At 49.5% G+C, this 70,220-nt stretch overlaps 5 protein-coding genes across 6 annotated transcripts; 2 read left to right on the top strand and 3 right to left on the bottom strand.

Moving 5' to 3' along the window:
- Window positions 1–3,737: 3,737 nt before the first annotated feature.
- Window positions 3,738–8,430, bottom strand: rad51ap1 (RAD51 associated protein 1). Of its 2 annotated transcripts, none has more exons than XM_056578717.1 (9): window positions 7,139–8,430; window positions 7,014–7,051; window positions 6,716–6,851; window positions 6,199–6,383; window positions 5,594–5,677; window positions 5,193–5,321; window positions 4,908–5,102; window positions 4,638–4,805; window positions 3,738–3,943 (listed from the first exon to the last, which is right to left on the bottom strand). In XM_056578717.1, the coding sequence occupies exons 1-9, from the start codon at window positions 7,153–7,155 to the stop codon at window positions 3,813–3,815; spliced, it is 1,083 nt and encodes a 360-aa protein (XP_056434692.1). In that variant the 5' UTR covers window positions 7,156–8,430; the 3' UTR covers window positions 3,738–3,812. The 2 variants fall into 2 exon arrangements, with proteins under 2 accessions (XP_056434692.1, XP_056434691.1); XM_056578716.1 differs by having other exon boundaries at window positions 5,594–5,680; window positions 7,139–8,429.
- Window positions 8,431–18,379: 9,949 nt separating this feature from the next.
- On the top strand, window positions 18,380–20,730 carry LOC130372573 (fibroblast growth factor 6-like). Its single transcript, XM_056578647.1, has 3 exons — window positions 18,380–19,212; window positions 19,797–19,900; window positions 20,535–20,730. Exons 1-3 carry the CDS (start codon window positions 18,852–18,854, stop codon window positions 20,709–20,711), a joined length of 642 nt encoding a protein of 213 aa, XP_056434622.1. The 5' UTR covers window positions 18,380–18,851; the 3' UTR covers window positions 20,712–20,730.
- Window positions 20,731–25,791: 5,061 nt separating this feature from the next.
- fgf23 (fibroblast growth factor 23) lies at window positions 25,792–27,010 on the top strand. The gene is made up of 3 exons (XM_056577930.1): window positions 25,792–26,026; window positions 26,127–26,230; window positions 26,537–27,010. Exons 1-3 carry the CDS (start codon window positions 25,792–25,794, stop codon window positions 27,008–27,010), a joined length of 813 nt encoding a protein of 270 aa, XP_056433905.1.
- An 824-nt stretch (window positions 27,011–27,834) lies between these two features.
- On the bottom strand, window positions 27,835–32,053 carry tigarb (TP53 induced glycolysis regulatory phosphatase b). The gene is made up of 6 exons (XM_056578582.1): window positions 31,919–32,053; window positions 31,590–31,627; window positions 31,256–31,377; window positions 30,657–30,734; window positions 30,142–30,252; window positions 27,835–29,562 (listed from the first exon to the last, which is right to left on the bottom strand). The coding sequence occupies exons 1-6, from the start codon at window positions 31,948–31,950 to the stop codon at window positions 29,149–29,151; spliced, it is 795 nt and encodes a 264-aa protein (XP_056434557.1). The 5' UTR covers window positions 31,951–32,053; the 3' UTR covers window positions 27,835–29,148.
- Window positions 32,054–33,469: 1,416 nt separating this feature from the next.
- Window positions 33,470–46,862, bottom strand: ccnd2b (cyclin D2, b). The gene is made up of 5 exons (XM_056578446.1): window positions 46,461–46,862; window positions 45,030–45,245; window positions 41,676–41,835; window positions 39,808–39,956; window positions 33,470–37,061 (listed from the first exon to the last, which is right to left on the bottom strand). The coding sequence occupies exons 1-5, from the start codon at window positions 46,656–46,658 to the stop codon at window positions 36,720–36,722; spliced, it is 1,065 nt and encodes a 354-aa protein (XP_056434421.1). The 5' UTR covers window positions 46,659–46,862; the 3' UTR covers window positions 33,470–36,719.
- Window positions 46,863–70,220: the final 23,358 nt, after the last annotated feature.

Raw genomic sequence — 70,220 nt, forward strand, 5'->3', positions numbered from 1 at the left:
AGTTTGTAATTGGAATGAGAATTGGAATGGTTGCCATGCTTCTTCCTCATCCCCGCCGTCATGGGATTTGCGCTGTACTGATGCTGCCCTCTGCTCCCAACCTTCCATCCCAATGACCTCTGGGAGAGAGACGCTGTCCTTGAAGGACTGTACCTGGCACCATGCTGCTGCCTGAATTGTGTCCCTCAGGACAACATCCTCTTCCTTGAAGAAAAAAGAAAAATTATTCGTGTCTGTACTTGACACCCTACTCTCCCAAAACCACAACATGGTATGCAAACAAAGGCTTCTACTACTGATGAGTTTTCAGTGATAAAAAACACTATTCGACTAGTTATCAGACTATTTCATCTGGCTATACATACAACCTCCAGCATTACACACATATTACATACCAGGTTCCCAGGTTCCAGTTCCTGGTCTTCAGTTTTGTCTTGAAATAAAACAGATTGTTGTCAGTAATGTTGAGTAGGCTAATACAATGGAATAATAAAAGTAGGCCCTAGTAGTGCAATAGATCAGCCATGGAGTAGGCTATAACTTGCATATTGATGGAGATATGTGTACAACTTAATTTGGAAGTAGAAGCCTAATAGAATCAATCATATCTCACAAATACTCTGAATATGTGTAGGCCTACATGGATTAACCTGGATTAACAGTCTATACATTAGACTGACAGTTTTCTACAAAAAAACATTGCAGCGTTTCGGTTTTCTATTTTTCGGCTGCTTTGTATAAGATGGCGTGTGCATATACACGATGTAATTAGACTAAAATAATATTGATATTCGATTTCTGTGGACTCTTATGAACATTTCAAGACCCAACATGAAGTATCAACTCATTGCTAAGGATATCCACAACGACGATAAAGTAAGTATGCACCAAGGGTGGGGGAGGGTGAGGGGGGCTATTTTGACCTAAGACACTAGGATATATTTGATCTATATTCACTAAACATATTTATTCCACCGAATGGTTGACATTGGTTGACATTCCTGAGATTCTAAGCTTTCCAACGGTGTATGACATGACTATATCACTCAACCTTATGATGCTGAAAATTGACCTAGCATGTTGGGGGGAACATGCTAGGTGTAACTAAAACTTTCCCGGGAATTGACGATTAAGTAGTTAACAAGACATAATACACAATTGCATGAATATTACTAAATATATTAAGCATTTTGACAGTCTCACTTACTTGCATGTTTTAGCCATCACTCGCTCGGGCGGGCACACTCTAATTTCTGGTAATTTCTGGTAAATTTCAGCTAACGGGATCAGAAATGCTGTTGATGCTGACCAGTCCTCCTCAATGTGAACTGAGTGCCCGCCCCCTCCATGTGGACTGAGTGCCCGCCCCCTCCATGTGGGCGGAGGGCCGGCCCCCTCCATGTGGGCGGAGGGCCGGCCCCCTCCATGTGGGCGGAGGGCCGGCCCCCTCCATGTGGGCGGAGGGCCGGCCCCCTCCATGTGGACTGAGTGCCCGCCCCCTCCATGTGGGCTCCGTCTGCGGGCTGCAGTCAGGGGCTTCTCTGAGCGTCAGGCCGTCAGCCGTCACGTGGTGAATGAGAAGCGACCCAATCACTTGAAACGGTCAGGGAAGTTCTTCCTCAAACGAACAGTACATATGCACGTACACCATGCCGTTCAGGGCCACTGTATGATTACAATAAACTCACAAAAAAAACTGTTTCCGAAATGTTTTTATCCAAGTCACTACTGACTCGGTTTTACAACTTGTGAAAGTTCATAGAATTAACCTAAACGTTGCCCTCCCCCCCAGCCAAACACAAGACCCCTCAGCTGATTCTGCATCACATATATCCAGATCCAATATCCATCCATCAATCTATATTGATATATCTATATCTGTATAGATGTACAGATATATAGATATAAAGATAAATGGAAATATGGAAAAAATAAACCTGAAGGCACACGATCAGGTTTAATTAGAGGGCCCCAGGCACATACCTGAGCATTCACCAAATAAAAAAAAGTTTCACAGCTAATGTAGCCGTTAGCACACTCAGGATCTCGTAATTACGAGATAATATCTCGTAATTACGAGAGAAAATATCTCGTAATTACGAGATACGGATCTCGTAATTATGAGATAAGGATCTCGTAATTAAGAGATAAGATATCATATTTACGACATAAGGAACTCGTTTACGAGAAAAGGATCACCCCTCTCATTCATAAATAACGTTGCTGGCTAGCTGCAGGCCGGCAAAGATGACGCTATCCGACGCTATCGTATTTAATCTCCTGCTCGGGTTAAGGCAATGGGAAATATTGATGCCCTCCTCACTTAAAAGTGAGGAGGGCATTAATATAAGTATGTCAACATTGCGCAGACATCTGAAGTCATTGGCCGGCAAAGATGACGCTATCGACGCGATCGTACTTAATTTCCTGCTCGAGTTGAGGCATTAATAATACTAATAATACATTTAATTTAGAGGCGCCTTTCAAGACACCCAAGGTCACCTTACAGAGCATATAGTCATCATAAATCGTTTTAAAAAAACAAGACATTGTGGAAAAAATAAATAAATAAACATAAGAAATAAGAAATAAATAAAACAAAAACAAGATAAAACAAAACAAACAAACAATCAAAACAGTGATCAGTTAGACGTTGTGTGCGAGTGTAAACAGGTGAGTTTTGAGTTGTGACTTGAAGGTTGTAATCAGGGGCGGCCTTCCCTACAGGCGGGTTAGGCGGCCGCCTAGAGCGCCATCTAGAGGGGGAGCGCCATCTAGAGGGGGAGCGCAAAATATAAAATGCGCCCGAAAAAAAAAAAAAAAAAAAATTAATCATTGGCCACGTTATACCACTGTTAAGGGGCGTTGTCCGGCCCCGACGCGCAGCGGAGGGCCGGCGACCCCCTTCACAGTGGTATAATGAGCACATGCCACTGAAGTGGTCCGACTGGGCTTTTCTCCTGAGCAGTCCCAATGACTTCGTCTGCGCAATGTTGACATACTTATATTAATGCCCTCACTTTTAAGGAATCAATCAATATTTCCCAATGCCTCAACCCGAGCAGGAAATAAAATACGATAGCGTCGGATAGCGTCATCTTTGCCGGCCAATGACTTCAGATGTCTGCGCAATGTTGACATACTTATATTAATGCCCTCCTCACTTTTAAGGAACATCAATATTACCCAATGCCTCAACCCGAGCAGGAGATTAAATACGATAGCGTCAGATAGCGTAATCTTTGCCGGCCTGCAGCTAGACAGCAACGTTATTGATGAATGAGAGGCGTGATCCTTTTCTCGTAAACGATATCCTTATGTCATAAATATGATATTTGATGTCGTAATTACGAGAACTTTTGTCGTAATTACGAGATTCTGAGTGTGCTAACGGCTACATTAGCTGTGAAACTTTTTTTTATTTGGTGAATGCTCAGCGCCACCGTACATACCTATTTAATCTTAATGTGTGACTCATTCTCATATAATTCTTCATCTAGTCATACATCAAATTACTGGATACGAATTTCTGACCCCAATAAAATGAACAAACAATTGTATAGCCTACTTTGATGGAAATATTTAATAATAAAAAGAAATGAGCAGAACGAGAGGTCAATTCTAATAAAATGTAACATTTTACAAAAGTCATTAACAGACAAGGAAGAGAAGGACTGAGGTGTGTGTGTGTGTGTGTGTGTGTGTGTGTGTGTGTGTGTGTGTGTGTGTGTGTGTGTGTGTGTGTGTGTGTGTGTGTGTGTGTGTGTGTGTGTGTGTGTGTGTGTGTGTGTGTGTGTGTGTGTGTGTCAGTGTCAGTGACTGGCCACACTGGGGTGCAGGGGTTTGACCCGGACCCTGCGGGACAGCCCCAGTCTCAGCACCCCCCCAGCGGGGGACCTCAGCGCAGAGCCCTGGGAGGGGGAGGGGCTGCTGCCCAGCTGACCTGGAGGAGGAGCCACAGTATTGACCAATCAGTGAACTGCTCCCAAACCTGGTTAATAATTAGTTAATCATCGGTGCAGATTGCTATGAAAAAATACAATCATGCCAGAGATCGATAATGTGCCAACTAGCATTATTACAATTGTCAAAATGTACAGAAATATCTTTTCCCCTTCTGACCAAACTTTGCAGAAGTAGAAAAGAGAATGAATGACATAAATATCAAGGATCATGGGAATTTCCTCAAAGTGTACTGATCCTTTCAGTTTCATTGCTATGACTAGGTCTTTACGATCATGCCTCCCAAGGTCCTAACAGATATATGTATAGAGGCCAGCATTGACCTCTAAGACCCATTGCTTGGCTAGGTCAGTATCGCTGCCTCATTGGACGACTGGCCTGTAAACTCAGTTTATATAACTTAACTTTATAGAACTAGAACTTTTACATTCTTAACCGATTTCAATAAGTGGGTTTCATAATTCTATTATTATATTATATTGTGTATATAATTGTATATATGTGTATTGAATACATACATATCTAATTCATACCCCACATAGATCATAAACCCTTGAATAAAAATGACTCATTGAAATGTGAAGTAAGTTCTACTGTTTAGTGTTAGTTTACAGCCTCGGCCTCTCCCACCATCGAGGATCAAAGGTAAATGCTCTGTTCTGAGGTCAACTTACCTGGAGGATTCCACTTGGAGACTTTGCTGCCCCCTGCTGGGCTGGCAGCAGGCACACAGGGAGGAGATGCGGCAGAGGGGGGCGGCGGCCTTCTGGATCCTGACCCCTGATTGACCGAGGGAGGGGTTCTGAGGGGCGTGGAGGCGGCGGCCCTGACTGGTGTGGAAGCTGTCAGGACATTTTAAAACAGTTAGAATTAACCCCTACCTGCTCTTTACTGAACGATAAACACAATTCAGTGAGTGAATAAATCCATAGATAGTAGGGTACCTGTCGCTGGTGGTTTGGCTTTAGCTGCTTTGGAGGTCAGCTTGTCCCTCTTAGAGGAGGTCTGGGGAGGAGGACGAGGAGGAGAAGTCTTCGTCTTCTTGGTCTCCTTCTTGCTTTTCTTGATGACCTTCCTCACGGTGAACTCCTCATCCTCACTCTCCGCCACTCCGCTCGAGTTGTCGTCACTTTCCGATTCTGAAAACCCATTCGGGAAAAAGTAGAATCAAAGATAATTGGGTGTCGTGTATGACAACACCGAAAAACAGAGCGCTGACGGGGGACCACCTGGTGTGAGTCTGGGCTTGTAGTCCTCGTCTGGGTCCTGGTCTGGGTTCTGACCCCGTGGGGGCTCACCGGTCCTGGGGGAGGACTTGACCTTGGAAGACCCTCGCTCTGCCTGGATGTTGTCCAAACCTTCAGTTATAACACACAGCATGGAGACGGTTATAACACACAACATGGAGACGGTTATAACACACAACATATGGTTATAACACACATCAACATGGAGATGGTTATTACACACAACATGGAGACGGTTATAACACAACAACATGGAGACGGTTATAACACAAAAACCACATGGAGACGGTTCTAACACAACATGGAGACAGCTCTCAGTAATAGCCCAGGGTGCAGCCTGCTGGATGAGGCTGTAGAATGCGGACTACATAAAGTCTAATTACCCATCAGGTTCCCGTTTACGCTGCAGTTAGAGAACAGCAGAGGGGAAGGATCTTCTCTCTCCTCCCCACGTCGTCCATCCTCAGCTTCTGAAGGAAAATACATTTATAAAAAAGGCAAAAGGTTAACTACTTCAGGTCGATAACAATGTGTCTAACTACCATTGGTCCGTCCCAATATTGCTCAATTGATGTGATGTAGATATTATTTCATCAACTGTGGTCCTTAACGTATGCATTAGTGATAGATAGAGGGATGGCTATATCTGAGGGAAGGCTTAATCTAAGGAAATCTTAATCTGAGGAACGGCTAAATCTGAGGGAAGGTTTAATCTGAGGGGAGCCTTATTCTAAGGGAAGGCTGGCTCTGAGGGAAGGTTTAATCTGAGGGAAGGCCTAATCTGAGGGAAGGTTTAGTTTAGTCTAGAGGGATTTCCGGCACTCAGCAATGATCTTTAGTATCTTGGACCAAGGGTCGCCCCCCAGGACCTGAGGCCGGGTCCTTTCTCCCATCATCACAACACGCTACTGTCTTTATGTGTTGTGTATTCATTAAGTGAAACCAGGTTCCTTCCAACCCATTACACGCTGGTAAACCACCGACACACCTGTGGTGGGGGACAAGTCCGCGGTGGGGGACAGACCCATGGTGGGGTACTGCTCTGTGTGGAGGGTGGGGGTCAGACTCGTGGTGGGGGACAGGTCCACGTGGCAGTCTTTGGTACCGTGGAGCAGAGACAGGGTGAGCGCTGCCTCCAGGTCTCGCTCATACAGCTTCTGATCCGGCGGCTTCCTGTAGGAGACACAGCAGAGACGAGAGGATATCACACTGAACACAGGGGCAGGTTGGGTTACAGCCGACTAACAACAACATCATCCTCTCAGCTAATCACTAACCAGTAGTTATTATTGTAGAACAGTATGTACCTATGGCTGAAGTAGACAACATCTATTTTTGTGTTTCAGTATGGCAAATATATGTTGACGTTTCCAAATAAATTTCACAACAATTATCCACATCACCATCATGATAAACTTCTTCACGGTGACCAAAGCTATCCTTGTAGTTGATCAGTGTTGACATGGGGGCCTAATAACAATACGGGTGTATTAACATCTTCCTACCTGTCACTGTGGTTGGCTGAGGGTTGTGGATGTAAATCCTGACTGGAGGACTTGCTCAAGGGTTTCTTGAGCACCGGTTTAATTTCCTCTCTTGGTTTCTTGCTGGCAGGCGGCTTTGAACTTGCAAAGTCCTCATCTGAGAAAACAGACACATGAGGTGTGTCGAACACACACACACACACACACACACACACACACACACACACACACACACACACACACACACACACACACACACACACACACACACACACACACACACACACACACACACACACACACACACACGTTCATTTACCGTCATCCAGGTCGCAGTAGTTGATAACCTTCGACTTCCTGTCCAGCGAGAAAGAGCATAACATCGGTGAATAATCCTTTATATATCATACATATGACATTCCAGATATATCGTTATTGGTTTACCTTGCAGGCCGATCCATAGTTGGTAACACGCTCGAGTTACACTATCTAACGTGGTTTCTTTAGCGACACGTTTAGCTTCTTAGACAGCACATATCCCGTTAATGTCTTAACATTAGGTAATATAAGGCCAGCTATAGGGTAACATATTTAGTTTTAATAGATAAAATCACGTTAAGTGAGGCAAACTGGTAAGTTTAATGAAGTTTTCTAACTGTAACGTCGTCCTCGGTTTTCAAGCCGCCCGCCCGAACTTCGCGTCTTGTTGACAATCTGAAGACCGCAGCGGCCGATTCGTTACAATATATTAACAAAGAAATTATAGATTTTACATAATTTTTAACTCATAAATGAAACACATTCTAATATAAATAACAAAACAATTCAAATATAATTATTTGACTTAATATATGCGTTTATTATACGAACAGGGCTTATACGTAATCGTACCGAATCTGCTGATTTGGACCCGGGGGCTAACCAGTCAGAATTTTTATTTTTACGTTACTATTATCCTATTAGATTACATACATGTTATATGATATTACTATTAAATATACATGGTCATAAAACTCTTGAATTGTAGAGACTAGCCCAAATTTAGCCATAAGTACAATAAGCGAGGAATGTGCTTCCCCCTGGTGGGTCCTGACCCCCGGGACCCACCAGGGGGCAGCACCAGTCCTCTCAGGGGACCCACAGGTCCGCTTCGGACCTGGCAGGGCGGATGAAGGCCGGCCCGTAATGACTATGATGGTCCGGCTCGGTCCGCCCACACGCCCACTCGCCGGCCGGAAGCAATCATAGGTCCGTCGATCTCCTCAGTGCACTTCAGGAAGAACATCTTTTAAAAGCGACTCCAGACTCATCATCTCCCCGAGTGGGAGGCTGCGGGCTGCGGGCTGTCGCACACTGGACCCGGACCGACGGGGGGATGAGACGGTCCTCAAGGGCAGTGGGGCCAGACACCCGGGCCAAAGGCCACCTGCGGTCGGGCATTCCTCCACTCCTACAGCACCGCCTACAGGCCGGACCAAAATATCACACGCACACACACACACGCACAAAAACACGCACACAGGCGAGACGCGTCACATCGCGTTGGCATGCTTTACTTTCGCTAATTCCGAGTGTTTACATCGTCTTCTTCTGGACTATAAGAGGACTGCGGTGTGAGGAAAGCTGCAGGCGTACGGTCCAGTCTAGCCTCAGCTCGACTAATAGTGCGGTCAAAATGTACTCTGCACTGATGTTGTTGACCTGCCACCAAAATAGTGTGGAATTGTATAGATGTCGCAGGAACCGCCAACGCTGTACCGCCACTTCCATCATGTGTTTTTTATAAACAAAGTCACATGACCCGATAAGTATTTACTGTGCTTCCCGAGAGAGCCCTGCTGTAACTCTAACTGTTGGGTAATGAGAGCCCAGAATAGCACACCTCCATGTCCGCCTGGGTTATGATGTAGGTCTACCTCAGGGAAATGAATAAACACATTCATTCATTCAATTCAGTCACGTATGGCTTTTGCTGTTCCCCAACCCTAGGTATTGATCAAAATCAGCAGGTGTACACCACATAAGTTAGTAAGGCCGTCCATAGCTGGAACACAAGACGAATTTGGAACAATTTGTGGCACTCATGTCCCCTTATACTACTAACTAGAGAAATGACTGCGTGACAGACATTTAATGCACAATCAAACCTCCCCCACCGGCCGGTGTTGTGAGACAGCGCCGGGTGAATACTTCCTGCTCTCAGATCAGATCCCGGCCGGTAAATAGACCGGTCGTAAATGCCAGCTCTCCATCCTCTGCTGCCAAGACCACTATTTTGGTATCAGGTGTTGGTCGTCCAGGGAGATTGACGAGCCCAGCACTGACAGTTGTGAGGTCATCAGCGGGCTTGGTTTGAACCGGTTCTGCTGGAAGTGGTCAGGGGAGCAGTTTCCCCTCAACCACTAATGAGAGCAGCCCTCGTTATGTATGTGTTTGTGTGTGTGTGTCTCTCTCTCTCTCTCTCTCTCTCTCTCCCTCTCTCTCTCTCTCTCTCTCTCTCTCTCCCTCTCTCTCTCTCCCTCTATCTCTCATTGCTGTTGGCCTTATAAGGATGTTCCGTGGGCGGAGCCTATGATTATGTGTTTATTTACATGATTGTACTTTCTTAGGGATGAAAATAAACGTGTGAGCATGCTTCTGATGAGGCCTAATGGTTGTTGATCTCAGCGATACCATTCCAATCTAAAATAAGGATCTGGTACACTTTGGATGAGAGCAGACTGTAGTAACATGTTACAACAGTGACTGAAGATGCTTTCTGTGTCGGTGATGAGTCGCTGGTTAAAATGCATTCTGTACTCATTGTCCGAGTTGGACTGAAACTGGTTTGTTTTGGATCTGTCCACAGCAGCTCCTCTCTACATAATCGTATCGTTCCTCCATACAATAGACTCAGAACCACTTCCAATCCGCACTCTTCCACGTGTAAATAAAAACTAAACTGAAACCTCCCCCGTCTCAAAAGCCATCCATCACCATGAGTTAAGTTGGTCACGTTCCTCGGATATCCGGCATTGCAGATATGTCAGTGTGGTGTTGTTATTCCAACATGAGAAAAGAGGCGGACCGCCGGGCCCCTGGACAGCGGCCACAGCGGCCACACCGGCCTCAGACCAGCGGGCAGAGGAGTGGGCGGACGGCTCCTCTCAATCAGCCACACCACAGCGGCCACTGCTCCTCCCGGCCTCCTCCCGGCCCGCCTCCTGCACACATGGCAGACACCACATGCTAGCTGTCCCCCCCCCCCCGAGCCTGGTGGGGGCGCCCTGCTGGAGGCAGGGTGGGCTGCCCCTGGTTCAACCCAACCAGCAACCAAATGAGAGTATGGTCTGCTGTTATTATCCGTCTCAAATCCCCTTTAGTTGAATCAATACTATTTAGAACTGTCTTCTTCCACGCTGTGTACCATCGGACCAAAGCTGATATGATGTATAATCTAGGCTTGTATCCCAGGAGTCTTAAGATAAGGATGTTGGCATTCAGGAGTAGGTCAATAGAGTCGAGGCTTTATGGATCTGTGGGTGATGGACATTGAGGATCAAACTGAACGGTAGAATACCTTCCATAACATCGTCCTGCACTCATCACTCCCCTCATCATTCTATTGGCTCCTGAGACAATAGATTGAATTTAACTGCAGCGGCATACATTCACTGCACCCATGCAGAATTCTAAAGTCTCAAGCCACCCCTCCACTCTCACTGTGTCATTAGAGCAGCACAGAGACCGCGCACGTCGAGGTTCACGGGCAAAGCACGGGGTTACCCACCCACACTATCAGGGTCCCCCCCGGGGGTTCAGAGGTGAGTGTGCAGTGTGATTATACGTGTAGAGCAGCACAGAGACCATGCATGTCGAGTTCACGGGCAAAAGCACAGGGTTACCCGGCTACGCTATCAGGACCCCCCCGGGGTTCAGAGGTCAGCGTGCAGTGTGATTATACGTGTTGACAAACTGCAGGGGGTATAAACAGCATCAAAGGGCTGGCGTCGGCGCCCAGGGCACGCGGTCGTAAACTCTGACACCAATTAAAATAGTGGCAGGCGAGTGGCGTTGTTTTCTGCGGGCCACGGGGGGGGGGGAGGGTGGAGGCCGGTCATTCTCATTAGAGGCCGTGTGAGGGGACTCTAAAGGGCACCAGATAGCGTCTACTGTTACTCTTCCCTGTTCAGCAGGCTCTCTTTGTTCATCTAGATCCGAACGTGTTCTATTGTACGAGACGTGGCCTTCGCGGCTCAGCTCATCCCAGGTAAGGATGTTTGTAGCCTGCTGCTTGTGTTTCTGAACCTGTTTCCTGCACCCTGTGAGTGGAAACAGTGGAACTGCTTAGTCCATTGGAGGATAAATTAAGTGATTCAAGTGAGATTCTTTAGATGTGCGATTGAGATGCTATACCTGCAATGCAGACGATGACAAGGGTTTTATTTCTTGAAATAAGTTCAAATAAGTCGAGTTAAGTCATCTGTTACCATAAGGCTATAATTGGGTTAATGCGATCAAAAAAAAAATATCCCTGTTGATTGCCACGCAGAGACGTTGTAGCATGACAAGTTACTTCCTGGGCGGTTTTTTAAAGAGTGCAAGTCAACCGCATGGGCTTAGTGATGTGCTGCAATGCAGTGAATGAATATTCTCTAGAGCACCGATGGCTGTTGTTACAGCTTTTCTCCAGCAGAGGGCAATGTTTGCATGCAGGAATTTAAAGAAACACGGAGTTTCGTTTGGAATTTTATGGACCTAAGCAGAGCTTATTGTTGTAGTTTATTTAACCTTTTCCCGAATATATACATTCATCTAGGGTTATTATATAGAATAAGATTAGATGGTTGCAGTCAAATCAAACAACGAAAAATTAATTCAAGGGTTACAACTGCAAAAGAACAGAGCAAATTAAAAAACGACCCCAATATTTGGGGTCGATATCTTTCTATTTTACTTCAGGGTATAAAGAATTGTTGTTGACAAAAACAACAAACCTTGGTTAACAGAGAGGCCTCTCCAAACTCTTGCAATGAGTAACAGGTCCTGCTGGTAGAATATCATTTGATATTGAAGAGCAGGACAGAAGGGACAGGCGGCCCGCCAGAGCCGGGGCCTTTGATCGCTGCTCTTGTACCCACACACACATTCAGCCCTGCAAAGGCCAACGCAACTGACAAAATATCAACCCCTAGGCTGCTGGCAGGGAAGAGGGTCCACCCTACGATGACTCACCCTGGCCGTCTTGTGCCAGCGTCCATCCCACCCACCCCCCCCCCCCCCCCCCTAGAGGACCACCACCCCCACCACCTTCACCACCCCCACCACCTTCACCACCACCACCATCCCCACCGACCTCCACCACCACCCCCACCTTCACCACCATCCCCCACCACCCCCACCACCACCAACCCCACCACCACCAACCCCACCACCACCCCAACATCACCACCCACCGCCCCCCCCCCCCCCCCACCACAGCCTCCTCTCGTCTCTCAACCACCAAAATAATACCTCCGCCCTCCTGCTCATCGATACTCCTGAAGTGCGGGCCACCATCGGCACCTACAAAGACACACGCACCGACCGACCCACACGCACAGAGCAGCACGCACACGCCCCCTCTCCCGCGGCGGCCGGGACGAGGCGGCGGTCCCCGTCCCGCGGCCGAGTGGCGGCGGCGGCCGCGGTTTGCGTCCCGTCGCGGTGAGAACGTGCGAAGCGCTGAGCGAATGTGTGAGAGGATTCCTGGCATTCCCTGGAGCGGGCCCTTCAGCCCGGGGCCGGTGTTAGGTTCCTGGGAGTGAGGGAAGAGGAGCTGGGATGGGGGGGGGGGCTGGAGATGGGGGTAAGGGGTGCGCACTCAGCAGCTGACACCTCCTCTGATCTCTATACCCTGTGCACCCCCTCTCACGACCCCGTCCTTCCGTAAAGCGAATCCCCCGAATTTCAAATATGGCTGCCTTGTAAACCGCATGCTCTCTCAGGATAGTGCCCCCCCCCCCATGCCCTCCCCCTTCCAGGGAAGATGGGGTTGGGGGTTGTTGATGGTTGTGGTGGTGATGTTTGGGGTGTTGATGGTGGTGCTGGTCTTGGTGGAGGTGGCCGGGGTGAGGGCGGGGTCGAGGTTGGTGATGGTAGGGGGGGTCTTGCTGGTGGTGATGGTCGTGGTGGTGGAGGGGGAGGTGTGCGGAGACAAGGTAGTAGGGGTGGTGTAGTCGGGTGTGGGTGCTGATAGTGGTGGTGGTAATGCTGGGGGACTATGCACCGAGGGTCTCTGAGCTGCCTCGTCACATCTTGTTGGTGCGAGACTCCCTAGGGTGTTGGGTGGGGCTGGGGGTGAGGATGTGATGGTTAAGATCAAAGTGATTGGGGGCTGTCATCACTGCCCCCCCCCCCCTCCCCTCCATCCTCTCTCTTTGCTACGGTTGCTTTTCCTATTCCACAGTGCCAGCAATTATGTCGATAAGACCTGCAGCAGGCCGCTTGAGTCAGATGACTCAGCCTGAGTCAAGTGACTCAGCTGGAGTCAGGTGACTCAGAGTCAGGTGAGTCAGGTAACTCAGCATGAGTCAAGCTGAGTCTGACTTAATTTGAGTCAGGGGACTCAGCTCAAGTCAGGTGACTGAGTTAGGTGACGGAGGCCCTGGTCTCTCCTGCTCATGGGTGTTGCCCGGTGTTGGGTGGGGCTTCTTGGGCATGACACGACACTTTAACAGACCAGGTGCAGTCAGCGCCCCCCCCCCCACGGACACTGCAGTGTTCTTACACCACCATCACCACCTGCACCTGCACCGTCCCCACTCCACTACCTCCACTATATACAGTCAACACCGCCACACCTCCACCCACACCATCTCCCACCTCACAACCTTCACTACCACCATCACCACCATCGTTACTAAAATATCACCTGCACCACCACACACACACACACACACACACACACACACACACACACACACACACACACACACACACACACACACACACACACACACACACACACACACACAGACACACACACACACACAGACAGACACAGACACACACACACACACACACACACACACACACACACACACACACACACACACACACACACACACACACACACACAGACACTCCCGCTGAGACTGCTGCATCATGATAAGCCATATAGGACTCTCTCTAGAGGACGCTCTGACTCCCAGGAGTAACCCTGAGTCATGCTGGGCCTGTTCCTAGATCTCAACACACACCGATTTGTATTTGTATGACTCAGCACTTTTGCCTCATCCGATGAGAAGTTTTTGTGTGTGTGTGTGTGTGTGTGTGTTGGTGTGTTTGTGTGTCTGTCTGTGTGCGTCAACGTAGAAGCCATAGAGGAGATCCCAGCCTTGTTTCAGAGTTCAGAACTCTGAGCTCCTCCCTTCAGGGCATGAGTCATCATTTGTCTCTCAGCAGCAGCAGCAGCAGCAGCACCACAGCAGTTGGCCTTCAACTCCCAGAACCCCCTCTGTGTTTCAGAGTACAACAGGATCCTGAATATTCACACCGCTCTGTTTTTGGTGGAGGGGGCGGAGGGGGGTGAGAGCAGTGTTGCCAGATTGGGCCCGATTTTCCAATCTGGCAACCCTGGCTACAGCGCTCTGCACCCAGGGTCTCAATATTGGGCGGGAAATCGGGCCCAATCTGGCAACACTGGGTGAGAGGCTGAACTCTGCAGCTGACTCAGCGGAGAAACTCGGTCTCCTCCCCAGCCATGGAGAGCGCTTTGCCTTCAGCATCTCGTCCCTACTCTGCGGATTAAAATCCAATCGCTGTAACCCCTTGGGTCGATGTCTCAGCGAGACCCTCGTATGTTAGCGGTTCATGAATATATTCCCCCACAGTGGGACTCACACACGGTGCGGCGGTGTCAGAGAGGGGAGCTTCATGGAGGCTGGGGGTCGATAGATGATGAGACAGGCAATATGCATCAGGAGCAGTGAGGTCTGAGGAGAAGGTGGGCGGAGGAGGAGGAGCAGAGGGAGGAGGAGCAGAGGGTGGAGGAGGAGGAGCGGAGGGAGGAGGAGGAGGAGCAGAGGGAGGAGGAGGAGGAGCGGAGGGAGGAGGAGGAGGAGCAGAGGGAGGAGGAGCAGAGGGAGGAGGAGGAGGAGCAGAGGGAGGAGGAGCAGAGGGTGGAGGAGGAGGTCAGCAGAGGGAGGCGTCATCATGGGGTTCCTGTGTTCTTCTACCCAACAGCCCAGACAGAAGGAGGCCGGACCTACTAGTGTCTTGGGCTTCAAGAAGGAAGAGCGAATGCATGAATGAATGAATGAATGAATGAATGAGTGAGTGAATAAATTAATAATTCCTTTTAAATGTACCAGATGGTCTGGCTTTCTGCTAGTCTGCTAGTTTCTGCCATAAATGTAGTAATTTATCTCTTATCCAAATGAAATCCAGGTTAGGCTGTGAAGAATAAAAGCATCCAAACTGCTGTACACTCCCAGTCCTGGAGGGACTAAAGTGTTAGCAATTGAAATGTTGCACAACCTTTCTGATAAGAAAAAACAACTAGACAGACCGAAGGGAGCAGCTATAGGAAGAAACAACTTTTAGTTGACAAGTGAAACTAATCATAGTTAATGCATTGTGACTTTGATTGTCTCTAATGCTCCCACTCAATTATAAGGCTTAGGGCCCAGGCATGACTAATCTATCTGTGATTTACCAGCGATGGTGGACCCAATGCAGTCTGACTGATTATTATTATTGTCCATTCCAGAGAAATCCCCTGTGAATGCAGAGGCTTGCCAGCTGCTGTTTCAATAGTGACCTCTAAAGCTGTCTTCATAAAAGGCTAATTAAAGAGCTTAATCCTGCTGGATCTCCTTACCCCCTGACTCTGGGATGTACACAAATTCGTATGATACCCTGTTCTTTGGTGTGTTGTGATTGATTGATCTGTGTGTCAGGGTCATGTGTGTGTGTGTGTGTTTGTGTGTGCAGGTTCTATTTCGGTCCTATAGGGGGGCTGATCCGTCCCCCTATACATCCTGTCTGTGTGTCTGTCAGTCAGCCCGTTTACATTCTGCTGTATTCTCTCAAGGCCCAAATTGCGACATTGTCCGTTGGCTGTTATGTGGAGGGCCGTCTCAGACCCCCGTCCGTCCGTCCGTCCCCTCTTACCCCATTCCGGCCACCCTCCAAACCTAGGACTCTTGTCTTCTAGTCACGGGGTCCTGACCTTCTGGGGCTGTGACCCCATTAACTCAGGGAAACTCAACTTAGGAAATTAGTAGGAAACAAACACACTCACACTCACTCAAACACACACACACACACACACACACACACAGACACACAGACACACACACACACACACACACACACACACACACACACACACACACACACACACACACACACACACACATAAACACACACTCACAGACACACACACACGCCCACACACACACACACACACACACACACACACACACACACACACACACACACACACACACACACACACACACACACACACACACACACACACACACACACACACACACACACACACACACACACACACACACACACACACTCAAACACACACATTATTAACAAAATATTTTGATGTACTGGGTTACATTTTTGGCAATATTTCAAACACGACAGACTCCAAATTACATTGATTCAGGTCCATAAAAATTAGACCTATTTTACCAATTTTCCATTATATATTGCAGCAAGAACTTCTATAAAGTGGAACACTGGCGCTGATAAGAAAGGGTACTATGAGCATAACCAACGAAAATGTAATCCAACCTTAAATATATTGTCTCTAGTTGTGAAAAAGTTGTGAAGGTGTCCTCCACCCCTATGCAACCCCTGCTATCCACGGCCTTGATATCCAATAAGAACCAAACCATAATAAGTTAGTCTTCTTTATAACGATGGTCTTTGAGAAGTCGTTAGCAGGCGTAATCATTAACCAACCTTAGCTAAATCAAACATGGCCCCGGTCCAGTGAATGATAATTAACAGAATGTGTCTGAGCTCAATACTAGCGGCTACTCCCATTGATCGGGGCACTACTCGTCGATATTGTAGTATTGTCTATTCAGGCGTTAGAGCGGTTTGCATGGCAGCATGCTTGCAAAGCAGAACTACAGCTTCCCCACCTCGATTGATTTACCATCAGTGTGTTAGGGCCAGCATGACTTCAGTGAAAACCCAGCTCTCTGGGTGGTTTTAAAAAGTCTACCTTGGATGATGGAGGGTGCTGATAATCATTGTGTCCTGCAAAATATAATATGTTTCCCCAAATTTTCCTTTTTCCCTTCACCTGCTTCATTGCTTTTTTAATTGCATTCTGCTAATGTGTGATTGCCAGCTATATCTTCAGCGAGTGAATGCATTTTAATAAGTTAGCTATTGCTAGTAAGAATTAACTCAATCTTTCTTTCCAGCAAGAAGTGGCCATACAGCCTTTTGCCACACCTACCAGTTTGGTGCATTGCAATGCTAATAGTTGCTAAGGGAGGTCTTATTGTCTTGGTAATAGTTGCTCAGGTAGGTGCTATAAGCTAAATAATCGTTTCTACGGAAGGTGTTAGGGAGGTCTTATTGCCGTGGTAATAGTTGCTATGGGAGGTCTTACTATCATGGTAATAGTTGCTATGGGAGGTCTTATTGCCGTGGTAATAGTTACTATGGGAGGTCTGATTGCCGTGGAAATAGTTGCTATGGGTGGTCTAATGCTATTGTAATAGTTGCTATGGTTGGTTGTAATAGTTGCTATGGGAGTGCTTATTAGTGTGGCAATAGTTGCTATGGGAGGTCTTATTGCCAGGGCAGCAGAGCTCACCTTGCGCACGTGGGCAGTCCCCGAGTGCATTCTGCCCCTTACCCGGGTACACTATGGGGGTACCGTTACCGGGGTAGGCTACGGCATGGGGGTCCCGTTACCTGGGTACGGCATGGGGGGGGGGGGGGGGGGGGGGGGCGAGGGTTCCCGTTACCCAGGTACAGCATGGGGGGGAGGGGGTCTCATACAGCATGGTGGGGGGGGGGGCGTTACCTGGGTACAGCAGGGGGGGGAGGGGGTCTCATACAGCATGGTGTGGGGGGGGGGTGTTACCTGGGGGGGGGGGAGGGTTCCCGTTAGCCTGGTACAGCATGGGGGGGAGGGGGTCTCATACAGCATGATGGGGGGGGGGGCGTTACCTGGGTACAGCATGGGGGGGGGGGATCTCATACAGCATGGTGGGGGGGGGGGGCGTTACCCGGGTACAGCATGGGGGGGGGGGGGGGGGGGGTCCGTTACCCGGGTACAGCATGGGGGGGGGGGAGCTCGCGTTACCCGGAGTATCCGCGGCATTTTATTCAAGCTATGTGCTTACATTATTGTGTGAGTGCTGGCGACATTCTTACAATAATCCGCCGCAATCGGAGCACGTTGGGTAAACGTCCTGGACCAACAGCGGAGGAAGTGCCGCAGGATGGTCCCTGCTCCCCGGTGACTGGCAGACTGTTTTTGCACCTCCTTTCTAAATAAGGAAGCAGGCTGTCAGACATATGACCACCGTCCCGATTTGGGTTCTGCGACAGTAGGCCTATCCATCGCATCCCATGATTGCTCAACGCTGTCCAATGAAAGGCCTCCACCCCTCCCCCCCACCCCCCCCATCCCACACGCACGCGGAGCAGGACCACGGAGCCCAGTCTCATCACGGCCCAGGATTCGTTGGACTACACTTTTTGGGGGGGATTTGGAACTTTCTCTCCCCCTAACTCTCTCACTATCTCTCTCTCCCTCCCTCTCTCCCTCTCCCTCTCGCTCTTCCCTTCGCCTCCCATCTCCTCTTCTCTCTCTCCTATGATGATGGGATAGCGATCATCAGCAGCGGCGTGATGTCATCGCAGCAGGATGTGATCGGCCGTCCCGCCCGGTGAGGTGAGCAGAGTTTGGAGAGGAGCGGTGATCCGACCCGGCGGATCCCCCCCCCCGAGGCGCGGAGCTCTGAAAGATGGTCACCTCCTCACGCCGCGTCTCCCGCCACCCGTCCGTCTCACGCGCTCCCGCCGCGGGCTCTGCCTCGATCCTCCTTCCAAGAATAAGACACCGCCATGCCACCGGCAGAGAAATAAGAAGAGTTGTATTTTTAGGGCGGTTATTGGACCACGTGCCCAAAAGGTAAACCGGATGGCCATTGCTGCGCAAAGTGTTCTGGTCGGCCTGTACAGCATGCACGAGGCCAGGACTACGTGGACGCGCACTGCCCTGGCGGTGCTCCTCGCGTCTCTTCTTGTGGGGATCGTGGCGTCATATCCGACCCATAGCAGGACTACTCATAATGCGACTTTACTGGAGCGGCGCTGGGAGACCCTGTTCTCCCGCTCGTACCTGGGGCTGAGCGGTGACCGCTCCGAGCTCAACTGGGAGAGCGACTACCTGCTGGGCATCAAGCGGGTCCGCCGGCTCTACTGCAACGTGGGCATCGGGTTCCACCTGCAGGTGCTGCCGGACGGGGTGGTCAGCGGGGTGCACAGCGAGAACCCCTACAGTGAGTCTGTGCGTGTGTGTGTGTGTGTGTGTGTGTGTGTGTGTGTGTGTGTGTGTGTGTGTGTGTGTGTGTGTGTGTGTGTGTGTGTGTGTGTGTGTGTGTGTGTGTGTGTGTGTTTATTAAGAGATCGGCCGGTGCGCTTGGCAATCATTAAAGGGGACTGCCGGTGGCATTGCTGAAAGTTTCTTTAAGCAAAGACTAATCTATTAAAAGCCTTATATCCGCCAGCGCAAAATATTCTCCTTGACCAAAACATGACATGAATGCTTGGACCAATTTAGACGGCCGCTTATTTTTACCCCGAGTGCTGCTGTCAGTCAGCGTTCAAGTGACCCATGCACGCTGCTCGTAAAGCGGCAGACTTTTAGACAGAGAGGGGGTGGGGGCTCCAGAAAAGTGCGTTTCGCTGAAGCGAGCCGGTCTCTGCAGCCCGTAGACCAGAGACTCATCGAGTCGCAGTGCACCTGCAAGGTTACACCCACTGCTGCAGAGCCGCGGAGTCGCAGCTACCCGCAGACCCACCAGTCAGCCCCCTGTCCCCCCAGGCAGGAGCAGGACTCCCCATAATCATGTGTTCCCTGCAGGCCTGATAGAGATCTCCACCGTGGACCGAGGCGTGATCAGTCTGCGGGGCGTCAGAAGCGAGCTGTACGTCGCAATGAACGGCCGGGGAAGGTTATACGGAACGGTACGTGCGCGTGCATGCTGTGACGCATCCCTTCCGTCGGCTCCCCGCTGGGAGGGATGCTGTGTGTGGAGACAGCTCCGCTCCTGGAGCGACGCGTTAGAAACGGGATGATGATGCAACGTTATGAATCGCATCATACTGATGAAAAGCAAAAGGCAATGCCAGAGGAGGGCAACCGCGCACATACGTCATTAGGTGACGTTTTAAAAATGCACACTCATTCTATTTCTTTATCACAGGAATCCGTCTACGCATGCATTTGGACGAAACGTAAGATAGATAATATTTGAAGCAATTAACAGCGATATGGATGTCACTTTAGTCGTATCATGACCTTAAAGGACCTTTATGTTTATTTGTTGTAGCCTAGTAATGTCCTTGGCATCCAGGAAGTTTTTTTTAGTCCTCATAAGTACGCAGGCTTCTGCAGCAGAGCCGAGAGATGAGGAGGAAGAGGAGGAGGAGGAGGAGGAGGGTTGTGTGTTGAAGAGTCTCTAGAGCAGGCACCACCTGCTCCAATGCATGCTCCACCTGACAGATTTACCGGCCGCGGGTCAAACGGCCGGCGGTACATACACACATTCGCTGACCTCAACCCCCCCCCCCCCCCCTCCCCCCCTCTCCCCCCCCACAGAGAGCGTTCAGGGATGAGTGCAAGTTCAAGGAGAGCCTGCTGGCCAACAACTACAACGCCTACGAGAGCCTCATTTACCCCCGCTCCTACATCGCGCTCAGTAAGCACGGCCGGGCCAAGCGTGGCAACAAGGCCACCACCGCCCAGACCGTCACCCACTTCCTGCCCCGCCTGTGACCCCCCACACCCCTGCCCGGGGGGGCCGGGGGGCCGGGAGGAGGGAGGACGGAGTGGGGGGGGAAGGGGCCAGAGCCCGACTCATTTGCACACGACGTGGAAGATCTTCCAGGTAACTTTAGAGCAGAACACAAAAGAAGAGGAGAAAAAAACTGAAGCACCTTCATGATATACTCACTAGCAGACTGCAGAGGACGTCGGAGTCGCACGCACACACAAACACACACACACACACACACACACACACACACACACACACTCACACACAAATATTTATTCTCTTTCTATACATATACACGTGTACGTTTGTTGAGCTGTCTTTGTATTACGATGACCTATGTATGCCAAACTGTGCTGCTTTAATCATTATGTTTCTTATCGGTTGTTGTTTTAATGATGGGGGGGGGAGGGGGAGGGGGAGGAGCTCAGCTGGTCTCACTTTACATTGGTGCTTGCTTTTACCAAACCATGTCATCATATACATATTTATAGATATATAAATATGTATATATATACGTACACACATGTATGTATGGATATATACATATATGCATTTAAGGAGTGAAACAAATACTTTTTATTACCTCAAAGAACCACTTTACTGGGGGGGGGGGGGGAGGGGGTCAATGGATTCGACCAGCGACTCTGGGCCGCCGGGTCAAGGATGGCCGCCACAAGCCGCTGAGGGAACTTGTTGAACGCACTTAATGCTGCACGCTTTATAGGTGCCTCGGTGTTCGCACTCGCAGCCCCTCTCAAAGACCTGCATGTAAGGGACACCCACCCACTGGAGTCAGAAATAGGTGCTCTGGGGTTTGGGGGGGGGGGGGGGGGGGGGGTTGGCTATCTGGTTTATTTTCTTTTCTGTAATTAGATTGATCAAGTCGTTAGCCGTCCTTTGGGGGGGGGGGAGCCTCCTGTGTTTGTAGCGGGCGGGTGTGAATCACCAGGAAACACGTGAATGTAGGACCGCTAGACCGAGCAGAGTAGTGGCTCGGAGTGGAGCTGTGGAGCCTGTCCTCTCAGACAACCTTGGTGCCGTCCCTGGAGAGCAGAGCTTCAGCTGTGGCGCTCAGTGAGCTAGCGCTACGCTCGGGCCCGCTGTAGCTAGCACACATCAGACCGGTCCGATCGCGCAATGAACAAAAGTGTAAATAGTGTATTGAATGAGAAATGCTAAGATGTATCAGGCAATAAACAGTTCAGGGTTTTTCTGTTACCGGCCAAAGATGGTGCCTCAGTGATTACGCAGTTCGAAATTGTCCCTGTAAGATGGTTTGCTGTACTTGTCTGTTTGTGTGTGTGCGTGTGTGTACCTCGGGCAGTCTTCCCACTTCCTGGTGTGCTCTGCAGTATCGCTGCCGCAGCAGGGTGCAGGATAGCAGGGTGATTTGGGACCTGCAAATGGAATCAGGGGAGGATCAGCTGATTGGTCAATGGGACTCAGTCCACCGTGGCCAGCAGGGCAGATCATACACTGGGATATTCTTCACAGACCACAATGTCTACCTGTCAACTGTAGATGCTGTATAACTGATTGTATTTTATCAAGGAAAGACGCTAAGTGGCTGTAGTTTATTAGGGAAAGATGCTAAGTGTCTGTAGTTTATTAGGGAACGATACTAAGTGGCTGTAGTTTATTAGGGAACGATGCTAAGTGGCTGTAGTTTACTAGGGAAAGACGCTAGGTGCCTGAAGTTTATTAGGAAAAGATGCTGGGTGGCTGTAGTTCATTCGGGAAAGATGCTAAGTGGTTGTAGTTCACAAGAGGCTCTGGCCATCGAGGCCTAGCCCCGCCCCCCAGAGCTGAGCTATAGGTCATAACTATCGTGTTCAAACGGTTGGTTGCGGCACGGTGGTTGTGTAAGACGGTGTCATGTCCAGTCCTTCACACACCAGCAGGAGATCTGGGCTTCTCTCGGAATCATCTAGAGCCGATTCAAAATGGACGGACGGTGTCTTTGTTTCCCCCTTGGGGGGGACTGTGTCGACATCTCGACGGGGGCACCACCCCCCCCACCCAACCCCCCCGAAGAAATATTTTAATCCAGTACAGACTTATTACAGTGTTTGCCCTGCTGTCTTTGTTGTTTCTCAGCCCCCCCCCCCCCCAAAACTAACACACACACAAAGCGCACACACATGCAAGAATGTGAATCTGCCAGGATGAACCCCCCCCCCCCCCCTGTGTACCTGAGCCCCCTCCCCCCCTGCCAAGCACCCAGCCGAGGGACCTCGGGATTCCAGACGTAACCCAGGAGCTTCCTGGTCATCCCTCATCCCTTTTTAGTTCAAGGTCACCGCCATGGATCTGCCTTGACCCCCCCCCCCCCCTACGGTGCTGCGTCGCTACGTCAGTGGTTGTTATTCGGCGGATGCCAAACCTCAGATATCATCTCCGCTCTGTTGATTGAACGCTCGCCACGGCGGTGAGGGCATAAAGGAACAGAGATTTATTATATGCGTTGTCGTTCTCCCTCTGGTTGGGGCCGTGGTGTCGTGCTGTTGGCCAGGGCACTTACTGTAGGCTAAAGCGCTATGACATCGTGTTCCGCTTTGAAATGCAGCACCCAAAACATGACACCCCCCACACACACATCGCCCCACTGAGGAGAGTCGCCCTCCGTCCCGGTCCAGCGCCTCGCTCTGCAGCCGGGGCGGTTGTAGTTCTGTGGAATCGAGTGCAGCGCAGCAGTTTAGCCTGAAAGCGACGGAGGGGGAGAGCAGAGGGAGGATATTTGAGTCATGCTCTCCTTTCAGCAGTACACTCTGTACTTTTCACGGTTTTACTCTCTGGGATAGAGAGTGGCTCTCAGAATGTCAGTCTGTCCATTAGCAGAAGTCCCCACCACTGCCGCTAACCGTAGCCGTTTTAGCTAACTAGCACCGCGCCGCGTGCGCTGGCGGAGGTTCAACTGTTCAGACCTGAGAGCGAACGGCTGGTTGTGTTCTTCAAACAGCGATGATGGTTGGGTTTTATTGACCCGATTGTTTTCAAAACATTGGGGCTGATTCGGGGGTGCTTTGGTTTGTTTGTACTTTTTTATGTTAGCACTACGCCAAAGGCTAGCTCAGCGCTACAGCACAGCGCATAGCGCTCCGACGCATCGGATCTCGAGAGTTTGGCTCGACGTTCTCTCGTGTACTTAATAAAAAAGAATTGTTGCTCTTGTAGTCGAGGTTGCATGCGGTACCAGAAGGGTATTAACCACTTGTTTGGGACATTTAACGCAACTTGAAAGTCGGGGAATTTGATGGTGTGGACGTGGTATTTTGCGCATGCGCCGACCACACGACAAATGGCTGCTTCTCACACCGACTCACGTGTCTCAATGCCTTTACTAGCACCTTATCGAGGATATCTTTCAAGCATTATTTTAAAGGTGAATAAATAAGTGAATGTCTTTTTGTTTCACGCCTGAGCGATGTACGAGTGACGCGAAAGAGCGGAATCACATAAAAAAGAAAATGCGAGTTTGCCCATGAAAAAAAAGCACCCTCTTTGTTTTAGCTTTGACCAAAACATATGATCAAAAATATTTCTTATTATTTAAAACTGTTTTTCACTGCGAGCATTTCTTTATAAATATATGGTGAGGATTTAAGTTTTTATTTTGCCATTTATCTCCGTTTCTACAGTCTTCATATTGTGTCAGTGTTTCATCAGACCTGTTTTAACTATGTTCCATTTGATCTTGTGTTCAGCGTTACTGTAAGGCCTGTCCATCTGTGTTCGCATATACCTCACCCTCTGCCTTAGTTTGAGTTTGCTAAGATGGTTGTAAATGATGAAGAAAACGAGAGCCTTATTGAACCGTTTTAGTGAAAACGCAGAGTAAGGATCGTATGTGCTGTGCACAGTAGTCCACTGTATTCCTGATAACAATAAAGATGTTGATTTTGTTTTTTATGCCATTGGTATGTTTTTATTCTCCCGTCTCTTGTGTTTGTAGGGGGGGTGCTGTGTGTGTGTGTGTGTGTGTGTGTGTGTGTGTGTGTGTGTGTGTGTGTGTGTGTGTGTGTGTGTGTGTGTGTGTGTGTGTGTGTGTGTGTGTGTGTGTGTGTGTGTGTGTACACACGGGGGACTGGGTCTGTTACAGTTTCTATTTTATCATTCAAATGTTTTGATATTGAACCTTTTTGTTATTACTATTTTGGTAGGTCTGCAGCCAGTCATTAAATATTTATATGTATTCATAATCATTAATAACCTATCAATTTCTCTAAACAAACGCCATTTTGTTTTGACATTCGATTTTTGGGAGTCTTTTTTGGGCTCAAGTTGCCAAGTGTGCTATATCAGTCGTTCACCACCACGCGTCAACAAATGCACAAACGGACAGGAGCCGAAGTTCAGCGTGTTGTTAACGGCGCCATCTGCCGTCCAAACAGCGCCAGTGCTGCTCTGGTGCAGAAAATACTAAACTCAACATGAACACTGGACGTCATGGTCATAACGTTATATTTATTCATACGTTGACAATATTTTTAGAAGTATATAAATATATAAACATACATATTTACATATACACATCATATATATATATATATATATATATATATATATATATCCTTTTTTTCTATTTCAATACAAAAGTAAAATTTTTGATAAAAATATGTTACAATTAAGGTTAAAACAAGAGTGAAGATTTGATTGATCTATAACGTTTACATTTCATAATGCTTAATAACTTCTAAAACTAAATAAGGCTACACAACACAAGGTTTTATTTTTAGCCAAATGAATAATAAATGACGGTCATTGTAGGTCCAGAGGCCTGGATATAGAGCACCTCCCCAAAACAGGGGGGGGGGGGGGGGGGACCGGCCTCCACGGTTGGACCGGCCTCCTGGAGGTGGACCGGCCTCATCGAGGTGGACCCACCCCTCCTGGAGGTGGACCACGCACAGTTCGTCCGACGGAAGCGCCTCTTCCGTCGGAGGAAAGCCGCACATCTGCTCGGGGGCGAGCGCTGCGTAAAGCCTGAGCGCAGAGCGGCGGTCTGGGCCCTTAAATAGGGACCCTTCTGTCTCTGGCTCAACACATCATCTCCAGACGGCCAGCAGCCACAGCGTCAGGATGGAGGTCACCAAGAAGTCCGAGCTGATGGACACCGTGCTGGCGGTGCTCCTCGCGGTCCTCCAGGGTTTCCGGCTGGCGGAGTCCGTCCCCAACCCCTCGCCGTTGCTCGGCTCCAACTGGGGCTCCCCGCGGCGGTTCGTGCACCTGCAGGCGGCCACGGAGCTCAACACTTTCTACCTGGAGATCACGGCCAACGGCGACGTGCGCAAGACCACCCTCAGGAGTCCCTACAGTAGGTGGACTTCTTAATATCCAGAGTTCATGTTAAGGATGGTTTGGGTTTGGACCCTCCGTGCATGTGTAACTTGTCGGATGTTCCTTCACGTCCGCAGCTGTGCTGATCCTCAAGGCGGAGACCAGGGAGCGCGTGGCCATCCTGGGCATCAAGAGTAATTACTACGTGTGCCTGGACTCCGAGGGGGTGCCCTACAGCTCGGTGAGGACCCCCAGCTGCTCTGCGGGAACATTGATCTGAACTAAGTGTTGAAGTTTAAGTGGATTAAGTCAACCCCAAATCCACTTGGTTCCGGGAGTCTTTACGCGTCTTTTACGCACGTCTCCATCGACGCTTTGCTTAAAGTCTGCAGCATGCCGGGCTTCACACACGGCTTGGCTGTCAAACCAGCCATAACTGAACCTATAGGTCCGTTATTAGTAATATCGTTAGCATTTTTTGATTTTTTTTAATATTATGATGATGACGATGACGTTGATGATGATGATGATGTTTGTTATGGTGTAGTCCGTCTGCCACCGGGACAGCTGCCTCTTCACCCACCGGCTGTTGGAGACCCACCGGGACGTGTACTACTCGTGGCGCAGTGGGATCCTGCTGGACCTGGAGGGCTCGCGGCAGACCTTCACCCCGGGGCGCTACGTGCCGCCCGGCGCGCTCTTCTTGTCCGAGCGGAACACGGTGCCGCTCGAGCGCCTCACGCACCGCGACAAGCGGACCCGGGGCGCGCAGGCGCAGGTGGACACGGTGGACCCAGCGGACCCGCACAGCGTGTTTCCGCGCACACAGACCGAGGAGGGCTCCGACTCGCGCGCCGTACCGGAGGATGACGCAGACTGGGACGCGGAACCGGGAGAGGGAGGGGGGGTCGGCGGTAACACCTCGAGGGAGACGCTCCCGGGGGCCCCGTCAGACGACGACCCGTGGCGCGTGCACTCCCCAGGCCCAGGGAGCCCCCGATTCACCGGGACGACAGGCTGACGTTACGGGACTTGATTGACACATGTCAGTATACACGCGTCTTGGTGCCGGTTGTTGTTGGGATGGTTTTCCAGCTGGTCTGCTGAGAGCCGCAGGAAACATGACCGTGAGACTTGACGTGACAGGCTATTTCTGAAGGACCGAGAAGCTGGGAGTCAATTAAGACTGAAAAACGTGACTTCATGTTCTGAATGGGACACAAATGAAAGGTTATATTGACCAGCCTTTAAAGCATTCCCGACACTTAACTCAGCAGCACTATGAGAACCAGACTCTAACACCAAACCGTGCCTGTAGAGTGATCCAGAAACATTGTATTTGATAACTTCTACTTTTGTATTTATATTATTCTTGACTTGAAACATGTTATAATATAATGTCTACTCACTACGCGCAACAAACGACCACCTAGTATTATTCTTTAGTAATTTCAAATCTGAACTCTTATCCATGGTCTGCTCATTAAGAGCAGACAGTCTCTGAAAATGTATTTATTTAAACCCCTTCCTTGCTGTTATTTATATTGTATGTATTGTATGTGTGTATTTATGTACTTCAGATGTACATAGAGGGAAATGATTCGCACCTTTCAACATGCGAATGTCAAGCTCTGTCTATAAATAAAACAAAGAAACAAGACTTCTGACTACTCTTTGTCTAAAGATCTCTTTACAGCCCCTGCTACTGGGGAGCCTAGGGGGCCCTAGAAGCAAAACGGGCCCACTGGGAAAACCGCAGGATGAGGGAAGCCAAGAAATCGATCTGTTTCGTGTCCGATGAATAAGTTCCTAAAATATGAACTTCCTTAATTAAAGACACATTGAGGAGCTTTGCTCAGAAGCATAACCATGTTTAAATTATCGCTTTCTCTGAAGACACAAGATCTGAACCCAGAGTATAAACACTTCTATTCATGGAATTGATTCTTGCTGCGCTGTGTTTCTGAAGGGTTTAAAGTCTTTAGATGTGAAAAACAGGACAACCTCTTGTGCGAGTCCAGGCAGAAGGAGTTCACGTTGCGCACAATACTGAATGAGAGAATTCAAATTCAAGATTTCTGTCGTCTTTCAGTTTATTCCTTTTAGATAAAACAAAGACTACAGAGATTTCTAGACCCAAGCAAAATCAATTTAAAACGGTGACTTAAACAAGTCTCCACCTTTGGTTCCAAAATCCCATAGAATAAAATTACTTAGGGATCACAATGGGAAACGTAGAGTTAAAAAAACACGTTACATTCAGTACATTAAAGAAAGTGCATGCTCCTCCCAAACACTCGGTATGGAAGTACAGTTTATACTTTTCCACCTCACATAGAAGATTCTGCACAATAATTACCAGACCCTCACCCAGACCGCCTCCTCCACCCCCCGTCTTAGGCCAGACCCTCACCCAGACCTCCTGCACCCCCCCGTCTTAGGCCAGACCCCCACCCAGACCGCCTCCACCCCCCCGTCTCAGACCAGACCCTCATCCAGACCTTCTCTCCCCTCTGGACTCCTGTGAGGAGTACTATTCTGAGTCCCCCCAAAGCCCAAAGTCCTGGACCGGCAGAACTCTGCTGCCGGGTCCTTATCGACACGTCACACCATCCGCCTCCATCTGTAATGCCTTAAGGGGAAGGAGCTCTAAGGCCTTAAGGGGACAGAGCTCTAAGGCCTTAAGGGGACAGAGCTCTAAGGCCTTAAGGGGACAGAGCTCTAAGGCCTTAAGGGGACAGAGCTCTAAGGCCTTAAGGGGACAGAGCTTTAAGGCCTTAAGGGGACAGAGCTTTAAGGACTTAAGGGGACAGAGTTTTAAGGACAATGGGAAAGAGCTTTAAGGACATAAGAGACAGTTTTAAGGGCAAGGGGACAGAGCTTTAAGGACATAAGGGGACAGAGCTTTAAGGCCTTAAAGGGACAGAGCTTTAAGGCCTTAAGGGGACATAGTTCTAAGGGTGGTGACCCCCAGTCTGTTGAACCCCCTCCCCATGGACATCCTTAACGCTGGAGCCGCCAGAGGCCGTCTATTTGTCATCTTTTAAATCGTTCATTCATTGTAGCTCTTCTCTTGATATAATTGAGTCTGTCTCCCCATGGGAAGCGCCTTGGGTCTGTCCTCCGCCATCACCTCAACATGCCCCCCCCCCGCTCTCTCTAACACTCTTTCAGCCACTCCAGGTGCTCCTTCCTGTTGGTGAAGACGCAGCGTGCTGCAGTGAGCTCCACCGCCCCCGCGGCCCGCCGCAGCGTAAACAGGAAGCGGCTGACCCCCGTGTTGGGGCAGGGGGCCGTGAGCTGCGCGGGGCGGGCGCCGTCCGGCGGCGTGCAGCCCAGCTCCTCCAGGAGGTGCTTCACCGCCACGCGGATGAAGCCTCCGTGGCTGACCGCCAGGACGTGGACCCCCCCCTCGGGGCCGGACCCCCCCTCAGTCCCGGACCCCCTCTCCTCCGAGCCGCCGTTGGGCATGGCCGGGGGTCCCGGGGACCCCCCAGAGGTTGAGGCGTCGCCGTGGTCGTCCATCATCTGCTGGAAGAGAACCTTGAGGAAGTCTTTGAAGCGACGCCGGACCTGGGGGTAGAGCAAGAGGACGGGTCAGACCAAGTTGACCTGGTGTGGGGTGGGGGGGGCGATGTCACCTGGTCTCGATATTAACCAAGCACAACACTTATCTCAAATCATATATTTTGAACCTAATAGGTCCACCTAACCATCTCTTAACTGTTCAAACTCACCAAACTTACACTATCTAATCAAACTCACCTACTCATGTAGGTGAGTTTGATGTGTCTACAATGGCCGTGGCCACACAGAACCGTTCTCTCTTCTTACATTACTTCCTAATTATTATCTTTTCGCATTATCATAAAGGGCCACTAGATGGCGCCATTATAAAGGCAATAATAAACCTTTGGCGTTTATGGCTTCTTTTCAAATAGAGGACACATTAGAAGCAGGCAGAGGAAACCCTTTCCTTTACCATCATTAGTTTTGCTCAAAAAAATCCCTTTATTGCAGCAATTAACACAGATAAAAACACATTTTGGCTGTGATGTGAGAACATTAAAACAATAGTTTCCTCCTCATGTTTCATCCCTTAATACTCAGACCAGGTCTCTGTAGGATCCAGGTGATCTGTGATCGACTCACCTGGTCTAGGGTCTCCCCCCCAGGGGGGGTGTAATCGCGGCAGGACTGGCCGGCGGCGTTGGCCATGTTCTTCAGATCCTCTTTGGGTCGGCCCTCAGCGACCCCGAAGCCCTGCAAGACGAACCCAGAGCCATCCATCAGACTCCTGTTCTCCATTCCGTTCTCCATCACTCACCCCGTTCTCCATCAGACTCACCCTGTTCTCCACCCCGTTCTCCCTCCGACTCACCCTGTTCTCCATCATTAACCCTGTTCTCCAACCTGTTCTCCATCATTCACCCTGTTCTCCATCAGACTCACCCTGTTCTCCAACCTGTTCTCCGTCATTAACCCTGTTCTCCATCGTTCACCCTGTTCTCCCCCCTGTTCTCCATCAGTCTCACCCTGTTCTCAAACCTGTCCTCCGTCTAACCCTGTTCTCCATCAGACTAACCCTGTTCTCCAAACTGTTCTCCCTCAGCCCTCAGACTCCTCAGACTCCCTTTGAACCAGACAGAAGAGTTAAGGTCTCGTACCCGCTCCCTGAGCAGAGGCTCCTGGACCGGCTCCACCCTGGTGCCCCCCGCGTTGGCCCTCAGGATCTGCTCAGCCGTCTGAGGACAGAACACACAATGACAGACACACACAGACAGACACACACACACAGGACAGACACACACACACCGACACACACACCGAGATACACACAACGAAAGACAAGAACCGAAGGACACACACACCGATAGACACTCACACACACCGACAGACACATACACACACACACACACACACACACACACACACACACCGAGATACACACAACGAAAGACAAGAACCGAAGGACACACACACCGACAGACACACACACACACACACACACACACACACACACACACACACAGACACACACACACCGACAGACACATAATGAAAGACAAGTACCGAAGGACACACACATCGACAGACACACACCGACAGACACACACATCAGTCAGCATATTGTATTGATGTGATGTATGCATTATTGAATGTTTGTTTCGCGCGGTATGTCTGACAACAGATGGATACGAGTCTACAGACTGCAGGGGGGGTCAGAGAGCAGGGTTCAGACCCCAGGGGTCAAACCCCGGACTACCTGGCGGGCTCGCTGCAGGTCACTGGTGTACACGGCGTCGAAGCGGAGGTCTCTGAGGTACCGGCCCACCGCCTCCGCCTGCCTCAGCCCTGTCTCCGACAGGGTGGTGTCCACGCCCTGACCTGACGACAGAGAACCACCGTCATCCCCACGTCACTGCTCATTGCTCAACCATCTAACTGGTTACACTGGAACACGTTTTGACACACCCATATCTTTAACCCCGGCTGATGTGTGCCTGGCTGCTCCAGGATCAGCTGTAGGATCCTCCATACGGTCGACATACCTGACACGCTGATACAGGATCAGCTGATCCTTCCTATGTTGAACTCACCTTGCAGCAGCTTGTCTCTGTTGTACTGCGTCTCACCACTGCAAGGAGACAGTCAGTAAGACATCGCGATTCAAGTATACAGTCATAGCATATAATGTCGACAACACAATACAACAGGCAGTTAAACAGTCAGTTCAATACACTGAATGGTTTTGAGCTGACATCGCAGACAGCTCGTGTCACTCAACGTGTAACCTTCAAGACAGAATACTCCGACGACAGACTTTGAAGGCATCTCTATATTTGGGGTTTCGACGACAATCGTATTCAATAACAATGGTTATGCGTTTCATACTTCTGAGATAAAGGACTCGGCGATAATGACTTACTGTCGTACGATGGTCAGGCTAAATGTAAACATCGTCCCGGTCAATCAGGGTAACTTCCGGGTTATTCAGCGTGACGTAGCTGGTTGTCGTCACAGCAGCAGCCAATAGTGTGATACCTCAATTCAGGGTTAAAACTATGATAATATGGAATGGTCGTAAGTAAAAATAAACGTAATAATTATTAAGACTTAATAATCTAATAGACGGGGTCCACCAACAAGCATCACCATACTGTAATATTTATGATTGGTGTTGCACCCCAAGGCTATGACACTTACATATATTTGGGGAAGGAGAGTCAGTGATGAACAGATCACAATAGAGAGTGGCCTCCTAAATAAACTGTTACCTGGAGATATTGTCCTAGCAGACGGTGGGTTTAATATTGGTGATAGTGTGGGATTTTACTGTGCTTCACTAGATACCTGCATTCACCAAGGGGAGAAAACAGGTGTCAGCGTATGAGGTGGCAGAAACTAGAAAAATAGCTAATTTGCGTATTCATGTGGAGAGAGTCATAGGATTAGTCTGAAGAAAATATCAGATTTTGCAAAGCAGGGCTATGCACATAGAGAACATGCAACAAAACCAGGCGAGGCACTAGCATTGATTGACAAGATTGGGGTAATTTGTTGTGTCTTGTCTAATCTTTCGGAGTCTGTCGTCCCATTGGAGTAATGAAGTGGGGAAGGAGGAGGGAGGAGGAGGACAAATATTTAAATACTATACTTCAATACTATAATATATATATATATATATATATATATATATATATATATATACTAAATTAAAGCCCAATTGTACTGCCGATGTGTATTATATGTAATATAATGGATTCCAATTTATTATTGCACACCATGTTCTTGTAGTTATAACAATTGTTGAAAAGTGTTGTCAATAAACCACCATGCATTAATCTGTCTTCTCAAATGTTATTTAATCTTTTCAATAAACATCTTCCAAACAGCCAGAACTCACAAAGACCACACTCAGGTCATAACAATAGACCTCTGAAGAATAAGTCCCGGTTCCCTCGGTCAAATGTCTAAGGGAAAGAACATGGGTTTTTGATCGTCATACATAACAAACTCAGTTGGCGAAGAAGTAAAAGCTGCGAACGTTCTACACACTTTTCCCATCTAGTTTCGACTAGGTTTTTGGATTGTCGGTGCCGTTAAAGTAGTGAACGATTCTAAATGACACTTTTAACCGTTAAAAGTGTCATTTAGAATCGTTCACTACTTTAACGGCACCGACAATCCAAAAACCTAGTCGAAACTAGATGGGAAAAGTGTGTAGAATGCTGACAATTTTTTTTATGCCTCCATACTTTTATAGGCTTTCCCATCGACATAGGTTTAAAAACTATTAATTGATTCTATTTCAGAACACTGCTTTCTGTAACTAATTGAAACATTTTTGCACTGGGAAGTAATGCCCAAAACAGAATAAAGTGCAAAATAAAATCGGTTGTAAGGATTATGCTGCCGCATTGTGCTGTGAATTCTTTTAATAATTAAAAGAAAAAAAAATATATATATATATAAATATAAATATTATTTTTTTTCCAAGTGTGCCAATGATTATGCTGCCCCCTGCCAGTGGTGGCCCCATGCTAGTGGTCGCACGCATAGGGTTGCCGACCCCTGGTATGAAGGACCAGATAGTTAGTGATGTTCACAGCCTCGATTGTTGGCAAATCCTTAGGTTCTACCGAAAACTCACTCTTCTTTATTAGATACGGAACACGCCCAACATATTTACTAATTAATTGTTTGTATCTTTTTCTAGAAACGGGCTCTAAATCCTTACAATACGGACTCTCTGTAACGGTTTCCTCCATAGACGTAGGCCTATTTTACTTTTTACTTCCTGACCTCCATTTGAAATCGCGCCCCTTTCGCGCGTCATCATAATCAAGTGACTGAAACCCACCCATTGAGCCCAAATTCCAAACCACTACATTATTGTAGTGGACAGTTGGAGAAGTGAAGTGAAAACATCAGTCGGTAGAAAATAAGTTTTAGCCAATTTATTGAGCAGATATTTTGGACCGGAAACAACTGAGTTGCATGATGGTCTCCCACTGTTTGGTGAGGGGAGTCATACATGTATGACTGTCACTTTAGGGATTGGATCATGTGTTATGACATGATCCCATCCCTAAAGTGAGCATTGATAAACTACAGCACCACTCTCTGGTGTCTACAGATGGCCCAGTACCTCAAAACAGACTGAAACAAGGGTACGGGAAATCTCAAAGTAGGCAAACATAATGTAGATCTTAAATTAGATATTGTACATTTAAATGTGTGGTAAAGCCCATCTGTAATTTAGCACCATTGATGGAGAGATTCAATTTGAGCAGACCAAAGGGAATAGTGACAATTGGGGAATTTCCAGAGAAAGCGGGAAGCTGGTGGACAGAGGCTTGTTATTGGTCAGAGTTGTGATGAGGTAATTCAAGATGGGGAACCTCACTCATTCTACGTTAAGAACCTGAGGTACACACACATGACAAGAAGCAGCGAGAATATGATCGACTATAAAACACAAAAGTTACACATGAAGAGAATAAACATGCTTTTTTTTCTAGTTTTTTTTCCAAAACATCTGAAATCATGAGTGCTTCCAGTCCCACACCAACACACACACACACACACACACAAACACACACAACACTCACAAAGCTAGGAATCGGTTACATGTCATAATCCATAATATAGCAGCACACTGGAGGATCACAAACAGGAAATGTCATCAGGGTACAAGCCTAGGAAGAAGAGCTTAATAGCAGCAGAAGGAAAAGAGAATATCTAGAATATATTTATATAATATATAGTATCACTTTGGGAAATCACTTTCAAACCACTGAAAAACAATTACTGGAAAAACAGCTTTGACAATTTTCCATTTTAAAGCACATAAGATTGACAAACAGAATGTTTTTGAGGTTATTTTTTCAAACTAATAACATACAACACAGGCGAACAACTTTGTATTTCATATAAAAAGGCGTCTTACAAGACAGTATTTTTTGTAACTCAGTACAGAGCAGTTTATACTTTTTTAATTTTTTTAAAGAACACACTAAAAAAATTACCATAACACAATTTTGCACAAAGTATGTACACAAAACTTTCAACGAACTGTCTGAAAGATTCGCTGTGAATTAGGAAAACAAATATTCAAGTAAGGTTAAGTAAAACACACCAAGATGTATATCTAAATATAGATAAATGCGTGTGTCTAGACGTGACTTGGATTATCGGTCTGTGCATTGCAACTGATTTGGTTCCATATTCAACACAACTATAAAATGGTAAACCTAACCTCCTCACCGAGCAGGGGATAGCTTTGAAGACAAAGTGCATTACCCCGCATGGGAATCCAGCCCAGAATCGATCAAATAACTTAAAAAAGGGGGAGGAGTTTAGAGGGGGAGGGGGATGCGAGCCCTACCCACCCATCTCTCCTTAACCGCCTTCCCATTTCCATTGGCAAGGAGTGTGATTTCAAAAGTGCATGAAGTTTGATCCAAATCCCCCCCACCCGTAAACTCTCGCCCACCCACCCGCTTGTAAATGTCCACTTGAAATGCAAACTCAACGGTCAAATGGTCCAGGAGACCCTGCGATGACACCGCAGGGCACCACTGGGTTTTCCATCGAGCGACTTGCAAACTAGTTCCTGTGATCCACTCACTTGACCCGTGACTCTCAAAGTTATAAGTTATATAGCTTAAGTTTACCTTCTCCCTCTGGTTCATCAACAAACCCCTCACCAGTCCCCTGCCATCAGAGGCCGCTCCATTCCCTGCTTCCTTCTGCTCAGTTCTACTCTACCGACATTAAAACCTCCTCACTTGTCTTTTAAAATTCTTTCACTCCACATCCACGTTACCTAAACCTCAAACACATCAACTGCACTTCCTCTAAAAACCTTAAGACATGGCATCGGCCATCTTGACGAGGTCAGCGTGTGGGTGACCCCCCCGACTCCCATCCAACATCCCGAAGGTTTCTGCATTCATAATATCTGCGGAGATCGCTAGCGAATCGAGCACCGCCATCAAAACCTAGCAAGTCGAACGTAGCCATATGGAAATATACCAAATATTAATTGGGGGCTGCGGAGTCTTTGTTCCCCTCTCCTGAGCGGGCCCAGCCCACTCTTGGCCAGCAAAAATGAGCATAAATAATAAGGGTTGCCCTAACTACACATGTACAATATGTGCAGCAGACAGGGGAAAGGCAGAGAGCTAGCGCTTCCACTGTGTTAGCGAAGCAGGTAGATAGCGCTTTCTCCATTAGCTGAGCAGCTAGCCAATGCCTTTGCTGCATTAGCTAGCTGGTATACAAGTCGCGTAGGATCAGCAAATAGTTGACAGCATATTAAACTGGTTTCCTGTACGGCAGAAATTGCTCGCAAGACAACCATATAGACTTAATTGATTACGTTATGTTTTTCTCTAGATTCTATGAAAAAAAAATTGTAACATAGTAATGTAATTATTATGGTAATTATTATTCAAGTATGAAAATATATTTAGATTTCTGGTTTGAGAACCTAAAGGCACTATCAAGTTTTGTACGATTTCCATGCAGCTTTCGAAGAGCCGTGTTTATTATAGATGACCTATATAAAAAGTCATCATATCACCAGGGTGTAGAAAGGGGGGAAATAGAATCCGATATTTAAATCAGCGTTAAGTGACTTGGAATATCCACGGAAAGCTAACACGGTTAAACACGCCCCAATCACAGGAGGCCCCCCCTTACTGGGACTCCAGACTGGCAGCTCATTGGTTAACAGGACATGCTCCATTCCGCTCATCCTCTAGCCGATGGTGGCAGGGTGACAGGGTGCAGGTGGGGGAGGAGGTGAGTTCATAGGTTGACATCGCAGACGTCAGTTGGGGCGGCGGTGTTGGGGGGGAGAGGGTGGGGGTGGTGTGGGAGGGGCTGGTGGGTGCGAGTTCAAGGTTGACGTCGCGGACGTCGGTGGGGGTGCTGGATAGGTCCTGCTGCTCCCGGGTATTTTCCCCGGTGTAGTGGCCCTTGTGGGGCCCTTTGCTCAGGCCCTCCCGGAGGCTGCTCACCAGGACCCTCTCTATCTGCTCCTGGCATTCCCGCAGGCAGTCCTGGAAAACACACAGGGGGGGGGGGGGGGGGGGGGTCACAGCCTTCAGCGACACAGCAGAGACCATACAAGGTACACACACTGGAGAAGACCGCAGGGGGGGCAATTTCTTCTTCTTCCTAAAACCTCCACTGCCAAGTCCAGCTGGAGGTGTGAAGGCCCGGAGGCCGCTGCAGGCCGCCACGCACACTTCAACAAAACGTGGACTATTGGATTAGCGAGTGATTAGCGTGTGATACCGCGCGACGGTATCTGGATGTTTTGGTCACATGCGCCGCATACCTCCGGCGGGTGAGCGGTGGGTTCTGCGGTAAGTGGTCTAGACCGCGGTGAGAACAATGGGTCCCAGGCACCCACTGATACCAGCGACTCCGGCTGCTAGGGCCCAGGAATCCTCTACACACGCAAGAGGGCGGGCCGAGCGGGCCGCAGCCATTGGCTGGTGGACACCAGGAGATCGGTTCTTTCTCACGGGCCCAGCGGAGGTTTTTTTAACAGCGCCTCCCCCGGTGCCAACTCTCACAGAACAACATAAGGCCATCGCCCACGCGGTTTATGGAGAGCAAACATAACGTCTTTCTGCTTAGCTTGTTACGCTGAGAGTTGTCAGGCGTGTGGTTTAACAATGACTTGTAACCAAAGAACACAACACTTGGCATTCTTTCCCAAACTCTGAGCAGTACGGGTCAACGGCCGATGAAACGCATGAAGGAGCTGCAATGAACCTCCATCCTGGTACAATGCGCGAGTTATTGGATGTCGAAAGCTAGTCTTTTCTTAGCAAGTACAAGTTTTTGGACTCAATCTTGTGCTACAAGACTGAGTGAAACAAAAGGCCTGTGTTGTGCTCGGTACATGTGTGTGTTTGGGGGGGGGTGGGCGGGGGGGGGGGGCGGTACGAGAGTGGGGGTTCACACCCAGACGGACTGAGACACGAGTCTCCCCAGAGCGCACAGGAAACGAGCCGTGACCCGCTGACCTCTGGCCGGGGGACAGATCCCAGATCAGTGGCACAGGATGTTCAGAGACGGGTTGCCACCGTGCTCAGGGAACATGACCCCCCCGGGACCCACCCCCACACGTCTACCTGCGGGTCTGAGCAGCATGTGGGAGGTCTCCAGCGGTGCAGACTTTGGGGGGGGGGGGGGGGGGCCCTGAAGAATGCATGGGGGCCCACAGAGGGGCCCGCATTCCTTTGAAACGTGGGGATAATTGGAACCTGATGGTACGCGGTGGGACGCCTGTTGTGACGGCGGGCTGTGGCGGGGGCCCGCGTTGCCACGGCGACCGGACCACCAGCACGAGGGGAGGTGGGCTGTGGTCGGGGGGGGGGGGGGGCTGGGTGGTTCTGGTCGTCCATTGGTTGGTTTTTGTTTCAGCATCTGGTCTTTATGTAATAACGTACCCATGACAATACGGCTACACAGAGCCGTGTGTTCTGGGCCTTTAGGGGGACGGCGGGCCCCCAGAACGTGTAAGACACAAGCGTGTCTGCTATGAGCGCATGGAAGAGTTGGTCTGAGCTAGACTGGGCGGCTCCACCATGGACCATGCATTCGACATTCAGGCTAATCCCCTTGTAGCTAGCGAGCCAGGTTCGATTCCCATTCCTGCGGTTGGAAGGTACACGTCAATCCCCATCTATTAGACCCCTCCGTCGTCCCTCCCTCTTCTGTCTATTGAGGTACGAACCGGTAAACTAACGTACACATGAAAAACGTAAACAAATCTCCATTAGTAGAGATAACCCTAGTATCTCCCCCCCCCCCCTCCCCCTTGGATCTCCCCCCGTACGTCCCCCTCTCGTAAAGATGGCGCTGTGTGTTTTTAAGCACAGACGTACTAGAGTCTAGCAGGAGGGGCCGGCTGCAGAAGAGGGCCGCTGAGGGACCGCCAGCGCTGGACCACAAGAATGTGGGCTCCGTCTTCTGAGAGATCCCTGCCTGCTGAGGCCCTTTATAGCAGCCGTCTGCTGCCAGCGCCCGCAGCCCGTTCAAAAGAGCTTTATTGGCACCCGAGTGGAATACATCACAACCGGTTCTAACAACAACAACAAGTTTTCTTTCCCGTGTGTGCGTCTGTGTGTGCGTCTCTGTGTGTGTGTCTCCGTCTGTCATTTCTCTCTCTTTCCCCCCCCCCCCCCCCCCCCCCGAGATTGAGAAATAGCTCATACTCATTTCCAACCACTGTTTACATTTTTTAGGGTCATTTAGTTTAGAAAGTCGATTTGTAATTATGGCACGACATCTGTAAATAAAAGACTCTCATGTTTAGTTTTGGTGCAGGAGGAAATGGGAGGACTCTGTTCTCCATTGGTGGCAATCCCTTTTAGATTCATCATCATCTTTTAGGGACAAATATAGAGTAGAGCTCTCCTCATTTATCAGTCGGTTCACCCATAAAAACCTCCATGCACACCAGTACAATTATAAAAAAAAGGTCAGTTCTTTTTCCACCAGGTTCCATTTGATAGGGTAGGCCGATCCATCCCACAACACATCTGGATGGGCAGTACCACTTGATGTGATGCCACTTGTGATGTCACAAACAAGTCGATTGTGAAATGGCTCGGAATGGCTGTTCATTAACCAAACCCCAAGTGGGATCAATCACTAGACGCGCTCTTCCACGACCCAGGTGCCCCGGTACCCACCACCTCGGTGTTGGTGATGGGCCCGGTCTGAACAGCGTGAGGGGGCTCATCATAGATCCAGGGTACAACACCAATAGGTGGTCCAGGTACTCACCACCTCGGTGTTGGTGATCTTGCCCAGCAGGACGTTGAGGTGGTCCCGATGCAGGGCCTGGTCGGCGAGTTCATGCTGCATGCCGCAGATGGCAGCGCCCACGCTGCCCGTGGCGATCATGGAGGGGGGGTTCAGGGCCAGGCTGAAGTCTGCAGGGGGGGGGGGGGGGGGAGGGGGGTTAGTGTTTACGATGCGTTGAGGGCATTTCGTACGTTAGCGATTGGAAACATGCGGAGGACTGGTCTAAATTGCAGCCCTGACAGTCTTGTTGATAAAGCCGGTATGGGGATTCCAGACGCCCGATTGGCTAGGAGACCGTGAGAACGCTCTCAAGCCCCCACAACCACGATCTGGCAGATCTGCTGTCGGATCCGAGAGGCTGCACACAACAATGAGGAAACCAGCAGGAATATTCCGGACCCGTGAGATCGGGTTCCAGGACACCCCCCCCCACCCCCACCGACCCCCGCAGGAAGGTGTGGGACGGAGGTCCGGACGTGACCATGGAGACAACAACATCTTAGCCCCCCCCGACCACAGAGATTACATTAGCAGAGTCTGGAGGGTATCGAGGTGGACGGCTGTTGCTATGGGAACGTCTCCAGCGCATAGGAGCACGCCTCCGTCAGTCAGGGGCCGCCACCGTCAGACACATCAAGTCAGACGGGAAAGCGAACAGTCGGCAGCGAGCAGCCGTGTAGCGAACAGACTGCTTTCAGTCCCAGCATCCGGCTCGCCCACAAGAAGAGGCCCGCAGTGACGCCACCAGGCCCAGAAAAAGACCTGCAGCTCTGGTGGCTCTACGCCCCCTGGGGGGGTGAGGACCAGAGAGGGAGAGGACGAGGTAGGGAGAGAGAGGACGGAGCCCAGCTGTGCATAGGAGGGGCTCTCCATCATAAGAATAACATCTTCAGTCCACAAAAAAAAAAAATCCAAACATTTACATTAGCACAAATCCTCACCAGGCCTCCCTCTCTCACAAGCCCCCCCCCTCTCCCACGTCCATCCCCACCTCCCCCTCTCTCTCTTCATTACCCTCTCCAACTCCCCTGGCCCTACAGCCAGTCTGAGCTGGGCTATAACCAGTTGCTTACGAAAGGTTCAAGCGACCACAGCAACACACCCAGAGGGGGAGAGAGAGAGAACCAGAGAGAGAGAGAGAGAGAGGGAGAGAGAACGAGAGGGAGAGAGAGAGAGAGCATCACACATCAGCCCCGCCACAGCCTGCAGCAGTGAAGCCACACCAGTGGGCGGGGGGGGCTGAGTATGGCGAGTGCCTGTGGTTCGATTAAGCGTTCCCAGTAAACCAGTGGCGACCACAGAGCCGTACGCACAGAGCCCTCGTAACATTCCCGCCCCCTTCCTCCTTTGCTTTGAAACAAGGGAGGGATACTGGGAACACTGGTGAAATGCATACAGGGGTGGAGGGATAAGGTGGAGGTATACAGGGGTGGAGGTGGGGTTATAAATGTCTGAGCGTGTTCTTGAACGCAGGGCGTCTGGTCGCGTGCGTGAACGCGCGACGTCTGCGTTCATAAACAGCCTATTGTTTACCATTCACTAATATTACCTTTTCGAGGTCTGGCACGCTTTCCTCCAATGTGAAGTGCAGGGAGTTCAGATCCATGTCATTAAGGGGCAGGTGTGGTCTGAGGGATCTGGGACCATCTTCTTACTGCGTATGCGTGTGTGTGAGAGTGTGCGTGTGCATGCATGCTACAATGCGACCTGGCTCAGGTCCTCTGATAGCTAATCAGAGAGGAGGAGGAGGAGGTGGACCCAGCCAGGAGTCAAGGGGTTGGGGCTGGGACGGCCCCCCGTTTCACTCCATACGACTGAACAACAGGCAGGCGTGACTGATTGCGTACCTGTAGCACAGAGGGCGATGAAGGTCTGCGTGTGCCTGCGGATGAGAGGCAGCTTGTCCTTGGGGAGGGGCAGCCGGTGCATGATGTGCTCGATGAAGTCGTTTGGGATGACCGTCGCAATGTTCCACCGCAGCTTTCCGAGAACCACCAGTTCCCAGTCCTGTGGAGCGGAGAGCGTCAGGATCAGAACCTGCTCTGTGTAGGAGGGAGAACCGTGTGGAGGTTCTCACTATGCTCCTCCGTCTGGGTCCTAGGGGGTAGGACCGTGCGGAGGTTCTCCCTATCCTCTGTGTAGGAGGCAGGACGGTGTGGAGGTGATCAAGGAGTTTGGGGTTGGATCCCGTTGTGAGAGGGACCCTCACACTGTGACTGGTCGTTAATGACATCGGAATTAAAAAGGTGAGATATTAAACCAGCCGCTGTGAGTGTGATTAGCCTTTACACCGGGTAGGTAGGCTGGTGGACTGATCCAGCCACCACAGGGGGATACATCTTGGTGGAAACGGCCACTGGTGTTGTCAGAAGAGGCCGATTTTCAAGACGGCTTGCAACTGCTAATTGACAGGTGCGCACTCACACCTGGTGGCATTATACGTCACCTTCAACAGAGTCACTCAAAATTAGAAATAAAAAAAACACAAATCTGCATTTTGGTGGGATGCACGATATATCGGCAGTGATATCGTTATCGGCCGATGTTAGTCATTTTTTAACATATCGGCATCGGCCCGATAAGTAACTGGTCCGATATTAACAGCCGATATTTATTTCCGTCTAGTTGCCGTTGTGTGTGTTTTTTTCCTGTGCGCACCTTGTTTGGTCATGTGACAGTGTCAGAAACGCAGCCAGAGACGCACGGACAGGCAGTACAGGAGTGCTTGTCACCTTCACTGAAAAGAATCAATGTCGGCGGTTTGGATGTTCTTTACTGTCTCAAATGAAGGTACTCGAATTGCAATATGCAGTACTTGCAAAGCCGAGGTAATGCGCGGAGGATGCCGTGTCAAATCATTCAACACCACTAGTGGTGCAACGGTTCACGGGTTTCCCGTGATCCGTAAGGGTTAACCCTCACGGTTCGGGACGCAAGTGATCCGCGGATCGGCTGATAAAAAAAAAGTTGTGCGTTCACGTGATCAGCGCATATTTAAAAAGGACAATTCCGGTATTAACAACATCATCAAGTATCGTAGAGAAATACAGTTTCTGTTGTGTTTTATTTGGCGTTCCGTAATCCCATTGAAACGGAAACCGGATCTGGACATGTTTATATTTGGTTGTAGTCTTTTCGCTCGGTTCTCCGGATCAACAGTAGGGCTAGAACCAAGTAAAAAGACTACAACCAACCTCCCTTGATATATTTGATTTAGCCCATTTCACAGATTTGAGTTGAAATTGACTTAAACTTGAAACACTTTTTGTAATTTATTAGACAAGTGTCTGGTTGCCATGAATATTGGCAAATTTGATTTAAGTTATAAAACCTTGTCAAGATATTTTGATTTATGATCATTATTGTGATTTATGATCCAAACTTTTTCATAGTTGCAAGTTGTAAAAGTAGCCTAAAACTAACACTGTTAGTAACTTCTGTTTGTTATGGATGCCCTGTAACTTGATGAAGCAACAATGTATTTCGACGTTTTGGAAAATAAAGAAGGAAATAACTTTTTCATATTCACAGTGATTACATGTTCTTCAGTATACCAAATCATCATAGAAACTTGTTTTTATACCAATATCGATATCGGTAAATATCTGTTAACGGCCGTAACAGCAATTTTTATATCGGATATCGGTATCGGCTAGACTAGAGAGTACTAGCTAGCCAACACCTAGCCAGCACCCACCAAGCAAAGACCAAAAAATATACATAGGCTGTGTTCGAAATCGTTCCCTATACACTCGTTCCCTATTCCCTATATAGTGTATATGATTTAGTGCACTATATAGGGAATAGGGAACGAGAATTCGGACACTACGCTGAACATTTCTAAACGTCATTTGCGTCAGTAAATGCGCCGGGTATTTGTGTGACGCAGACAGATGCGCCCACATCATGTAAACATACCAGGCACTCACGAGGAAAGCTGGAGGTTGTATTGATGTTGAATGTTAAATATTCTATGTTAAATCCCAAATAAATTGTTGACATTTCTAAACGAAAGCCGGAGACTCCATCATTAAATGTATTAGTTTTCGCGGTTATTCAGCTTCTTCTTCTCCTCCGGAAAAACACGACCGCATTGCATTGTGGTATACGGGAGTAACATGTAGGGAACATCGTATGTACCCTATTTTAAGTCCACTATATAGTGCCCTATATAGTGGACCACTGAGATTTCGAACACCCTACAAAATGGCGTGCACCCTATTTAGTGCACTACATCCATGATAGGGAACGATTTCGAACACAGCTATAGTGTCACCCTTTCATGATGTTTCTCAATGAACGGATGAATGGAGAGGACCATGTAGTCCTTCAACATGCCTCCTCTGAAGCAGATAAGTCACAACTTTCTCAGCTGTCTGTCCTCCTGAGTGACTGAGTGAGTGAGGTAGAAACTGACTGATGATAACGATGACGATGACTACACATAAGCCTGCAGACAATGCCCGCCGTTCCCCGAACAAGAGGGCGGCTCTATTAACCCGTCTGGATGGCAGAGCCAAGATGGCAGCCCTTCTGTTTGGTACTTTTCCGTTACCCAGAGATGACTTCAGTTATCTGGTTAGTTGAACTCCCTGGTACCGATGTGCGGTTGACGTTTTTGATTACACACGTTCAAATACCAAGTATTTTATTGGCAAGAGATCTCTCAAAAAGATCTCAAAATCAAAAACATCAAAGACATACAAGGTTAATATTTCATTCAAACCTAATATTTACTGAGTGTTGTGTAAATAGTTAAGTGGGTTGCCTTTGAGGTTCGATCTATAAAAAGGTTATTTTAAACGACTGTTCTTTCATTAATCAAGGATTTCCACAGAACTAAAAGAACACATATCTTTGAATTGCTCTCAAAAGATAGAGTTCAAAAGGCTTGCACGCAAAAATGCAACTCATAAAGAGTTTAAAACGTTCATAACCATCTAGGAAACCCAGACGCTGTTCTGCCTGACGGCCACCAGGGGGCAATGACGGCGCCACCGCGTTACCGTTACAGTCAGACAGCGGGGCGCAGTGGGAGGGATGTTGCTCATTGTACCGTGATTAACTGAACAGAGAATAATACATTTCCTGTGGCTCCAGTTCAGTTCTGGCCAACATTCTAGAGGGAATCTAAAACAGCCTAAATATGGCGTTCAGCACTCAGATGAACGAGACTTTTCGAAGAGGGTTTAGCTTCTCACCAGTAGTTCCCGCGGGCTGATGGAGTTGTCCGTGTAGCCACAGAGCTTCTCCGCCAACAGCGTCCGGCAGTCCTTGAGCTTGGAGGCGATGAAGAGGCAGACGGCGCCCAGCAGCTGCAGGTAGCCCTTCTTGGTGGGCTCGATGGCCAGGAAGCGGTCCAAATAGCTAATGGCCATGGGGAACACATCCTCGTTGGAGCTCTCCTCTTCACACACCTGAACATGTTAGGAAAAAAGATTATTCAAGAGTTATAACCAGATGATAAGGAGACCACACCCACAGAGAAGACCTGCACAACCGGGCATAGCAGGTCTGGACCTAGACTTACCAGGAATACCAGGTCTGGACCTAAACCCACCAGGTATGGGACCTAGGCCCACTAGGCCCGGGACCTAGGCCCAGGACCTAGGTCCACTAGGCCCAGGACCAAAGCCTGGATCAGGTCTGGGACCTAGGTCCACTAGGCCTGGGAACTAGGCCCACCAGACTGGGACCAGACGCATTAGGTTTGGGACCTAGACCCACTAGGTCTGTGGATCAGGCCCGGGTCTTAGACCCACTAGGTCTAGTTCAGGCCCTGGACTTAGACCCACTAGGTCTAGTTCAGGCCCTGGACTTAGACCCACTAGGTCTAGTTCAGGCCCGGGACTTAGACCCACTAGGTCTAGTTCAGGCCCGGGACTTAGACCCACTAGGTCTGGACCCCCCGGGTACGGTCTGCTTGGGTCTGGCTGGTATCAGACTAAACGTTGACTTTATTTTCGGTCAAGACTTTGAACTAAAAAACATGCAATGAGCTAACATGTAGGAAGTGGTGCAACACCACCCCCGCACTCCTCCTCCTCCTCCTCCACCACCTTTGAGGACTCAACGCTGCTAAATAACTAGTTTGAACTAAATGCAAATAAACAAAAATAAACTACCAGCACTACTTTAAGGTTTAAGCACTTTAGGGACGAGACGGCTTTTTGCATGAAGTTCTGAACTACAGGCACCAGTTGCTGCCATGCATGTTGCTGCTTTTCAGGAATTCATAATAATTAATTAAAACCCCGGATATGTGCGCTGATTTCATGTAAATTAAGCCTAATCTCTTCGTGTTTATGTGATTACGGCTCGAGGACAATTCCAACCGGTTTACTGTGAACTTTGTGCAAACACCCCACGACTCAATGCATTCGTGTCGTGGTGGAATTTCCTTGTCTCCCACGCCAGTGATGAGTCATCTCCATTCCACCTTAACATCTCAAGACCAGCCTTAACATCTCCAGACCAGCCTTAACAGCTCCAGACCAGCCTTAACATCACCGCTCCCCTACATGTTATAGACTCAGGTTGGGAGGACGTGCAGAATGCTTCAACAGGTCGCCAGCAGTTCGCGGTGGTTCTAATTCCTGAACAACAACCATTGAGCCCAGCAGCAGACCCACCTCGTGCATCCAGTCGGCCACCATTCTCCTCATGTAGGGCTTGATGTCCTCCTGCACGACCTGGAAGTAGGAGGACTGCGGGAGGAAGCGTTCCTCCACCATCAGCAGGCTTTGCAGGACCCGGTCATCGTAGAAGATGTTGGGGTCCGGCGGGGCCCGCACCACTTTGTCCGACTCGAGGCAGAGAAGGTGGTCCATCGCTCTTTGTCTGGCTCAATAATAATAATAATAATGCTAATAATAATAAAGCAAACGAAATAAATATGACACACACACACACACTTATACAGACAGGCCTCGGGGACAGAGAGAGCACGAGGACAGCGGCCCGGGACGGAGCATGGGGAGAACGCAGCGCTGATGTCTCCTCCTCCGCCTCTCGTCTCCTCTGCGCTGCTCACTGAGCTGCTACTCAGAGAAGGAGGGTCGACCAATCAGCCGTAACGCCAGGATACCTAACGTCATCGCCGATTGGTCGAGGCTGCGGACCAATGAACGGCCTGCAGCGGCGTTGGCTATTATGGCTCATATAATATGCTTGTTTACGTTTTATGTACGGGTTTTGTATTTGACCACCAAAGAAAACACCGTCACCAGTACCGACCATCATATTCACTCAGATATCATTAATAAACATCGATATGTTTCGTGCCCTTCACCAAAACGATGCCTTTCAGAATGATCACGAGCAGCACAACGCTCATGATAGCAGGCATGCTGAACAAGTCACTGCAGCATAAAGAAGAAAACCTTTGAACACACATTGCTATCTTACACACTTTGAAGCATGAAATTATACAAGGAAACGACTGTTGGTGTAGTTTAAGCTGATCTCCAAAGTGCCTGAAGGTAAGGGGAAAAGAGCAGCTCAGATCATTCATGTAGTGATACAGGATCACAGCCAATAACCTCTTCTAAGCCAAGGCTATTAGTGGAGAAGCGTGTACAAAGTGCACATCAATCTCCCAGAAACCTGCAGAGCAACACAGTTGATACAAACATCAGCCAGTAAATATGGCATTGAGCCTTAAAGCTGTTAAAGGTTAGACTAAGGCAGTACCCTCAGCCTGCTGTTTGAGGCACGGTGAGAATATCTTTGTGGAGTCGACCTGTCACTGTACGAGACAGTTTAGCGTATAGATCAGGGAATCGATCTCGTCTGTCGACCACAGGTGTCAGAGACTATCGTCACTGGTGGAGAAACAGGGAGGAGCAGAGAGGAAGGAGATGTCTCTGGTTGATTTCTTTCTAAATCTTCTCTTCTGCTTTTTTCTGTTCTCTCTTGACAACTGTCTTACCTGCAGCAGTTATTCAGGAGCCTATATTTCTGACATAAGTGAAGAGTTATCTCTGAAGGTCTTTGTAATGTTGGGTGCGGTCTTATCAACGGAGACAAACAGGACGTGAGCTGTAGGCCTACCGGTCTCCTCACAGTTGTGTTATTGTATTAGAGATGGGGGGGGGGGGGGGGGGGGGGGGGGTGGGGGGGGGGGGGGGGGGGGGGGGGGGGGGGGGGGGTGGTTGAGGTCAGGCCCCCGTAAAGGCTCCGTGGCTCGTTAGACATTCAGTCCACTCATGGTGTGCTCCCCTGTCCCTGGCTCCTTCCTCTGGGGGTCGGAGGGGGGGGGGGGGGGGGGGGGGGGGGGGGGGGGGGGGGGGGGGGGGGGTGGGGGGGGGGGGGGGTGGGGGGATGTTCCATGAAGGATGTCCTGTGATGGCTCTCCCCGTCCTCCTAGAGGACCCCTCCTCCTCCTCAGTGTTTGTGGTTCTTTCCAGGATGCCGAGCGGTGCCGTCGTGCTCCTGTTGTCCGTCACCATTCAGTCACGTAGCTGATGCACGTATCGTCGGACGCTTTGAGCGCCGACGACGTCCTGGGGGTTAGGGGTGTCTTGCTATAGCCTGCATATCGGTAAGGCCGTTAACATTTGGGGGATTGAACCCAGTGCCTTTCAGCTAGTTGAACACCTGCCTAGCCAGTAGACTATCCTTTCCCCACAATTGCAGTTCACCAAAACGAGAGCATCACAGAAATCCCATATACGTTACGCTTGCCTTCCCTCTATCCTCCTTCCCTCTCCTCCTTCTCTCTCTCCTCCTTCTCTCTCTCCTCCTTCTCTCTCTCCTCCTTCCCTCTCTCCTCCTTCTCTCTCTCCTCCTTCCTCTCTCTCCTCCTTCCCTCTCTCCTCCTTCTCTCCCTCCTTCCCTCTCTCCTCCTTCCCTCTCTCCTCCTTCCCTCTCTCCTCCTCCCTCTCTCCTCCTTCCCTCTCTCCCTTCCCTCTCCTCCTTCTCTCTCTCCTCCTTCTCTCTCCTCCTTCTCTCTCTCCTCCTTCCCTCTCCCCTCCTTCCCTCTCTCCTCCTTCCCTCTCTCCTCCTTCCTCTCTCCTCCTTCCCTCTCTCCTCCTTCTCTCTCTCTCCTCCTTCCCTCTCTCCTCCTTCTCTCTCTCCTCCTTCCCTCTCTCCTCTTTCTCTCTCTCCTCCTTCACTCTCTCTCCTCCTTCTCTCTTTCAACTGCTTTCCTCTCTCCTCCTTCCTTCTCACCTTCCCTCTCTCTCCTCCTTCCCTTCATCTCCTCCTTCCCTCTCTCGCCTCCTTCCCTCTCTCTCTCCTCCTTCCCCTTCTCTCCTCCTTCCCTCTCTCTCCTCCTTCCTTCTCTCTATTCCTTCCCTCTCTCTCCTCCTTCCCTCTCTTGCCTCCTTCCCTCTCTCTCTCCTCCTTTTCTCTCTATTCCTTCCCTCTCTCTCTCCTCCCTTTGTCCTCGTTCATCTCGTTGCTTGGTGACCTTCACTCTGGTACACAACAGACCCCTAAAGGAAGAGGCGTCCGCTGTCGCTCTGTAGCTCCACTCCCACTGCCGCCGCTGGGCCCTCGCTTCCCTCATCCTCACGGACGGAAGGGTGGCGGTCCGGGCTTTTTAATGGCTTTGACTTTGATTTGTTCAATGTCCCGTTTACTCCTGTGGTCTGGGGGGGGGGGGGGGGGGGGGGAGACCTTGGACCGTCGTGGAGGTTCCAGCTCTGCGTTTGTTCTTTTTGTTAAGACGGCTCCACTCTCATGATCTCACTCGCTCTTAAGTTGTGATTAAAACGTCTTTGTGCTTCGCCAAGCAGGTCATGTGACGCCACATTATTTTGATCAAAGAGGGATTGAACAGGAGAGTACTGTGTGTGGAAGAACAATCGACAGGATAATGTTAATCGTGTATTGTGTGGAGATGAGAATGTGGTGATGTCATTTTACTCATCAGCACATGTGGGGGTCCTGTGGTCACAAGAGCCTCCACACGGCATCCAACGTTTTGGGGACCCCGGCTACAGTTCAGAGGTTAATTAAAGGGTCCCCTCTCTCTGATACCCCCCCTCCTGGGTTCATCCTGTCCGGTGAGGCTTTCTCTTTGTGTCACTATTTGTGCAAGCTTCATTCTTCAGATCGACATGTGTCAAGACATGCATTAAGCAAAGTCGTTAAATGCTAATGCTCCGATCCACCCCCAGCTATTCACACAGGTATTTGATGGTAATTATAGATAGCAGCACGTGTTCTGGTTTATGCACTTAAAGAAATGACTCCAACATGAAGTCAGGCCATGCATCTGGAACATGAAAGTCCTGTTTACATTAACACTTTCTGATTGGCTTTTGGTGTTTCCCCCGAGAAAAACCTTTTTCCTTGTTCCTTCAGAGTCGAAGCTGACTGGACCAGTTTAAGGGTTTCTTAGGGGAGAACCTGTTCTGTTTGTCTGTATGTCTGTCCGTCCGTCTCTAACTCACTCATTAGAACATTGGGTCAAGACCCCACTTGGGACTGACGTACATCTGAGATCATGTGGGTGACTGCATGACTTAGAAATAGGCTCATGAACTAATTGACGACACATCTTTGAGAGGTTTGGAGAGTGTCGTAGGGATCCTGTGTTTCACAACAAACTGCCAAAGAACTGAGCTGGGAGCCAACTGGTCCTACTGGCCGGGAGCTGCTGGGGACCAGTGGGGCTCTGGGTGGGTTCAGAGAGACTCCCACACTCAACGCTGCATGGCCAAGAAGTTGGCAACGCAAAAAGGTTTTCGACCGGAAATACGATTCGACCCCCCCACACACACACACACACACACACACACCACACCACACACACACACACACACACACACACACACACACACACACACACAAACACACACACACACACACACAACACACACACACACAACACACACACACACCGATCACCGGGGGTCTGGACCGGGTGAGGGTGAGGGTCGGGGGGGGGGGGGGGGGGGTTTGAGCTTCCCTTCTGTCCCTTTCCGTGCGCTAGGCTAGCCACCCGTAGCGCCATGTGTCGACTGCAACACATGCTGCCGCTTCCCGCCTCCCCGAGGGACGGGGGACAGCAGCCCTGGGAAAACGTGGAGGAGCGTGAAATCACCTTGATCCAAAGATTCCTGCCGCATACCAGCGCGGGACAGGGGCCCCTGAGATGGACTGCTGCTGCTACACAGAGAGAGAGACACAGACAGGAGGAGAGAGAGAGAGCGAGAGAGAGAGAGAGAGAGAGAGAGAGCTGAGAGAGAGCGAGAGAGAGAGGACGAGAGACGAGAGAGAGAGAGAGAGATGAGAGAGAGAGAGAGACATGGAGAGAGAGAGAGAGAGAGAGAGTGAGAGAGATAGTAGAGAAGGAGAGAGGGAGAGAGGGAGTGAGAGAGAGAGAGACAGAGAGGAGGAGAGAGAGAGAGATGGGGGAGAGAGAGACATAGTAGAGAAGGAGAGAAGGAGAGGGATAGAGAGAGAGAGGAGAGAGACAGTAGAGAGGGATAGAGAGAAGAGAAAGAGAGAGACATAGTAGAGAAGCAGAGAGGGAGAGAGAGAGAGACATAGTAGAGAAGGAGAGAGGGAGAGAGAGAGAGACATAGAAGAGAAGGAGAGAGAGAAAGAAGAGAGAGAGAGACATGGAGAGAGAGAGAGAGAGAGAGAGAGAGACATAGAGAGGAGGAGAGAGAGAGAGAGACATAGTAGAGAAGGAGAGAGAGTGAGAGACATAGAGAGAGAAGAGAGAGAGAGAGACATAGTAGAGAAGGAGAGAGGGAGAGAGAGAGGGGGAGTGAGAGAGAGACAGAGAGATGAGAAGAAGAGAGAGGGAGTGAAAGAGTGAGAGAGAGAGAGACACAGAGACATAGAGGAGGAGAGATGAAGGACTGTTGGAGTCTAACTACAGACGGCGGGGGGGGGGGGGTCCTGGGAGGTGGACTACAGGTGGCTGTCCTGGGTCTGACTACAGGTGGGGGGTCCTGGGGGTATGACTACAGGACAGAGTGGCACTAGTGTTGCTTCAGCCAAAGAGGCGAAACAGCCAATCCCAGCGTGGCCTCCCCATGTCGATCACATGTCTCTCTGCGTCGCTCACTCCCTCTTCCGGCTCTAATACACTCAAAACAAATGAAATGAAATCAATGTGCTGCTCCAGTCCTGAGCAGAACATGTAAACCATTGGAAGGCGATTCACTGTTTTTGGTCCACAAACGTCTACTGTAGTACTGCAAAGGATGTTGAGCTATATTCCTATGGTTTACAATTGTGGAAAAGCGAAGTAAATCTGGCAAATGACATCAGTGACGATTGTTATGGTGAAGCCACAAGAGACGGCATGGAGTCCATCAGGGCCTTTACTCCCTCCCTGTGTCTCTCTGTCCGAGCCCGCTGTACTGGCCTGAATGAAACCTCTCTCTGCATGTGTTGCTCATACCACGCTGGGCCTAGGGGGGTACACGGCCATGGGTTCTCAACCATCGCAAAGTAGGAAGTCTGACAAAGAGAGCAAGGACATACTTCTCCTTGTGGGGTAGGGGAGAGAGGAGACGATTCAGACGCTCTCGCAGTCCTCTGTGGATGTCCAGCGTGCGTGCTGACAATGGGTTATTTAGAAGTTACCAGAGAGGGAAGTGACATCAGGCCTGAAACATTCCGTGGGATAATTCATTCAAAGGGAAGGGAGGCCAACGCTAAGTCTCATTCAGACCCGATAAAACATACTTTATAAATCCCAGATGGGATCTTTGAGAACAGAAATACGCATAAAATGTAGATTAAAGAACGCCAGTGAAAAATATCCAAAGAACTACAGCTCCCCAGTAAACCTCGAGGACCAGAACTTCTCTGAGAACTACAACTCCCCAGTCCGCCTCCAGGACCAGAACCTCTCTGAGAACTACAACTCCCAAGTCCCAGGACCAGACCTAAAACTCCCAGTCCCCCTCCAGGACCAGAACCTCTCTCAGTACTACAACTCCCCAGGCTACTTGCAGGAATATAACTTCTCTGAGAACTACAACTCCCCAGTAAACCTCCAGGACCAGAACCTCTCTGAGAACTACAACTCCCCAGTCTACCTCCAGGAATATAACTTCTCTGAGAACTACAACTCCCCAGTAAACCTCCAGGACCAGAACCTCTCTGAGAACTACAACTCCCCAGTCTACCTCCAGGAATATAACTTCTCTGAGAACTACAACTCCCCAGTAAACCTCCAGGACCAGAACCTCTCTGAGAACTACGACTCCCCAGTCCGCCTCCAGGACCAGAACCTCTCTGATTGGAAGTCACGTTCCACTGGTCTGAGTCGAACCCGTTGAGTCATCAAACAGGAACAGGAAGTGGAGGGTGTTACCCCGCCGCGCGCCGCTGGAATGTTTGGGCTGCACGCCAAACAGGCGGCCATTAGAACAGGCAGCAATTCCAGCCTGCAAACGCCAACATTTTAGGAGACAATGATCAGAAAGAGACTTTGAGAGAGAGAGAGAGTGAGAGCGAGATATACAGAAACCAACACACATCCGGACCTTGGTCTTGAACGCAAAGAGGGGTTTTTCTTTTGCATTTGGTTTTTGGTTCAATACCCCCCCCCCCCCACCCAAAGTCTGTTAAACTCACACATCCGGCAGTTTGCAGCCTCACTCCTCACAGAGACACAAAGAACATAACATGGCTCTATTCTCCCCACCAGAACCAAGAGAATCACAGAGACACAGACAGAGAGGGAGAGACCCACACATTAACACACACACACACACACAAACAGATACTTGGCTTAATGGGGAAAACCGGCCTTAAATCATGTGTAAAAGTTTTCGGCAGAAAGCAAAAGTAATTTGTGACATCACATCCTGTTCCTCGTAATAAGGCCAACAAACTCGTCCTGAACCCACATGAGCGAGAAGAGCTAGAAGAGCCTCTTTTGTGTGTAATCCGTTTATCCTGGATCTGTCCCCCCCTGTGTGTGCGTGTCTGGGTTCGGTCGGGTGTGTGTTTGTGTGTGTGTGATGGAAAGAGAGAATGATTATCTTCATGTCAGCACACAGTTCGTCGTCTGCACGTTATGTAACCGTTCTGAGCCCCACCCGCTCCCAGCCCCAATCTGCTTCTGGTTTCTAGTTCCAGCAGAAGGCTGAGAAGTCTCGCTATACCGTCCTCACGCCACACACACACCGCGGGGGGGGTGGAGGGGTCGTGGCGGTTGGGTCGCTGGTCGTGGGTCCCTCGCTCCTGGGTCAACTGCAGTAGAAACACACCTCGTCCCTCCAGAGGTGCTAGCTCCTGGGTACAGTCCCTGCGGTTTAAACACCGCTTTCACAGAAAGAAAGAAGCGAAACTACTGAGAAATCAATTCGGAGAAATGACATCAGATCAACCGTCATCCGGCCCGGCCAGTGCACATGTTCTTGGAGGCCGGTGCAACCATCCCAGGCCCTTCTGTGGGCACGGCCCTGCTCACATGAGGGGCGATGAGGAAGGAAAGAGGGAGGGGGGGGGGCGGGAGGGGTTCTGGAGCCGAGCCAGGGGGGCACCGCCTGTCGCGAGTGTGTGAGTGTCAGTCTGTGTGGTCAGAGATTAGGGAAGGAAGGACAGCCCAACAATACGCGCCCATACAGCAGCAGCAGCAGCAGCAGCGGCCGGGGACAGCTGTGGTCATGGTTTAGTTTGCTGGAAGGGGAAGAACAACTGGAGCATGCTCAGTAGATACCGGGGGGGGGGGGGGACCCTTGACCCATCCTCTCACTCTCTTTGTAAGAAAAAACACTGAGCGGTTAATCAGCAGCAGAAAGGCTTTTTTGTTTCCAGTAACTCATTCATTCTCTGTCTGCAGGTTTATTTTTAGGGCCGGCTCGGGGACTCACCGGTCCACAAATAACAGCCTTCTCCTGGTCTCCACTTCCCCCCGCCAGCAACACTTCCTCTGCAGAACCGAAACGCTTCCTTCGTGCAGACGGGAGGCCCTCTTTCTCCCCTCTCTCTTTCTCTCTATCTTCCCCCTCTCCCTTTCTACCTCGCTCTCCCTCTCTCTCTTTCTCTCTCTCTCGCCCCCTCTCCCTTTTCCACCTCTCTCTCCCCCTCTCTCTTTCTACCTCGCTCTCCCCCCACTCTTTCTACCTCTCTCTCCCCTCTCTCTTTATACCTCTCTCTCCCCCCGCTCTTTCTAACTCTCTCTCCCTTTCCCTGTTGAAGCAAAGTCTTTCTGACCCTCTGAGGAAGAGAGCTTACAATGTATGATAAAGTATGGTTAAACGTGGTAGTTGGAGATGTTGGTGGTGGCGGTGGTGTTGAGTCAGAACTCCAGGTTGGTGGAGGTGGGGGATGATGTTGGGAGGTGGTTGAGGAAGATGGAGCAGGGTGCAGAAGTAGGAGGTGGTTGCAGTGGTGGGTGGAATGTGGATGGTGGTGGGGGTGATGGAGATGGAGGTTGATCAAAGGTGTAGCTGATGATGGTAGGTGCTGGAGGGTGGTTGGTGGAGGTAATGGTGAGGTGAGGTGAAGGTGCAGATGGTGGTAGATTGTGATGATCTGTGGTGGGATGGTGATGGTGGTGGTGTCTGTGATCCAGCAGTCCTACTGTGTTATAGCAGAACATCTAGAGACAGGGCGAGATAGCACGGAGACGGGGCCAGAAACCCAAACTAAAGGGGCAATCTTACGGCCAGCTGCTTGGTTACTGAGACCTTACTGAAGAGAGGTCATTGGATGAAGCTTTTAGAAGCTGAGTTCAGAAAGTGTACTTCTAGAGAGACAGTCTTCGTGGTGTTGATTTGAAAACTTCACAAAAACCTTTTCTGAAGAACCTTTGTGCTTTAATCTCCCTGCCGGGGTAAGTTTACTAGTGCGGGCAGAATTTGTGTTCTTCAGATCCTCGTCTCCGGCAACGTGATTGGTCTAAATAAAAGCGGTCTTGGATGTCCGGGAATCAAGCCCCTTCCCACTGGACAACCCACTAACACCCAGTAACACCTAGTAACACCAGTCACATCTGGCTTCAGTCTCCAGTGGGAACGGGGACAATCGGCATTCATCCCCAGGACTAATGACCCTGAAGCCGTCAGGTTTCTAACAGCTCCCTCTCTGATCGGCAGTAATGGGAACATGACACACTCATTTCGGTCCCTTTTCCGGCGCAATGCTATGACGCACGTTGAAGTTCCGGACTTCGGTGCGTAAATACATAGGAACGCGCAACGGCAATCCTATTGTTTGACTTGTTCTAGATGAGTTGGCACCGGGTTTGAACAAACTTAATAAGTTACAGATATTAAAAGGAAGAAACCACTGTAACATTTTCACTGGACACCATCTAACCCTGTTTTCTGGCACGTTCCTGCGCATAACATTCCAGAAAAAAAAGAAAGGCATCCTGGGAAAGAAGTCAATGGCCTCTTAGTAGACGAACCTTTAACAAACCTGCATGTCCGCGCAAATTCAAAGGTTATACGGTAGCGGTAATGGTAGTGGTAGACGAGATAGAGGGAATAGAGGTGGAAGTACTACATCCACCTCCATCCCCATCACCCTCAACTCGGTGGAGCTAGGTGGTGTGGATGGAGGTGGTAGGGTTAATGGAGGTGGTGTTGGTGGTGGTGGGCATGACCAGGGGTGGGCTGAGGCGCCTGCTTCTTTCCTGTGAGTGATACATGCAACAGGGCCTCCTCCTCCTCCTCCTCCTCCTCCTGCATAAAGGGGGCCTCTGTGAGCCAGCCCCGGTCCTAATTCACCTCGACAGACGCGCTGCCTTGATTAAAGTCAGAGGGGAAGACTTGCATGCGCTGATTGGGTCTCCCCCCCAGCCCTACCCTTTCCTCCTGTGGTCCTGTGCCAAAGAAAAAGAAGAAGAGGGGAAATGGGTTTGACATCGAAAGTCAGAAGTCGTCCCCAGAATTGAGTACATGACGATACGCTCAGTTTGACACACTTATAATATCTCGGAATCCCAGAAGCCCAAGTTTGGGAGCCAAAACAAGTCGTTCCTGCGAGCCGCAGCGTTCCTCATGAACATTCCAGAGCATTAGGTTGGAAGCAGGGGTGAATGCAGCCTGCACTGCACGCTGCATGTCACCACTGATGCGTCCCAAACCAGGCGTGTCTGGTTAGCGTAGCGCAGCGGAGCTAGTACGGACCGCAGGCATTCCTAATTCACCAGCATACACAAAAACACAACCAATAAAAAGAAATCTCTCTTTCATGTCCAATTAGTCACACCTTAGATTAATATCTGAACTCTGATGGCTGACAAATCTGGGTTAACAGGGTGTCTCACTTTCTTCCAGCATAATATCTCCATAACCAAACAGGGAGCTAGGCTTAACTCCGCCTCTTGAAGTGGTTGGTTTCCAGCCCAGGCTCTTTGCCGTCCCCCAAGAAGTTCTGTATTGCAAAGTAAGACTGCTGGACCAGAGGTTCTGCTATTACACAGTCAGACTGCTGGATTAGAAGTTCTGCTATAACACAGTAGGACTGATGGACCAGCGGTTCTATAACACAGTAGGACTGCTTGATTAGAAGTTCTGCTATAACACAGGAGGACTGATGGACCAGCGGTTCTATAACACAGTAGGACTGCTTGATTAAAAGTTCATCTATAACATAGTAGGACTGATGGGCCAGAGGTTCTATAACACAGTAGGACTGCTTGATTAGAAGTCCTGCTATAACACATTAGGTCTGCTGGATCAGAGGTTATGCTGTAACACAGTAGGACTGCTGGAACAGAGGTTCTGCTATAACACATAAGGACTGCTTGATCAGAGTTATCAGTCCAATAGACAAATCCAACATTCGCTGTCTGACTGTGTTATACCCGGGCATTTCATAGTAGGCACTTCCAAAGAATCTCACAAAGTATTCTGCCTTTCTGCAGGAGATACCAAGGAGGTAACCTGGACTAGCCGGGGGTCTGAATAACTCCCTAGTTGCACTGGTCTAGTGATGTTTACTTCACCATGCATGGCCTGCAGAACCAACGCTTTGGTCTCCAACATCCGTCTCAGGGCATTCCCTCTGTGTTTCCTCCATGTCCTGAAGTTAACCCGGGCCTTTAAACAAACAAACCAGATCCAGTCGAGCAGGCTGGGGAGAAGTACTTCCTCTCCAGTTAACTGTTGAAATCAAACCCCAGTGATTAGCTTCAATCCAACAACCTCCTGGCAGGACTCTGTGCTTTTGCATTGTTGGCGAGCTCAGAGGCCCCTGAGCTAAGGAGGGTAGATATGGGCGCTCCTCTTTAGACAACATTCTACACAAACACACACACGGGCACAGGCACAAACACACACCCACACATACAGACACACACGCTCATTCTACACTTCAGAAAACAATGGTCCTCGGATCCCGTCACTAGAAAGTTCCCACAAGACCTCCCTTGTGCTACGAGCGATGAGCCTGTTCACAACAGAGACACCTCCCAGTTTAGGCCCCAGTCCCCCCCCCCCGTCCCACGAGGTCAACAAGAGGAAGTCATCAATTCTTCCCACCGAAACTCTGGAGCAGGAGGAGGAGGAGGAGGAGGAGGAGGAGGAGGAGGAGGAGGAGGAGGGGGAGGGGGGGAGGAGGAGGAGGGACAGCAGGGCATCGCTCCGCACTCAGTTCCCCGCTCCGATGTGTGGTGGCGGTCAGGGATCCGTAGGATCACAGCCTCCCAGGCCCCTGAGGCCTCCTCTCAAGGGGATGTGATGGGGGAGGCGGTGGGGAGGGCCTCTTCCAGTTCCGGTCCTCAAGCCTTCTCTGAATCTGAATTGCTGAACGTTCTCTGAATCCTGGACCGCGGCCACATTGGAAGCACCCCAGCCCTGCTGACCTACATCCAGCCCTCAGAGAGACGGATGGGAAGTTAGGATCAGAAGTCCGGGTCACTGGGTTCTTGGTGGTCAGCGTCCTGGATCCTGAGACATGGGACTGGTAGTTGTCCTGTTCCCGCTCATACACAAAGTGTGTGACACACTTTTGCATACTTGTAAGAGGATGTGTCTGGGAATTTATGTTTGTGTGTTTGAGGGTAAGGTAAGCAGCAGCAGAGCTAACTGACAGCATGCCTCTCAACACATCATCGCTATCCTGTGTGTCAAGGTTGAACAACACACAATAGGGGTAATCTTTCAATGTTTCGAACACACATACATGTAGTGTCCATGTTCTTAACATGAAGTGTCCATTGTTTAACATGCAGTGTCCAGGTACTAACATGTATTAACGTGTAATGTCATGTACTTAATATGTAGTGTCCATGTACTTAACATCTAGTTTGTATGTTCTTAACATGTACACTTCTGAAGACGGCCCTAACCCTACCTGCTCATTAAGGACCTGTGTTAGATTACACTCTACGTCTTAAATGATTGGTGACTGAGGAGGAGGGACTGCAGGTCCCCTGGCCCCCCATTGGCGTCAGATTGGCCCGGGTCCCAGCGGGGCGCAGTAAGCAGGGTCACGGGGAGTCTGTCTGTATGGTTCACCCGCCGATGCAAAAACAGCACATACCGCCGAGAAAGAACAGATCCAGACAGAATACCATAACGTTAAGCTGGAGGGCACCAGGATCTGCAAGGCAGAGGGGAGGGAAACGCAGACCCTCCTCTACGCTATGCCTGAACCTCATAGTGGCGCAGAATTGTATGCTGATGACGGTTCTGGGTTCAAACCCCTATCTGCAGCCTCACGTGTACTGCTGTGGGCGTTGTGGAGCAAGAGACCCCAAACCCCTAACCTGCCCCCTAACCGCTCACCTGCCCCTGTTGGAGATGATGGGTAATAACTCAACCGGTGCATGTCTCGGGGTGATCCCCGCGTCTGACGACTCAGCAGAAGAAGAGAGATGGAGCAGTGAGGGGCAGGGCTGGGGGAGGAATGTGTGAAATGCCGTGGGAGGAACGGCGAGACGCATGCGGCGGAGGAGCCGATAGCAGCCATAGAGTTCAAGGTGTGGCGGCCATCTCCACCCTCTGAGGCCCAACTGTCAAAATAAAATGTCAAGTCTGGCGAAACACCGCTCCGCCGGTGAGTGGGTCTGCATTCTGCCGGCTCAGGTCCGCATGCAGACCTGAGATGTTTGGACACGTCTCTTCATCGTATTGGCTGATGTTGGACAGCCATGCTACCTGTAACTGAATCCCTCTCTCTCCACCCAGGCCCCTCAGCCCGTCACCTGTCCTTGCTGCTCTTTAAACCCGTTGTCCTAGTCTGAATGTATTTTTCAAGATTAGCCCACGCACAGAGCACACATGCACACACAGACACACACAGCATGACAGGCAGGTAGACACAAGTGGTGTTAAGCAAGATGGATCGCAGCCCGTCTGCGTTCCAACAATCTGGAGGCAAACCGACCGGCTGCCGGCAGCTGAGAGGCCGCTGAGGATCAACAACGAGGTCATCAACGGCCAATGACAGCTGGAGCGCTCTACATCCGCCCTGATGGGGGGGGGGGGGGGGGGGGGAGTTATGACACAAGGCTCCTCTGTGAAGTTTGAAACAGCAGCCTTGCAGAAGTCGGTCGGTTGCGATATGCATGTGGCGGCCGAGGAAGCTGACATGACACCACAGGATACATTCAGACAACGCGTATGGGTAGGAGGGCGGGGGGGGTTGTCAGGTTATTTTTTGTACCCAAGTTCTACAAAATGTGCTTCTCCTCATCGCCCTGATAAGAAAGACAAACACATGACGTGGTTCAGCGAGAACAGAGCAAGGCCGCGGGGACGATAACACATTCTCCACTGCACTCGTCATTTCCTTCCCCAGCAGCGAGCAGCAAACAGCTGGCTCTGCTGCAGCCGAGTCAGAAAGGAGAAGAGAAGGCAGAAACTAATGATTGGTTACTGCTCCATGTTTTATTTAATATTTCATATACACACATCCAGAGTCAAGGGATGTCCCATGATAAGACTGGTGTTTACATAGGTTCACCTGTCCACGGTTGACCAGAAACAGGAAGTTGACACGCTGAAGGTATTGTCATTAGTAGGAAGGCTAGGCTCAACAAACATGACCTCTGTCACCTGCTGTGGAGAAACAGTGACTCCAGCCAGACGCAGCTAGCATGACCTCTGCACTGAAACACCTGAAGGCTCCTTTAGAAAGTAGAGGTGGATATATTAAATAAACAAGCTAATAAAATACCTTACGTTATTTTAATGTATGATATGGAAGCCAACAACAACAATACTACAAAAACCCAACTAAAAGCACAATATTTAAATTCATTAAATGTATACTGGCTTCTCTTTAAAATTGTTGGGAGTTAACAAAGTAGAATACCCTTCAAACATAACTGAATAAATACAATGGCTAGATGCCAGATCCATGCTAAGAGTACATTCAAAGGGTCTCTGCTAGCTCAATGCTAAGAATACATTCAAAGGGCCTCTGCTAGCTAAATGCTAACAGTACTTTCAAAGGGCCTCTGCTAGCTCCATGCTAACAGTATATTCAAAGGGCCTCTGCTAGCTCCATGCTAACAGTATATTCAGGGAGAACACAGCTCCTCTGCAAGCCTGTGCAAGATCAGCCTTTTGTCAGACAGATGCCGGGTTTCGCTCTGTTTCTGATGCCTTGTTTCCCTCACCTACCAGCCTCTTTGTTTCACTTCTATCTTTCCTGTGTGTGTATGTCTTTTTCATGCTGGGGGGTTGTTTTGACCAGGCTGAACACAATTGAACTACCTTAACTCATAGTCAAATGTCAGACTGTTCTCTAACCTTGAGACAAACACTGAACTAGCAGATGCAACATTTCGTCACCTTTTCTCTAAGAGGGAAGTGGCCAAACTTTGCCACGCTTTTAAAAACATATAACATTGACTTGTTTAGCTAATTCATTGAAAGAATAGATTTTTCTTGAATAAAAAACAAGAAAAGAACACCTAAAGGTTAGAATAACTGCTTGGTAAAGGTTGATAAAGGTTAAGGCGGCACCACAGCCTGGTCTGCAGGCTCTCGCTCGGCGAGTCGGGGCAGATCCGGGCAGACGATGACAGAGATCAGTGATTCTATTTAAATCTCTGAGGAGAGGAAGAAGGAGGCTGAGGTTCTTGAAGCCTTTGAACAACAACATGTCCGGGGACAGAGATACCTGCACTGAAAGATGAAGGCTTTAAGAGACGGATCCACGAGGAACAGTTGAGGCCATCCCATATGCTGTGTACGTGTGAGTGTGCGTTTATGTGTGTGCGTGTGGCGTGCACACATCATCGGCCATAGGTCACCCACTCCTCTTGCTCAACATGCATGCCGGTTTCACTTCTGCCACCACAACAAATGGTTGCCCGCCATGTTTATGAGATCAGATGTGTGTTTCGTGGGAATGAGGGTTTGTGCACACTTTTCACTGTCCCGCCCCTTTGATGTCCCGCCCTTGTGATGTCCCGCCCCTGTGATGTCACGTACCAGGATGTCCCGCCTCTGTAATGTCTCACCCCCGTGATGGCTCCATAATCTGTCCAGATGTTTGATCTTCTGGAAATGGTTACTAAATGGGTAAATACACGGACAAGGCATGGTGGAGCTTCATCAACTTCTAGAGGCTCAAAGCCCATGTACTCGTGTACAAGGGTTAAGATAGCAGCTGATGCCTACCGCCGTCGTCTTCATCAACGACTCATGATGATTCAAATCCATATCATGGGCATGCCTTGACAAAAACGAAATCTGCATTGTGTAGTAGTGGCTTTAGGGTTCGACTCCCAGTTCTAAGGTGTTGGGTTCCATCCCGAATGCTCGCTGCCCGACCAGTGGGCCGTCCTGCAGCCTCTGGATCCACGGCGAGTCTGCTCATAAACGTAAGCATGTCGCACATGAACCTCCTTAGTGCAGAATCTGCTGGAGCCCGGAGGTACAGAGGTTCAAACCCCGGGATGGAACATAAAGCCCACTGATGTGGGAGAGTCAAACCTCCGTGAACACACGGCCTTCTGCACAAAGAGCCGCCTGGGCTCAATCTGTTGGCGACGGCAGCGGCGCATTGTGGCGCACATCAAACGCCTGGCTCGGGGGCACGGCGGATCACGTTTCACTCTCAGCGGAGGCCCCCCCGCCCCGATCCCCCCCCTCATTCATTTCTGACATTTACAGTCGGCCTAGCGTGGCGGGCCCCCTCGGCGGGGCCTCTTGGCCGCCCGCTCCGTCCGCTCTTGTGCCGGGGCCCCATCGGCGGCTCTGGAAAAACCCCTGTTTGCATCTGACTCGCATCGGCTGCTGGCTCCACTTGTGTGTTCTGTTTGGCCCGGAGGAGAAGGGAGAGGGGGGGGGGCAATTACCGAGCGCCGCCGCGCGGCCCGGGAGACGGAGGCGATGATGTCACCCCCACCCCCCACCCACCCCCCCACCCCGCCGCCGTAACAGGCTGCAGATGAGAGGGGCCCCGGGACCGCAACGCCGCCCCCTGGAGAGAGCCAGCAAGTTGGGAAGTTCACCGAAGGGTCGTCGCATATCTACAACGTTTAAGATTTACGTTTTTCGAAATTCGGAAAATTGATTTGATTCTAGTTCTGCGTTCAAGACACGGTACAGTACCGGGGCCCAGGTTCTGACATGTCCGCTCAGGCCCTGCCCACTAAGGCCAGGCCGGCTCTGCAGGTCGGGGGAAGGAAAGAGAGGGGTTCTGGGTCGGGTGGAGCATTAACCCTTTTTCTTGTGGTTCCGGGGGACGACAGTTGGAGCGAGGGACAATACCAGCGTCCTTATCAAATACTTTCCTTCCTCACGTCTTAATGAGTAGGCGTTGTCGTAACCGTGGGAGACCACGCCCTCGATAAAAACCACAGCTCGTCTGGATAAGCGAATGCCTCAGGAAGACGACATGTGATAATGTCATGTGCTGGTTCCCTTCCGTCAAGTCCTCAGATAGGACACTCACACACACACACTCACAGACACACACACACACACACGCGCGCGCATGCACACACACATACACGCATGCGCACACACACACAGGCACGCACGCGCACACAGGCACATGCACACGCAGAGGCACACGCACAAATGCACACGCACACATGCACACAGACATGCACATGCGCATGCACACACAGACACACACACACATGCATTGATCCATGTAACACAAACATGAGTCCAAACTCAAAGGGCCGCACAGACAAAAGGTTCAGTCACAGCGAGTCGTTCGGCGTTCGGCGAGCTAAGTGCTATCCCAGAACGGCCCTTGCTACTTTCTAGAAAATGGCCCGTTGGAGCCACATCACAGAGGCCTCTCTCCCCCAGCGAAGGGGCCCTGGCACCAGAGCCCATCTCTTCTCATTTCCCTATGCAATCCATCCCAGACCGCCCACAACCACACACCTCATATAGAAGAAGGCCGTGCTCGCAAGCACACATCTTGCATGCATTTATACACACGGCTCGGAGCAGCAAGGCGGGCCAACTAATGGCAGCTCAACAGTTAGCGCATATAGCTGGGTTTAATTATACCCTACCAGAGCTATGAATCAAGAGAAGGCCTTCACATCCATTATGATGTGGATGTTTCACCAACGACCTGCCAGGGAGGAGGCTGTGTGTGTGTGTGTCTGTTTGTGTGTGTGTGTGTGTGTGGGTGCATGCATGCATGCGTGGGTGCATGTGTGGGTGCGTGTGTAAGGGAATCACAAGCTACTGTAAGAAGAGGCACACATCTGGAAATGACATGGTGTCTGTCGATAGCGCTCAGACTGGTCTCAGCGGGGGGTTTGCTGGTGGAGGAGCAGGAGGTTGGTTGTTTCTCAGACTGGTCTGAGTGGGGGGTCTACTGGTTGGGGAGCGAGAGGTTAATGGTTTCTCATTCTGTCGCAGAGCCGCTCAGACAGAGCAGCTTTAGAACAAACCGAACATTAGCATTGTGTGTGGAAATAGCGGATGTACACTTTCCTTGAACACATAGAAACTTGCGGGCAAGTCTATTTGGAGAGTATGTAAGAACAAACTGTATGGAAGTTTGGATTCTTTTGTCCAACGTCTATAAATCAGATATCCAGTCTGATGGGTTTTGTTTAACAACCAACTACTTGAGGCAAATACTTCCTCCTGGATCCAACTTTGTGCAACGGCAATGTGATTGCTATTCTAATTTTCTTTGTTACGTTATCGCACATCTAACATCTATTCATCCAGTGATCAAATATCCAGTTTGATGGGTTTGGTTTGTCGACTTGAGACAAATACTTCCTCCTCCATCCTTCGCGTTTGTAACGTTAATAGAAACAATTATACTTTCCTTTTGTACGTTATCGCATGTTTTACATCCGCTGTGGAATATCCAGTTTGTAAGATAAAGGGCCATTTAAAGGACTTGAAGGTGTGGTTAATCACTTGATAAGAATGTTGTTAGTTAAAACGTTGGACCTCGTTATCAGGAGTATCTGCTTCTCGCTTGGGAGGGGGGATTAGGGAGCCTCTGCCTTTCCATCCAGAGCATCAAAATTCCCGAAGCCTTCATTTAATATGAACTGCACGAACTGATGTAGCGACACAAGCTTTGAAATCCCTTTCTCTCCCCCTCACTTTTCCTTCCCCATCCCCCCCCCCCCCCCCCTGTGTGGTTCTCCCTCTCCCCCGCCCCCCCCCTCCCTCCTTGACCCTGTCTGTCCCAGCCTCCCTCTCTAACAGATACATTAGCAGTAGCTGCTGTGATATGGAGTGAACAACCAGAAGCCAAGAGTCTGATGTCGGTCTACCTGGATGTCTGGGGACGTTGTGAGAAGGCCAGACCTGGTCTCCGTGGAGGCCATCGGTCCCCCCCCCCCCCCCCCCATCTAAAGACCATCCTCACCTGGCTTCAAACGGGGGGGCACTTTAAGATGACCTTCCCCATCGTCGTCAACGTGTCTCTGAGGTAGTTTCACGGAGACCTCGCTAGGGTCGGTACACCATCTCCACATTCCTACCCCCTGTCAGACCTAGCTCTGTGTCCCGAACTTTCCCAGAGAACCCTAGACCACGCCGATGAGAGTGGCTCTTTGTCTCGGCCATGTTTTATCCTGATCCCGGCAGCTTCCCCGTGGTGGAATGTGACAGGAATGCCCGCCGCTACCTGGCACTAGAGAGCCTTTGTCCCGGAGAGGAGAGGGAGACGAGGAGGGAGACAGGAGGGGGACGAGGAGGGAGAGGGTCAGAGAAGTTCTGACGTTGCGCTGCTTGCTCTCCCAAGGTGCCGTTTCAAACAGAACCGGTTCACATCACGAAGGAGGGAGAGACCCCCAAGAACAGAGAAGGAGAAACACCGCACAAACTGGGTGTTCCCTCAGCCTTTATCCTCTCGCGTTAATTTGCTGTCACTGTGCAAATCATTAACCGCCACCCTGATGTAGCAACTGTCATGCAAACATACTCCCACATGCGCACAGACACACACAAACACACACACACGCACACACACACACACATGCCAAAGACACGTGGATCGAATGGGTGTCTCCAGCAGCGAGCAGTTTGCTAGGAGGTTATCTATAGCTGAGAGCTGTATCGGATAGCGCTCAGCGCTTAGCCTGAAGCTGTCATTCCATTCTTTACTGCGTGACAAGAACGCAGTCAATGTCAAAGAAGAGAGCCACGGTCATAGTGAGATTTATGTAGCTCAACATAGTTGAGTTAATGTCTTCATAACTGACATATCAAACCATCAAGAGACATGAGGTACGGCATTACTGTCGAATGAAAACCGTCAAGAGCACGATTCAGAACCATCAATAGACATGAGGTACGGTATTACTGACGTATCAAAGCCATCAAGAGACATGAGGTACTGAAGTATCAAAACCATCAAGAGACATGAGGTACGGTATTACTGACGTATCAAAACCATCAAGAGACAAAGGGTATTGATGTATCAAAACCATCAAGGGACAAAGGGTATTGATGTATCAAAACCATCAAGAGACAAAGGGTACTGATATATCAAAACCAGCAATGGACATGAGGTACGGTATTACTGACGTACTAAAACCATCAAGAGACATGAGGTACTGATGTAACGAAACCATCCAGAGACATGAGGTACTGCATTAATGACATATCAAAACCATCAAGAGACATGAGGTACTGATGTATCCAAACCATCGAGAGACATGAGGTACTGCATTACTGACGTATCAAAACCATCCAGAGACATGAGGTACTGATGTATCAAAACCATCGAGAGACATGAGGTACTGATGTATCCAAACCATCGAGAGACATGAGGTACTGCATTAATGACATATCAAAACCATCCAGAGACATGAGGTACAGCACTACTGTTGTATCAAAAACGCAAAGAGAGGCGTTTGCGTTTATTGAATCGATTCAATGGAAAAGAAAAACCTGGAATCTGCTAAACATTCCAGAGCTTAATCTACAAAAGCAACTCGCTCCGGTGGAACGCCACGCCACAAATAACAGGCTCCTTGTGAGCGTGGGAACCAGCAGCTGCGTGTTGGAGCAGGAGCGGTTGTTTTGTGTTGGTATGTGTCGACAGACAGGCAGAAGAGACAGGTAACCGTGCCCATCAGGAAAGCCAATTCATCCGTAACCTGAGAGGGCCCCCATCTCAGTAGCCTCAGCAGGCCTGATCCCTCTGTAGGAACCCGGGTTAGGGTTCTCACAGGACCATCAGATAGGCTGCTAGCCGAACCATAGGGACAGACTAAACGATGATGGGGGGAGGGGGAGAATGGAAACCCTGCTCTAGCCTCCCCCCTCTCCCAAGTTACCAGGTGGTCTCTTCTTTGTGCGACCAATGTGGGTGTTTACGTTCACACACAGCGAGATGGACCCCATACAGGCCATGGCTTTACTTCATGCTACTGTTAGCTTCTAGCTGGCCGGTAAATGACATACAACTACAAGGGACTCCTCCTGAGTTCCCTGCCCATTGCTCGTTGGTAGACCAACCATACAAAGTCTAGGGGTCATCCCTATGTTCCCCCGGTCCTATGTTCCCCGGGTCCTATGTTCCCCGCTCGGGGAAAATAGGAACCTTTTTTTAAAAAAAGGTCCTATGTTCCCTGTTTTTCCCAAAAGGGGTCCTATGTTCCCCTGTAGCAATACATACCGGGGAGCATAGGACCCTTTTTCTGAAAAAGGGTCCTATGCTCCCCACTGTTGTGGGGAACATAGTACCCTTTTCTGGGAAAAGGGTCCTATGTTCCCCGCAATCTATCAATCTTTAAAATTATTTAAACTTTGACGCGACATTCGCGTGATGACAGGCAATCAGCGTTCAACAGCGTGGCCACTAAGTGACATGTGTAACGTAACAGCCAATCAGCGTTCAACCGGCCAACTCAGTGCAGAGCAGTCCGGGGTGAACTGCAGCATGGAGGAGAAAGTGATTGTTGCCGTTTGCGACTCCCGGAGCTCTATTTAGTACATAATATAATATAATTGTCTATATAATATCACGGCCAAATGCTCTGTGCGCCTCCGGATGGCCGTAGCGCGTGGAGCTCTCGTAGGGATTGGGCTTCTCGGGGTTTGTTTACTGGCGTTGCCTCTTCCGTGGTCATTACAATATTATGAATAGACTGCGTCGGGTTCTCCGACATCTCTCCCTCTTCCACAAAAGGTAAAGACATGCAATGGTGGTTATTTCGGCCGGAATGGGGAACATGGGACCCTTTTTTGGAAAAAGGGTCCTATGTTCCCCGGTCACATACATATCGGGGAACATAGGACCCTTTTTGGGAAAAGCAGGGAACATAGGACCCTTTTTGGGAAAAGCGGGGAACATAGGACCCTTTTTTTAAAAAAAGGGTCCTATGTTCCCCAGTCTCATACAAAGAGGGGAACATAGGACCAAGGGAACATAGGACCCGGGGAACATAGACACACTCCCCAAAGTCTACACCTAGCTAGTGCTAGCACATGCTACTGCTAACGGTTGGCTGATAACAGATGAGCACAAACCCCTCCCAATAACACGGGGTCTCTACCTTGGTGGACCAACCATGTGTGGTGTGGGAGTCTAAATATAGCTAGTTCTAGATAATGGAAACCATTAGCTGTTAAGTGACAAAGGTAGGCAGTGAGTGGTTGCCTCACCCTGTGAATTGTAAAGCCATGACCTATTTATTGGAATCAAATGCTTTACCATTACAAAAAAAGGCCAATTTCCATATTATTTAAAGACACTGAAAATATACTGGATGGCATTTCCAACTTGGAAGCTTATTTCAGTCCTATTATTCACAATTTAATCCTTAATCAATCCAGTTTAATCATCAGACCCTCTCAACAGCTGAATAATTTACCTGTCCGTACTGGCCTAAAGCCCTAAATCTCCACAAAAGAATAACATGTTTCCTCTCCCTTTTTATATCCAGCAACCTGCCAGCAGCTGGCAAGTATGTGTTCACACAGGCCAATGAGAACGAAAGCATGTTTAGTCACTTTGAAATTGGCCAATCAGAACGTATGCATGTTTAGTCACTTTGACACGGGCCAATCAGAACGCAAACATGTTTAGTCACTTTGACCCGGGCCAATCAGAACACAAAGACGTCAAGACACTTTGACACGGGCCAATCAGAACGCAGGCATGTTGAGTCACTTTGACACATGCCAATCAGAACGCAAGCATGTTTAGTCACCTTGACATGGGCCAATCAGATCTCTGTCCACCTATGCAGTTTGTTCTGCACAAATTACACTGTCACATTTTAAAACATTGCATTGTAAAAGTAAGGATGTGATTGTCTTCCAGTGGGGGAGGTGGTAGGTTATGCCGGTCAGACTGGAAGGCTCACATCTCAAAGAAATGTGCTATTTATTACTCTTAGGGTGTCATACTAAATGAGTGTGGAGAGTCTAACTCTGCAGTCCCATTCTCTCTCCTCTCTATCTATCTCTTGGTCTCTCTCTCTCTCTCTCCCCCTCTCTCAAGAGAGGAAACTTTACTAGACTCTAGGGTTAAGGGGGTTTGAATCCCAGTCGCAGACTGCTGGGATCTGTGACCGATGCCTGCATTCTACCTGCAGAACCCTCACCCCTACCTGCTCCTTAATGACATAGCTAAAATAAGTTCTACTGTAAGTCTGTTGGATGACTAAATAGCAGTGGGTGCCCAACGCAAGTCCCAGCGGACAGATAAGAAGCAGCAGAAGATTTACCTTCAGGTACCTGCATAACTCTCTGTGAATCAGTTAGGAGTTTCACTTCATGAGCAAACACGAAAAGCTCTCAGCATCGCATTCCACCATCTGATTTAATACATTTTTCTGCACAGGGGAGGGAAAATTAAAGTCATACAGCAGACATTTTCCTACAGTTCTTGTTTGCTATTTACTAGCAGAATTCACCATGGTCACCATCGTGTTCCTCTGCCAGCAGGGAGAAGATCGTTTCCTGGTTGGAAACAAGTCAGGCCTTGAGTTCAGAACTGAAAAAAAAAAACAGCAAAGAACCAGCGAGCATTTCGTTCCAAAACAAGAGGACTGCAGAAATAGGATTAGTCTGCCTAATTCAGAGCCAGTCGGCTCCCAGTTA

This window comes from Gadus chalcogrammus, chromosome 19 (genome assembly GCF_026213295.1).
Source record: "Gadus chalcogrammus isolate NIFS_2021 chromosome 19, NIFS_Gcha_1.0, whole genome shotgun sequence".
NCBI classification, from domain to species: domain Eukaryota; kingdom Metazoa; phylum Chordata; class Actinopteri; order Gadiformes; family Gadidae; genus Gadus; species Gadus chalcogrammus.

Excerpts from the sequence above, each read along its gene's own strand:
- rad51ap1 (XM_056578716.1), bottom strand. Across the intron at positions 5,681-6,198 it reads GGACTTGTCCCCCACCACAG|AAGCTGAGGATGGACGACGT; the intron begins GTGTGTCGGTGG and ends ATTTTCCTTCAG. Across the intron at positions 5,103-5,192 it reads CAAGCCCAGACTCACACCAG|AATCGGAAAGTGACGACAAC; the intron begins GTGGTCCCCCGT and ends ATGGGTTTTCAG.
- LOC130372573 (XM_056578647.1), top strand. The coding sequence starts at position 18,852 with ATGGCCATTGCTGCGCAAAGTGTTCTGGTCGGCCTGTACAGCATGCAC. Across the intron at positions 19,213-19,796 it reads GCACAGCGAGAACCCCTACA|GCCTGATAGAGATCTCCACC; the intron begins GTGAGTCTGTGC and ends TGTTCCCTGCAG. Across the intron at positions 19,901-20,534 it reads GGGGAAGGTTATACGGAACG|AGAGCGTTCAGGGATGAGTG; the intron begins GTACGTGCGCGT and ends CCCCCCCCACAG.
- fgf23 (XM_056577930.1), top strand. The coding sequence starts at position 25,792 with ATGGAGGTCACCAAGAAGTCCGAGCTGATGGACACCGTGCTGGCGGTG. Across the intron at positions 26,027-26,126 it reads CACCCTCAGGAGTCCCTACA|CTGTGCTGATCCTCAAGGCG; the intron begins GTAGGTGGACTT and ends TCACGTCCGCAG. Across the intron at positions 26,231-26,536 it reads AGGGGGTGCCCTACAGCTCG|TCCGTCTGCCACCGGGACAG; the intron begins GTGAGGACCCCC and ends GTTATGGTGTAG.
- tigarb (XM_056578582.1), bottom strand. The coding sequence starts at position 31,950 with ATGTTTACATTTAGCCTGACCATCGTACGACA. Across the intron at positions 31,628-31,918 it reads AGCCTGACCATCGTACGACA|TGGTGAGACGCAGTACAACA; the intron begins GTAAGTCATTAT and ends GTCTCCTTGCAG. Across the intron at positions 31,378-31,589 it reads CAGAGACAAGCTGCTGCAAG|GTCAGGGCGTGGACACCACC; the intron begins GTGAGTTCAACA and ends CTCTGTCGTCAG.
- ccnd2b (XM_056578446.1), bottom strand. The coding sequence starts at position 46,658 with ATGGACCACCTTCTCTGCCTCGAGTCGGACAAAGTGGTGCGGGCCCCG. Across the intron at positions 45,246-46,460 it reads TGGCCGACTGGATGCACGAG|GTGTGTGAAGAGGAGAGCTC; the intron begins GTGGGTCTGCTG and ends TAACATGTTCAG. Across the intron at positions 37,062-39,807 it reads AGATCACCAACACCGAGGTG|GACTGCCTGCGGGAATGCCA; the intron begins GTGAGTACCTGG and ends TGTGTTTTCCAG.